The following is a 71,355-nucleotide window of genomic DNA, read 5'->3' as shown; positions in this document are numbered from 1 at the left end:
CAGTTTCTAAATACCAAGGACCATGAAGAATCTTAGCTCACATATGCTTTATTAGCATCAGTTCTACTGACAACAGACAAACCAGACCAAACAAAAATCACTTATCCCAGTAACATTCTTGCACATCTCAGTTTCTAACACAGCTCAGTACAAAGTTAACCCTGAAACTGCTGTAGATACAGGAAGAATATCAATGCCGTGTAACATAAACTAATCAAATTAGAAAAGAGCAGCCAGAACCGCATAACTGAGGATAAATTAAAAAAAATAATCAATTAATCAGACTACCTGACATAGTAGGTACATACGACATCTGTGTGTAGTGGTTGTGTTCTGCCATGAGAACTGAACTTGGTTCTAGCATTCAGCAAGGAAGTACAGCAGAGTATACACAACAAGAAATGATCTTGCGGTTTCTAAGATGTCAATAGCATACAAAACTTTTAACCTAGAACCTAGCATTACAGACAAGAAAATCCAAGAATATCTAAGGCTTTGACCCTGGGGACAAGTAAAGTTCTCAGGGGAGCAGTGCATGTAGAAGAACATGGAAGATTAGGGACCAGAAGGCTCTACCAAAAGACCTTTTTTGAAATCAGAGGAGGCTGGTTATCATTCCTTTTACTTTTTTATTTCTTCCTAGAAAGAGTCTCAGTTCAGTGTGTTTATTTAAAATCAGCAAATTGATTTGAGACTGTTGTATAGATACCCCTATAGGCCTGTCATTAAGCACAGACCATCAGCCCATCACAGCAGCAAGAAGCAAACAGTAGGCCTAATATTCCTTCTGCTACAGTGGTGGAAATAGGGTATCTCTGTTTTTAAAAGAGCAGGATTTATCCAGACTTTTAGCAGTGCAACTGAGGGCAGATTTGGCCCAGCTTGTTGAGTGCCCACTGGGGCTCACAATATACACACAATGATGCACAGATGTGCACTGAAGTTTGAAAATCATGTTCTGTCTTTTTTCAAAATGTGTACAATGAATATTAAACAACTCCCTGAAGTTCACGTTGCCACTTGCCTACAATGAGCACTGCAATGCCTATTATATGCTGCACTGTGTGGAATGCCAATGACTATTTAAACTAATTCAGAGCGATGTGTAAAAAGTCAGGGCAGTGACAGGGATATGGCATATAATACGTGCAAGATTATTCTGTAGCTTTACATATTCCTTTTCTTTCTTCTTTATTTCAAGGAGGAAAGACAGGGGTTTTTTCCAAATTGGACTATTTTTCATAGCCTTGGAGGACAGAAAATGAGGTTTCCACATCCAAATGGTTAAGATACCTACAGGCCAACTTTTATTTAGGAAAAAGGAAAAGCTGCCAAGTACCAGAATATCATGTCAAAGACTTAGATGATCAATTGAATTTTAAAGGAAATGGATAGGAAGCTTCATTAAAAGTGTAGTATACAGAAATTCCCTGTAAGTCACAATGCTTCTGTTCTAAGTATATTTGTGCTAGATATAAAAACCTCATACTTGTGTTCAAAGTCTGTTTGTGTTAGATTCAAAGAATAATAGCACTGAAGTATCAGGAAGCTTTGCCTAGGAGATAGCAAGCATGTGATGTGACAGCCAATTATTTTCATAACTAGAAACAACATACAATCCTCATTAGCATATCTCAATTCTTCCTTCCATTTTTCTGAAAAGTACCACAGCTAATGCATCAGTCAGCAGTAGAGTCAGAGGACTTCACTTTCTGGAGCTCACTACAGCTTCCACTTATTAACTCAAAAGTGTGTTTGTGTCTTTTAAAATTGTTTTTCTGACAGGGTTGCTTGTGGCTTGAAAGAACAAGCATTCAGGTAGTGTTCATCTTAGGCTAGGGTAAACTACAGTTAACAGGATCTACTCTGTTCTGGTAAAAAGTGTCTTCCCCAAATCATCACTTCAGTAAATCCCAACCTAAATTTAACTCGTTATTGGACAAATATATCTTCTGAGGAATGTTTCCTTGAAGAGGCTGCCACAACCTAAATTCCAGAGGGAAATTGCACAAAACCGAAGTGAGCTGTGAATTCTCTGACAAATATCCTGGCACAAAAACATGAGCACCTGCGCTACAACTAAGCAGGTAAACAACAACAGAGTATCTAGATGAACCAATTTGGTTTCAGAGTAAGTTCTGCTCTGTCTGAAGGGGAAACCAGGGCCTCTAAGAAGCTGTAATACCTTCAAAGATGAACTCAAGCTGTTAAACCTGGGGACTGACCTACATTTTAGATACTCTAGAACAGCTTCACACCATGGTATTAGATATGACTCTGTGTTTTAATTTGAGATATGTGAAATATAGCACAGTATATTTCTCCAGATGAAGCTCTTGGATAGAATTGTGTCTACTGCTACATGTTTCTATATTACATTCTCCACTGGGCTGATCCAACCTGTTCCTTACTTTCTTCTTTACCTTTCCATGCTGAAAGCAACACAGTGGCAGGGAAACTGGCTGCAACGTGAACAGGATAGAGATAGCATAACTGGTGCTGATCTGGCTTTGCAAAATGTTCATAAGGTGGGAGGGATGGAGACAGACTGTTCAGTATCTTCCCGAATGCCTTTGCAAAGGTTAGAAACATGTAATACTGGGGTCAGGGGCTGGGAAGTTCATTTAAATCCTTAAAAATAACATCAGACTGTTATCTAGTCATCTTTTATGTTCATTGCTTGGTTTATAGCATTCTTTTCCCTAATTAAAACAGTGGGGAGTTCTGTTAATTTTTTAGTAGATGCTTCTTTGCTCTCCTGTATAAATCATTTTAAGACCAGAGAGATTCTTTGAAAGATTCATTGTTTCCAGCTGCAATTCTGAACACAGAAAATATCCCAGGAAAGGCTTATGTTTCTTGCACACAACTCCTGCCAAACACATTCCAGCAGGATTTGGTTTTACCAGCATTTTAGCAAACCAAAATATGCAGCTAAAGAGTAAGATAAAGATGGGGAGCAGGAGAAAATTCAGCATGAAAACCTAAACATTGGAAAAGAGAAAAGAAAATTAAGAATGAAGAAACAGAAGAGCCACCCTTTTGCTGAAGCCACATCTTAAAAATAAACCTACACAGTGTTAGCCACATTCAGCTTGACTGACGTCAATCACAACATCTGAGCAACGCTGGGCTACGCATTCATGACACCAAGTGGTTAATCTGTAAGGGTGCATTGTGCTGATCTCGAACATGGTCCTCCACATTCAAAAGACTGTTAAGAGGAGTTTGTACTCAAAGGTGCTTCTATAGACAATCCTTCTCAGCCCACCGTAGGATGGGTTACAGGTCCTATGATGTTTTTTCATAAAAAGGCCACAGTGTGAACTAAATTTTTTTTAAAATTTCACTTCAGGCCCTTTACCTTTCAAATGAATTTTCATTTATTCATGTTCAAAATAGTGTTCAATTCAGAAGTCAGAAGTATTTTAAATGATCCCATCTAAGAGAAACCATACTCACATTCTGCGGACATTACTAAACACCTACATAACATATTCTAAAAGGAACTCACAAAAAATGAAAGAGCCCCAACAGGAGTTAAAGCTAAGCCTGACATGAAACAGACTTGTCCCCCTTCCCTTGCTATTACAGAAGCAAGTCAGACAACAAAAAGTACCAGCCAAGAACAATACAAAAACAAATACACCAGTGTGATTTTCATTTTGTTGAGACCAATTATTTCTCAAAGTTAATGATTATTGGAACCCAGATGTCTTCAGACTCTCTCAACAGTAAAAAATCGGCTCCTTATTGACTAATTGTGATCGGCACTTAGGAAAAAAAAATCCCATTTTCCTTTCAAATTTCTATGTCTAATTAACAATTAAAATGAGCACAATTATCCTTATTTCTGTTCCCTGTAAGTGGTAAGTGACTGTAAGGCAGTCATCACAATTCCTACACATTTCCAAGTCTTTTGGACATTCAGTGAATACTTCCCAGTGGATCCTGCTCTCTGCGTGTCCCTGGTGGACATTTAAGACAAATATGTCCAAATTCTCATTCGCTTGCTGATTTCTTTCATTCCTGACCTTTCCATTAATATAATTCAGTCTGGAGTAACACAGAAAATATTTTCCTAGCAGTTAAGCATTGCAAATTGCAAGTTTAAATTAATTTTTATTTCACCCATTTGCTCCTTCCACAGCCAAGTGACCTCTTCCAAGAACCTTCCTCATCTGTCCAGAGCTTTCTAACTACATGGTTCCTGAGAGCACAGCTTTTGCACCAAGCTGCAAATGAAGAAAAATAGATGAAGGGCTCTTGCATGGATACTAGAAGTTGAATAAGAGACTGTGAAGGATTCTGAGAACTACAGCAACCTACTGTTAGTATTTTTTTATATAATATTTTTAATACAAAGAAAATTAAGTGCAGCATATACACCAAGTAAAGATGGTGCCTACCACAAGCTTCAGATATAAATCATTACAGCAGTCTTTGCTGAGGTGATGATGACAGGGATGGATTGTTGTCAGTAGTTTGTTATCTTAAAGAATAACAATTTTTGCCTAGCAAGCTAGACATGAAAGAAAGCATCTCCTCAGCTTTCATACTAACTCAGAGATTTGCACGACTCATCTTTGGTAACTGAAGGCAGATACCTTCAAAGACAGCCAGTTTTGTGACAAATCATTAACACGTTTAATTTCTGAATAGTCTCAGTTTCAATTTCGTTTGCTTTAATTTTTGCTCCTGTTTTCAACTGTTATGTCCAGTGGACACTGACATTGTAGAGGAGCCGTTTTCAAAAGAGACTTGGCTACTAACAAACAAGAAGTGCAATTGGTTTCTATTTCAGTTTTAAGCATTTCACAGATGTCAAGTAACAACACACAACCACAGGATAAACAAACCAAAAGGCAGGAAAACAGTTTGCTATTTAAGTGGACCCTGAACTACCTTGGACTGTTTTGGGAGCCCACTCAGTAAGGTTGGTCTTGCAGGAGCACAGCATGCTATGTCGAGAGACTGTTACGGGGCACAAATGTCAGGTTTTCTGCAGCCAAAGGCTGCAAGGGTGCCCTGCAGGGAGGAATCCATTAGCTGCCCTGTGCAGTCACAGCCCTTTCCAGCTGGCTCTGAAACCAGTGTGCACCCCACATCACACACCAAAATTTCAACCAACTACATGGTGCCCTCTGTTCAGACCTGTTTAAGAAAGAGTGGCTGTTGCTGGGAGACAAGAACCAGAGCAGACACATGGACAGGAACTTGACTGAGGGCACTGATGGAGATGTGTGCTTTTCAGAGATGCTCCACGCTAGAGGAGGTGCACCTCTGAAGGGACTGCAGCCCACAGTGGGGATGCCCTGAAGGGACTGTGGCCCACAAGTGACACACAGTAAGGCAGGGACACCCCTGAGGGGCTACAGGCCATGGATGATCGCCATGAGGACCGGGTCATGGACAATATACGTCAGGGCAGCAACTCCGTCAAAGGAACTGTGACCCATGCATAAACCACACTGGAGCAGAGGAAAACAAGTGAGAAGAAAAGACTGGCAGAAAGAAAACCTTATGTGTACAACCTCAACACCAGTTCCCCAAATCATGGCTGTTTTCTTTGTGATGCCACCTCATTTGGACTCCCACTGGTTCAGGATGTTCTTACAAAGTTCAGTGAAGGAAGAGACTCACAGAGCCTGCAGCTGAGACATATTCATGTGAGAGGTACATGAAAAGTGGATCCCCCACTAGTTCTTCCTGCACACCCAGAGATGATGGATTTATCTCAGTCCTGGCATTAGAGTTTCACAAATTCTTTATTCCTCTGAGTACTGCTGATTATGCTAATTCTCTGGAAGACTATTAAATCTGAAAGATTATGAAGTGTAAGTTATACAAAATGTATGTTGTATGGTTTCTTCTTTTTAAGGTAACAAGTAACTGCCAAATAGCACCTGTTGCTAGGTAGACAGCAGGCATTAACACTAGTGACTCCATAGGCTGTATTCTTACCACTGAGGTGGTATTAAATAAGATGCCAGGACAATGTCAGGCTGAATTGTTGGAAACACTGTCTTTAAGATACAGTATTAAACCTATCTCTGAAGTATTTATAGTCCTCAGAGATCTCCACTGCACTGTGAACAAGGTTACCCCCAGAGTTCTGACTAAATCACATTTTCTCAATTGCTTCTGTCAACACAAATTTCCACTGCTTTTTTTTGTTTCAATACTGTACACTTTTTTGCCTCTTGTCTCAAAGTGCTGTCCAGTATTTCTGCATGCTTTTAGAAGCCCACATGACGCTAAATGCTTGGAGAAGAAAACACAAGGTCAAGCCACAGCTTCAACAGGAAAAGTGCTTTTCTTTCACCTAGACTTCAGAAAAATGATACAGCCACATTCCTCCCTTCAAGTACAGGCCGTGCACTGTTAATTTGAAGGTGGACAGGCTAAACATTGCAGCATTTATGGGAAGCATTAGAAAAAAGTGGCCAGTGGTAACTTCAGCACTGCCAGCTTCAAATAAAGGTAGCTCTTGACTCAGAATCTTTTCAAGGGTGGCACACTTGGGGATCTCTTTAAGCTGAACTTGAACTTTTAGGTACAGGAGAACTATTTTCAAGCTTCTGTTTGTACCAGAAGGAGAACTAGTAATGTTTTAGTGAAAGCTTGTGATTTCAGGTTGACACATCATTCAAATAGTCAGGAGAACTAATAACAGAGACTTCTGCACCCATGACATGCTATTTTCCCATTCTCTCCATCTTTTACAAGCCTTTCAGTGCAAGTTCTAGTATATCCTGCAAAAATGGAGGACCAAATTTTGTGGCACACTATGCTTAGAAATAAACCACTGTATAGATCCCACAAATGCCTCTACAATGCACAGAAGGAGATGATTTACATGGGAAAATGGAATTTTTACACCAACAACAGACAGCTTTCTCCCTTTACATGGGAAAATTCTGTCTAGGACTCTGACTCTTTAGAACTTGAGGGAAGTATGAACTCATTTTTTTGGATTATACTATGTAAATTTGTGTGTTGAAAACTGCAGACAGACAGTATCACCTCCCAAGTGCAAAGACTTGTCTATCCATCATTTGGCACAGCAAGCCAGCTGTTGATTGCCTGTTCTTCATGCTTTATTCTGGAACTGGAAGCCAGTAAATAACTTACTCTAGAAAGTTACCATCAATTTTCTTCAAAGAAAGCAGTCCTCTTAGTTCAATTTCACATTTAATAAAACCTCTGTAAGGTAAGTGACATCAGAGATAACAACAGAGACCTTAAAAATTTTTATCACCTGAAATTCCCATAGAAAGCTAAAATAGTACCACACTAAAAGACTTCTCACAGCTTGTCCACAATATCAGGTATAGATATTCTGGACAACTTCTGTGTTTTTACATGTCTTTTCATGCAGAATTATCCCTTATTCTGACTTAAGTCTCATTATTTGAAAGTTATTTCAGATAAGCACAGTTCAAATAAGCACATCCACAAGTGGAGTTACTCAGCAATAGCTACAGAAATTAAATTTACATGTATTTTAATGAGAATTAACTTTCAAGTGTGAACAAGCTCCTTATTACATTGTTGGAAACAGAGGCTGAATTACAATGATCTAGTTAGAATACAGCTGCACAGACATACAAGGAAAAATAATTAAAAGAAAGATTTTCAAAAGGATCTTATTAAAGCTTTTATTCAAAAGTCACTGCTATAAGGACCACAGAGGCACAGGCCACAGAAGAAGCATTCCAAAGTAGCTAAAGACACACCCTGCTCATATGAAAAATTTATTAGGAAAAAGAATAAATTACGCATGCATCTCCCAAGTGGACTATCCTTCCTGAAGAAGACATTTTTAGAATAGAATAAATATGCCAACAGATTAAGCCAATCAAAAGACATTTTACACGTTTGTGTAAATAACTAAATAAATACAGAATGTCTGCTTAGATTCACCTGCCTTAGCTATTAGCACCCTACTAAGCAGTAGGTGGGAAGTAGGATGGGATCCACAAAGGTCACCCAAAAAGTTCTGATTAATTTTTTTCTGTCTTATGGTCTTTCCATTTAAGAGAAGCAACAGCGGTTATAACCACTCAGAAAGGGACACGCACATTAGACTAGCAAGAACTGATTCCTGCTGGCATGGGAATTCTGGACAGTGAGCTGATCCCACTTGGACTGTCAGCCAGATTTCTTCACTCTTCTGACCTTTTCAAACAACAACTATTGGTACATTAAAGAATTTCCCTTTGTAGAATTAATAGTGGCAGCAGCATAGAGACGAGTAAGTTTTACAGATTGTTATGATACCTAGCTAATTTATTTGTATGATCAAACCAATATTGAAATCACTACAGTCCCATGTCAAGACCTCAGAAACCACAGCAGGACCACAGCTTGAACGTTAAAGTGCCTAATGAGAATTTTTAAACAGTCGCTGTTGATCACTCTTTCAGGACCGAGCACAAGAGGAAGTCAATTCAGTCTGAAAAATTAATGACTCATGTACTACGCAGAAATGGCAGAAGCTGCTTTTAACTAATTGTTGATGCATGAAAATCAACATCAAGGAAACCAATTTAAATTGTTGTAAACATTTTATAAAGTAACAATAAATAAAATGAAAAAAAGAGTTTTGAGGAGAATGCAGTCAGACTTTTTTTCTTTTTTAACATTTTTTTTGCCTGTACATTATTGTTAGCTCTTATGTTCAAAATCTTTAGCTGCAGACAGAAGGATATTGCGCATCCTAACTTATAACATGAAAGATGATGGTGTAATGGAACAATAGTACATAAACTGGAACTAATTTAAATGACCTTCCACAAATCTGGAAATAAAGATAACACTTTTTTTACATTTACAGATGTTTCAGTTGGAGAAGTTGTGTTTTAGCTGATATGTTAATACAATTTTATTTATGGTTGCCTGTGACTAAAGTGTATTTAAGGTATTTGTATTCTCCCCTTTTAATCTGTTTTTCACTTTTACTGCTAGTTTTGTGCATAAACAAATGACTGTATTAGAAATGTATGTATAAACAGAACTGAGGATAGCAACTGAAAAATAAGGAAAGAATAAATAGCTTCATCAAGAAGAATCTTCTGAAGCAGATTGACATCTTTGTTGAAGCAAATAATGCAATTATGATGCAAACAGCAGGAAGAAAAACAGCTTTTTGTTTAAACACTGGAAGATACAGCGGGGGCCAGATTCTTGAGCCTTAAGCCAAGGATCAGCTCTTAAAGCGCCAAGTGCAGGATTCACACTGACATCCACATGAACTCCAGACCCAAAAAGTTTTCAAGGGTTGGGCCTTTCACCTCGGCTCTGGCATGAATTTCACTGGCTGTCGTGGAAGTTTTTGTTACAAACCAAACACATTATTTCCACTGGAGAGAATTTTAAAGGCCCTCTTAGGAAAGCCAGCTGGAAAGCTGTGATCTCTAAAGTTCCTGACAGAGGATTCACATGACAACCATTAGACACTTTACTTTTGGACTCCTTTTTGTTATTTAAATAATTTATTCAGGAAAGCCTTACTAAATGAAACCCGTGGCTTACTTCATCCAAGTTTGGTACATACGTCGGACACACAATAATAAGAGATAATTAAACAACACATTTTATCCATTTTGAAAGGGAGAAGGGTAGGCAAGGGCAATGGATTTGTAGTCATGGGGATATGAGCAGTCAGTCAAGTGTAAGTGCTTGCAAAAAAAATCAAATGTGCCTCTGTATGGCCTGGGTTCCTAATTGATCCCTCTAGCAAAGAGGCACAAGAGATATGTCTGATATGACGCTACTCTTAATTATATATCAGGAAATAAAAGAGATCTGTTTTCAAGTGTGCACTAAAATTAGCTGAAGTTATTAGCCTCCAGCAAATATATTATACCATCTACTGCCCTCAAGAAGGCAATTCTTAACCGTACCTAAATGTCAACATTGCCATACATAAAAGAGCCATTTGAACTGAATCCACTGCTAAGTACACACCCAGCTCTATATCAACACAGAAAACAGAAATAGCAGCTGGGAACTACAGTATGCTTTGCCTACACCATCAGCGGAGGTGGGGGGCAGGGGGAAGAAAAGTTTTAGATTGCTCAGCTGGAAGCAAAAAAGAATGGTATCTAAAGCTTTTAAGAAAGTTTTTGCTTACCTTGTAAGACACCAGGAGTCTTAAATAACAAAGCATAATTTGGCATGAATGCTCCATGAGATCACCTTCCCTTTTCTTCACATTCTTATCTCTTAATCCTCTGATCTAGTTTACACTATAATTTAAACACTAAAGATAATTAGCTTACTTGCTAAGAGCCTTATTGCTAACAAGATACAAGACAAGTCTGTTTGGCCAGTTTGGAATGCTTTTATTTGCTTTTTGACTCAGTCTCATCTATTTAAGTAGTGATTTCTTCAGGTGAGAGGCTTGCTTCTTCTTAGTTCTTTAAAGAAAGATTCAAACCAGTGGCACTTTGAGCAACTAAACAGTGTCTTCACATATAATTTGCTCTTCTTGACGTACAGATGGTCACCCCTCGTTTTTATTTGCAGCACATAGAATAGGTAGCTGCAAAACAGAAACAGATCAAATACAGAGAGCTCTTACTAAATGCATTAAAGGCTCTCTTCATGCCTTGAGGATATATTAACCAAAGTTAATACATAATTATTTTGTATATATATGTCTATATAATAATAATATATAATAAAATAAAGTATAAGTAACAACTTAATATTGTTACATTTTGTTGTGTAGTAAAGTTTGTAGTTACTGGTCTCTATGTAGGGTTCGTGTTACAAAACCAAATGTGCTAAACATAATAGGAAAAAAAATTTCTCTCCATATGTCAGTATAATCACTAAACTATTACAGTAGCTTCTTAAATACATTTACATTATTTGTGTTGTGAAAAAACAGTTAATTAGTATGTAACACACACTGACACTGCAACAAGCCTTATGAAACTCTTAGTCTTGTACTAAGGGTTCTAAGTTCTAAAAGAAGTGAAAAAGAAAAGTGCAAAACTTAAGCAAGTTTTCAAACTTTAGTATCTCCTCCCTCAGCAAAAAAATAGAAAGCAAAACTAAAGAGAAACATCTAGAGACAGATAGCACACACCAAGTAGAAAAAATGGAGATGAAGCCACCATTTGCAATATCACTTTCAAGGCTGCAAATTATTCCCCTTGCTGATTAGAAGAATCAGTCCCATGACCCTACACCAAGAATTCTAGTGTACTCCTGGTACATCATGACACTAAGGAAGTGATGAAAGGTAGCAATAAAGGAAAAAGCCTCTTATCAAAGAATCATAAAATGGTTTGGGTTGGAAGCGACCTTTAAAGAGCATCTAGTTCCAACCCCCAAGCCAAGGCCATCCAACCTGGCCTTGAACACTTCCAGGGATGGGGCATCCACAGCTTCTCTGGGCAACCTGTTCCAGTGCCTCACTACCCTCATTACAAAGAATTCATCTATCTACAGAGCAGTATATTTTACTGTTTTTTAATTACAACAACAGCTTCAAATCAACTCATTCTTAGCTAGCACTTAGCATGATGTTTTTACCATAGAATTGTAAACACTAATTTATTTTTAGCTGATAAGTAATAACCATGTTATCTCTAGCTAAATAATACTTAGATAAACAAGAATACACTTGTGCTAAATAAACAATACATCTTGGTTGCTTTACAAATACACACCCCATACTCTAGACAATGTTTATGCTATTGATATAGGCCACACATCTCTTGTCAGATATTTTGTTCAGCTGCTGTAAATAAAGGAATTCAGGTTGTATAATTACAGCTGGTATTTTTTTTCACTATTCAATACAGAACAAATAAATTACTCTATATCTCTGTGTAATTATTTTTCTTCCGCTTGAAATGGCAATAATCTGAACTTCCTGTTGTCCTGGTTTCAGCTGGGATAGGGTTAGTTTTCTTCTTAGCAGTCAGTACAGTGCTGTGTTTTGGCTCTGATGTGAGAACAACATTGATAGGACACTGATGTTTTTAGTTGTTGCTGGGTGATGTTTTGACTAAATCAAGGACTTTTCAGTTCCTTCGGCCCTGCCAGCCAAGAGGGTTGGAGGGACATGGGACATTGGGAGGGGACACAGCCAGGACAGGTGAACCAAACTAGCCAAAGGGACATTCCATACCATATGATGTCATGCTGAGTATATAAACTTGGGGGGGGGGGGGGGGGGGGGGGGAGAAGAAGGAAGTGGGGGGACATCTGGCATTATGGCCTTTGTCTTCCTAAGTAAACTTCACATGTGATGGAGCATGTGATGGAGCGCTGCTTTCCTGGAGATGGCTGAACACCTGCCTGCCCATGGGAAGTGGTGAATGAATTCCTTGTTCTGCTTTGCTTGTGTGCACAGATTTTGCTTTACCTATTAAATTGTTGTTATCTCAACCCTTGAGTTTTACACTCCTTTCTGATCCTTCTCCCCATCCCTCTGGGTGAGGGGGAGTGAGTGAGTGGCTGCGTGGGGCTTGGTTGCCGGCCAGGGTTAAATCATGACAGTCCTTCTTGGTGCCCAACATGGGGCTCAAAGGGTTCAAGATAACAACAGATTTGACTGGAATGTGCTAGTTGAAATTTATAGCTGCTATTGCTGTTTAGCTCTGAATTGGCAGGCTCCTGTGCTTGCCACAGGGCTTGCTTGCCTCACTGTATATTAGACTCTAGTGCTCGTTAGTGGCTGCTCCTTGCTTTTGCTGCTTGCTGTGCTGCTGCACTGCTTATCACTCACTGTGCTGTGCCTGGGAACATTCTGACAACAGCCATGGCGATGCGCCGGGGCTGGCAGGTGGCCAGGGCATGGCTGCTGTTTCTGTGCTGCTCTGCTGGACAGGCTGGAACTCCAGTGTGAGCTTGAGTCAAAGGGACTGTGACCTGTGGATGAGTCCACATGGGAGCAGGACACCCCAAAGCCCCTGTGGCCATGAATAAGTCCAAACCTGAGCAGGTATACGTCAGTGTGTCTGTGGCCATGGATAAGTCCATGCCACAGCAGGTATGCCTCTGAAGGGATTGTGGCCTAAGGGCAAGTCCACGCTGGAGAAGGTACACATCAAAGCCTCTCTGGCTGTGGACAAGTCCATGGTGCAGCAGGTACACCCTGAAGTGTCAGTGGCTGTGCATGAGGCCATGCTGGAGCACCTCAAAGCATGTGGCCATGGATAAGCCCACAACAGAGCAGTAACACCCCTGGAGGGATTGCGGCCAGGGATAAGGCCATGCTGGAGCTGATTTACTTCTGAAGGGACTGTGGCTGTGGGTAAGGCCACCCTGGAGCAGGTCAATGGTCACGGACCATGGATAAGGCCGTGCTGGAACAGATGCACCTCGAAGTGACTGTGGCTGTGGATGAGTCTGCGCTGCAGCAGGGATACCCCTGGAGAGACTGTGGGTCATAGCTGAGGCTCCACTTGCAGCAGGTACAACCCTAAGGGACTGCAGTCTGTGGGGAAGTCCAAAGTGGGCTTACCAGAAGTGGCCCACTGAGCACCTGCATTCCATGGCATGGCTCTAAGCCTTAGAAGGAGCAAGGGGAGGAGTTCATTGCAATGTTAAACCCCATGGGCTGTTCCCAAGGGACCAGGTGAAGACTGTAATGGAAATACCTTTGAATTGTTGTAACTCATTATTTGAGTCGCATGTTATAGGAAAGACTGCAGCAGGAACCACCTGAACCATTGGAGGACAAGCCTTACAAGAAGCAGTGCAAGTGCAGCAGTGACCTGACCTGAGCTGGCTTTGGTGACCGATCACCCCGTACAACACACAACCTCTCCTCTCCTGAGTGACCACCAGAAGAAATCGTGTTCATGAACTAAATGAACTCAACAGACATTCTGTGGACATTTTATTAACATTTTTACAGGGGTGGTCCATAGACTAGGAGGATGATACCTGTGTATTATATCAAAGGACGGGAAAGGTGAGTGGTTAATGAGGTTGTATTGGAAAGTGTGGCATGATGTAAATGGTATGGAATAAGGGATGGAGACTGTCCTGGTTTCAGCTGGGACAGAGTTAATTTTCTTCTCAGTAGCTGGTGCAGTGCTGTGCTTTGGATTTAGTGTGAGAACAATGTTGACATCACACTGATTTTTTTAGTTGTTGCTGGGTAATGTTTACAGTAAGTCAGGGGCTTTTCAGTCTCTTCAGCCCTGCCAGCGAGAGGGCTGGTGGGGCACGGGAAACTGGGAGGGGACACAGCCAGGACAGGTGACCTGAACTAGCCAAAGGGATCTTCCACACCACTGAACATCATGCTGAGTATATAAGCTGGGGGAAGAGGAAGGAAGGGGGGGGACATCTGGCATTATGGCATTTGTCTTCCTAAGTAAACTTCACATGTGATGGAGCCCGGCTTTCCTGGGGATGGCTGAGCACCTGCCTGCCAATGGGAAGTGGTGAATGAATTCCTTGTTCTGCTTTGCTTGTGTGCACAGCTTTTGCTTTACCTATTAAATTGTCCTTATCTCAACCCTTGAGTTTTACATTCCTTTCCGATTCTCCTCCCCATCCCTCTGGGTGAGGGAGAGTGAGTGAGAAGCTGCATGAGGCTTGGTTGCCAGCCAGGGTTCAACCATGACACCTACCCACAGCACAAATTAACCCAACCCTTGGTTAATTAAGTATTAGATAAATTTCTCTTTACAACTGTAAATTGCACTGCAAGACACTTGCATCTTTAATGTTATATTATGATTAATAATGCCAATGTACTAATTGATTCTCCTTAGGACACTGTGAAAGACATCATTCTGATGACTGCGTTTTTAAGTTACCAACATTTCTGTATTTAAGAGCTATAAAGAAAAGAGTAGAAGGGGAAGTTTCCCTAATCACAGCTCATATTGAAGAATTATGTGGGTTTAGTAGCCTGCAATCTTAAGACAGTCAGTACTGTCCAGAGTATTGGCAGATACGGAGTCTTTCTTCCTACCCAAGTCAGTGGAACTTACATCTGTATTTTTGTTACGCATACATAAATGAAAGCCTTTAAGCTTCAGCTTTGAAAAGTGACTCGTAATTTTGAGTGTTTCCTCTTTCAGAGAACATGTCAGTGTTCAACTGCCTTCACCTCTGTTCTTTCTTCATAAAACTGGGGATGACAGTGATATATATTTCTATTCTAGCAACACTTAAGAATCTGCATAAAATATTAGAACCACACTTTTGAGGGGCTGTAGAGAATGCTTTGGTGAATATCCTCAGAAGTCGCTATTCCTCAATTGTATATAGCTGAAACCTAGTGTTAAGGATATGCTTTTCAGCTAGTTTAAGGAGGCCAAATAGCATAAAGGAGTGAGGTCTGCAGGCAGTCTTGATTGGCTTAGTAGGAATGTTTACCAGTTCTTGCAGACAGGCTGGACTCCTCAGGCATTTCATTTCAAATTAAGTGAGAATGAGCATTCTGGGCACAAGGTCAGATATGCACAGACTGGGCTGGGACAGTGTCCTTCGAGTCTGTAACACCATGCTGCCCAACTCTGTTTCATCAACAGGCTCATCCCTTTCTGTACTCCCAATCAGAGGTAGTTGTACCCTCTAGTAGTACAACCATGTCATCTGCAGGCTGTAATTTCCAGCTGCAATGGCAAGGGCTGTGGTCCAAGCTATACTGATGACAAAGCTGTGCTCCTGAGCCCTGCCCAACACTACCCAGAGTTTTGCTGTGGCTCCAACATAGCAAAATTACACGCTCAGCCTGCCCACTTCAGCCTCTTGACAAAAAGCAAGGCATATCGGATGTGGTCAGCTGTCCCTGCTTTGCTACATTCTGCAGTAGTCAAGGGTATGATTCTATGATTCCCATCAGTGCTGCTGTGGGGCCACAGAGCAGTGCTGCACAGCCCATGTTTGGTTCATCCACTGCTAGTTAAAGCAATCTGACAGCATAATATATAGGTAAATGTTAAGTGAACAAAAAAGGCTGATGACAGTAACAATGGGGAGTAAATACTGCCCAAATTCTTACAGAATCATAAAATCACTTCTGTCGGAAAAGACCTTTAAGATCAGCAAGTCCAACTGCACCTAGCAGAATGTAAGTTTCACAATTTTCAGAAATTCTTTACTACTTTGAGCTCATTGCCTTTTAAATCAAAGTCATTGTGAGGACATACTTGACTGAAAGATTAGCCCTTGAAGTACACAGACATAGGCAAATACACAAGAAATGCTTTGCTGATGTTCAAACACTGATTTGCTAGCTCAGCAAAGTAGTAGTATTATTATGCTCACAGTTAACCTGGCAAGGCCACAAGCCGGATCCACATGGTGAAATAAACTTTCATTTCTGAAACAGGACTATACTAGTGGGTGGATACTGGATAGTTTCACCTGTGTGTGTATGTGCTGGAAACTTGTAAAAAGCTATCAGTCAGGGATTACTTTCCCTCAGGTTGTCACTAATAATGCAGAGCTGACCCGTCATTTCTGTTAACATGGCACAAATCACCTTACATGCCCTGAAGCTCTCTTTGGCAAGAGTTACAAAACAGAGTTGGGAGGTATCCCAGCTGGAGGTCCCACTATGCTTTATCATCCTGTGTAGATGTCTTATATGGAGCTCATTTGACTTTTCTGACGTTGTGACACTAGAGAGAATTTCTTTCACTGACTAATGCAAGAGAAATGCTGGTAATGCACTCCCTTCTACGGAAGGTCTGGCAAGAACAGCTGGAAGTGATAGTGGCTCTCAGGCTGAACAGGATTCAATAAAAATGTGCCATTGCAAAAAACACAGCCACAATACCAGCACGTCTAAGGGGATGTACAGACCCAAGACATGAAGAAAATTTAACACTTAGCTAAAATACTGTGTCTAGTTCTAGGCACTGAACCTGAGGAATGACAGAAACCATCTAGAAATTCCAGAGGAAACTACAAAATCTGTATTCCAGAAACTGTAGAAAACTTGACTGATGAGAAGAAATAATTTTTTTAAATTATTTAGTCTAGGAAACAGCAGATTGAGGGCAATTTAGCAATTGTCTGTGTACGGCTGAAAAGTCACTGCAGTAACGGAATTAACCTGTTCTATCATGTAACAGGTTTCCTAGTCATATAAAAGCAATGGGCTTCACACAAAGTACAGCGGATACAAGTTTGAATAACATCAACACTATAGACACTGGGACAGTTTGCCTGGAGGCACTCTGGAACTAACACCGGAGAGCTTCACGAAGGCCAGTAATTCCTGAAGATCCTCCAGTCCTACTCCTGCCAACAATTCTTCTCTGCCCACTTAGCTAAGGGAAGTGCTCTCCTCCTTCAAAGCTGTCAGCTAACACAACAGTCCCGGAGACCACGGTACTCTTCAGCTGCCCAGCCACCTTCGTTTCACGCTCCTCTGTGCGCTCGGTTCTGGCACGGGCGCTGCTCAGCACCCTGCGCCTTCACCCGCCCAGGTCCGTAACCTTCTGCTTTTACCGCTGCATGGGAACGGGGCCTGGTTTCTTCTGATGCAGCAGTGTGACAACTCCTCCACAACAGAGCTCCGTGGCTCGCTCACAGACCTCTGAAAGGCCACGGCACCCCGCCAGGCCACCCCTGACAGGGAGGCTGCGTGACCAGTCGCCGCTGCTGCTCGCACACCGCTGCCGGGAAGCCCGGTTCGATTTTGTTATGTCTTCCAGGCACAAAACCGCCTTCCGACCGCCGCCGGCCAGCGGCTTTGGCAGCAGCTTTCTCGCTCTTCTTACCCCAGGCCCGAGACGCACCAACGCCCCGCCGGCCGGGCCGCAGGCGCCGCCGAGCCTGGCTGCCCCCCCGGGCCGGGCCCTCCCAGCCCGCCGGGGCGCGCCCGTCACCCTCATAGCCGCCGCGCTCTCCGCTGCGGCCCCGCCTTACTCCCCTCCTCCTGCGCGGGGGCAGGCCTGCCCGAGCGGCGGGCCGCGGCGCGCCATGGCCGGGCCGGCGGCGCCGCCGCCGGTCACGCAGCAGGTGGGCCGCGCATGGGGCCGCGGGCAGCGGCAGGAGGCGGTGGAGCTGCGGGAGGCCGCCCGCTGCCTGGTGGTGGACGCGGACGGGAGGAGCGTCCCCTTCAAGGCCCTGTACGGGGAGCAAAAAGCGATCGTGGTGTTCGTGCGGGTGAGGAGGGGCGGCTGCCCGGGAGGGTTGTCTCGCCGGCCTGCGGGCCGCGGGGGGAGCCCTGCGGGGCCCAGCGCGGCTGCGCAAGCGGCGGGCAGCGGGGAGCTGGCACAGGCTGCGCTGCGGCAGGAGGAAAATACGAAGCACATTAGTTGTAAAACACCGCCACCCCGCCGCCCCTTTCTTTGGCAGGTAAAACGATACAGTATTCACCTGAAAGGAAATAATTCTTCAGCCATGTGTTTAGTGAAAAAAGTACTGTGTCCCTTGATATCCCGGGCAGTGAGCCAGCTCTCGCATTTCTAAAACACCCAGTTATAGAAATACTGGCAAGGCCCCTAGGCCAGTGGCCTTGTTCAGGCTGGGATTAAACCAGGATCCTAATCCGACTTTGGTGACAGCAAAGAACTTAAATCTTTCCTGTGTCCCGTTCCTGATCAACTCCGACATGGTTTGTGCCCAAAGTCAGAATCTGATCCTTCTATTGCTATGCGATGTTGTCTGTTTCTGACACATACAACTGGTTATGTTGCAGAATTTTTTATGTTACACCTGTAAGGAGTATGTAGAAGACCTGGCAAAGGTCCCCAAGGCGTTTTTACAAGTAAGTACTCTGCCTTTAATACGTACATAGGCTTGATGTAGTTGAGCAGGTTTCTTATGTCCTGCCACAGGCTTGCATGAGGCTTGAACCTTCTAGGAATTAAAAAAGGCTCAGAAGAAAGTTTGCATTGTTTGCTACAGTAGCCATAATGCATCTGCCTGGAGACACAGGAGAGGATTTATTGCGTTACATGCTCCATTGCAGCAGCCTTATTTCTCCCTGCCCTGTTAGTTTGATGCAGGTTTTTCTGCTGTGTTCTGAATGGACAACATCTGACAGGCAGTTCTTTTGGTATTAGTAGTGCCCTGGGCAGCTGTCTTTTCCTGACCACTAACTACTGCCCTTTCCGTTGTGCTGGTACCACTGACAGATGGTTGTGCGTGGAACAAGATCAGAAAATTGATCTCGATTAAATAGTCTCTTTTTCTATGGTTATTTGTCAGCTGCATCAGTTGTGTGACCTGTTCTCTAGGCAGCTGCACAAACAGGAGTGGCATAGTGACAGAAAGGAGAAATGTAGTGGGCAGGGGTTGCTATGGATGGGTGTTGGGTGTTAGGAGATACCAGAGAAAGACAGTGATCCCCTGCTAAATGTGGAAGGTCAATCTGGCCCTTCTAGGCTGCTGATTGAAATTCTGTCATACTTTATTCCCAACAGCAGCACAGCTGATGACAGACACAGCTCCTTGCTGACAGCAAGCCTTAGATGGAACTACTTAGGGACTTGGGGATGAAAAGGGGGAATTTCTTTGGCAGCTCCCCTTCTCAGGACAGATTTTTCAAAACTTCTCTATCAGCATTACTCAGAATGACATTTCTTAATTTGGCTGTTCAAATGTATACAGGGAATCAAAACTGTCATGCTTTTCTTGGTGTGAGAATTCCATGTTTAGGAGGGCTTCAATATCAAGTAAAATGATTCTATATGGGAAAGGCAGGTGTTACACCCTAATATTAAAACAACTTTGCATTTTATTAACTGTTCTGCTGGCATCTAAATCAACTTAAGTGTTGGCCTCTGTTTTAGACTCAGGCCTAATGTTGCACCTGCAAGTAAGCAGTACAGGTAGATTCAAGTTACATTTATTAATGAGCATCTATATGTAAATCACAGATGTATGTGTTGCATGCTGCTGCTTTAGATGCAGGTGCAACTGAGTGGAAATCTTGAATTTCCAAAATAATAGCAGGTTGCAATCAATTGAAAAGATGGCTACTAATGCTACAGAAAACTTGAAGTTTACACATCTGTTATTTAAAAGTTGTCTTTAAAAATAATTTTTCATTTAATAAATTAATGTAGCAGCTAACTGTCATTGGTAGACAAAGCTGCAGGCTCCAAATGTGTAAATGATGTTGATTTCAAATAAGTTTAACTGAGTGCACTGTGATCATTAACTCAGGATACCAGTCTGCAATTCTTTGCAGCCATGCAGAAACACAGAGTTCCTCCTTACAGTTTCAATACCGTGTTCTGTTCTAGGAAGCAAATGTGAGGCTTATAGTTATTGGACAGTCATCTTACCATCACATCAAGGTAAATAAAGTAGGCATTAAATATATTGTATGCTCTATTGTGTCTTAATGGTCTGCACTGAGGGATTTAGAGCTGGGTGAAAAGACGGTCATTTGCAACCACAGAGAAAGAGGACAGAATTCTTTTTCCTGAAGCAATTCTAATAGTAGTACATGAATAAAGCAAATAAACTTTCAGTTTAAAAACCACTGGGGCTTACTAAGGAATCATCTTTTCTTGATTTCACTGGTAGCTAAAAGCTTTGTGGCTAAACATTTTTGGCCTTTAGTTTACTTACATGACAGATCCACAGGTTTCCAAATTGGGGAGGGGGTATGTGTCACTGGTTTTCCACTGTCAGTACATTAATGACTAATTACTGTCTTAACCTTAAAAATACTACTTTTTTGTATGCATATATTTTGCAGCCCTTTTGCAGTTTAACTGGGTATACACATGAAATGTATGTAGATCCACAAAGGGAAATTTATAAAACACTTGGCATGAAAAGAGGTGAAGGTAGTAACATATCAGGTAAGAACAGTTTTCTCACCTTGTTTGGACTTACACATTGAAAACCAACAATGCTCTGATAAAATAGTATAATCACAATGAAATACCAAGGGACTTGCCCACCAGACGGTCTGTTGTGGGCTGTATTTTGTCAAAACAGTGGTAATCAGGAAACTCTGAACTATTCATGAGCAGTTGTTCAGTTTTGTTGTTCTCCTTATATACGTCTGTATTTCTAGATAACAAGAGTTTTGCTGTTTCGTTTAGTGCGGAGCCCTCACGTAAAATCAAACACACTCCTGGGAAGCATTAGGAGTGTGTGGAGGGCAATGACTGGCCCAGCTTTTGATTTTCAAGGAGACCCTGCTCAGCAGGGAGGAGCTTTGATTTTAGGCCCAGGTGAGCTTCTTTGTTTTGCATGAACATTAACAGTCTTCTTCTTCAGCTGTTCGCTTTAGCGCTACTGTCTTGGCTGCTGTCCCTGTGGACCCCAAGGAGACAGTATTGTATTGTGTTGAACTGTGTGATTTTGCTGGCTGAAGGAACCAGTTAAAGTGTCATAGTGCAGTCCCACCTCCCACAGAGGTGGCACAAAGCTGATCACAGTCCTGCGAGCTCATAGGAGTGCTGGTGCAACAGCTGCTTCAGAGCATGGAGGGGGTTTTTGACATTGTTGTGTTTACCTACGTTCTGCTTTCACATTTGATTTGAGGTATTTAATGTCATTTCAGTAGAGGAATAATGCATGAAAATGGGGCTGCAACATGACAAAGTCATCAAATCATTAGGAAGCATCATACTACAGCAGATTTAGTTCAGTTAGATGCTTCAATGTTCCTTGCTTCTGTAACAATTAAAACAAAAATTGTTGTTGTTGTTTAAAATACAGTATATTGTGCAAGTTCACGTTTGTATAACAACTAGTAGGAAATCAGAATGCTTCTTTGATTCAGTTATGTCTTTGAATAAATAAATATTTTATTCCACTATTCACATAATCTTATTCTCATTCCATTCCAGGCAATGAAGTTCATTTTTTTCATCTTGATAAAAACAGGCTGGATCATGTTCCCATTAATACAGTTTTGCAGCTGGCAGGCGTTAAACCAGTAAATTTCACAAACAAGCCCCAGATTATTGACATATGACACTGACACAAGATACAATTTTTTTAATTTGTGCTCCTCAAGAACAATTCCCACAAGCATTGGTACCATTGTGTCTTTACATGACATCTGAAACCTTTGTCTAAAAAATGAGAGCACAGAACAAATTAGCTGGCAGTGAAGATGGACACAAAGTGGTATTTCTGTTGCGTATAGGATAACAAAAACTAAAACACAGCTGAGGCTTATTGCAAAAAATCCTGTATCTTATTATTTCCTCATCAAACAATTTTGCTAATGTATTTTAAAAATCTTTGTTCAAGATGCACCAAACTAAAAAATCTGGTTTTGCTCAGGAAGAACTTGGGATTCTTGCTTTCAGCGGATCACACAGGCTTTCAATCCAATACTTGCCAGCAACGTTTCAAAACTTCTAGCACTGTGTGGTCTTGTATTAAAATAAACCTTGAAAAATCAGTTTTGAATACTGGGACTTCAGCTTCTGCCTACTTTTGTATCTGTCGCAGACATTATGAAATGCATTTTATAGTTTTAAATAAATACTTTAAATACATCATCCGTTGTCTGCAGTTTTTCTGTGTCATACAAAAAGGTGGGTCTGTAAGATGAGGGAGAGATGTCTAAACATATTTCTGATCAGACTGTCAGTTTTGGAGTAGACTGTAGTCAATTACTTGTTTTCCTACGAAGACTTGCAGCAGAATATTCTCCCTTGTATGTATGTACTTTCTCTCAGAGCAAGAGGTCTCTGAAAAAATGTCCTTGGTTATTTCTGTCTGAGACAACTGAGCTAAAGACAACAGTTTGGTTTGCAGTTCTGTTAGATATATTACCCATTTTTCTAGAAATGTTTATGTTCAGAATCTATTGCTTTCATTAAAGTAGATGTGCCCTCCTTCATCCATGAGTCACTACTTTTAAGCAATTTTAAAATAAGATTGTCTGAGACCTGCAGAGGAGCATATCCTTCTCTGCAGTATCTGATCTTTGGCCTTCACTGTAAAATGCTACAGTTAATACAGATGTCACCTGCAAATTCTCTCCCCTTCTAAGCTTTAACACTAATGCAATTGTAAAACAGTATTCTGTGAAGACTTTTGTCCCTGCATCCATTGAGGTCACCAGGCAGGCCCAGAGCAAGCTGCAGAGAGCTCTACACTATTTAGAGCATGTGAAATTAAATGCAGTGTTCCATAACGAAAAATAAAAGGGTTGCTTAAGAAACGTAATGATACTAAGCAGTGTAATTCCATTAGAGGTACTATGCCTTAGCACCTTATTAATTACATACCCATTTTGATAACAGTGTATTTAGAAGAAGGATATTATTAACGTAAAACCACTGTTCAGTTCCCTGCTTTGACTCCACAGCACTCGGCACAGGACTAAAGGTAGTCACGTGCAGACTCTGAACCCGTGTAATTTCAGGGCTGGCCAAAGGCTTCCTCAGAACTTGGCATAAGGGACTGGCAATGGCAGCTGAGGGTTACAGCGGGGTAAAGTCCCTTTCCCATCAACCCCTACCCCTACATTCATAAAGAAGGAGCTGTCCCCCTCCCTCCAGGGCTCCCCAGCTCACCGATGATTTCTGAGTATGCTGGAAACTCTGGAACGCAGCTGCCCCCACAGCAGAAAGCAAGGTAGAAAACTGGTCTTATGTTTGTAAAACAAAGACAAGAAAAGCAGAAAACTTAATTTCAAAGAGAAAGAATGATAAATGTTTATTAGCAGTGCTTCCACTCAGCTTCATTCATCTGATCGTTACTGCCACGGACACCCACTCTAGTTCCTCATCTATTTTGCAATCATTTCATTTTCATGTTCTTGGTTCTTTTGAGTTTAAAGGAATTGTTTGGCTAGCTGTTTTTCTGCATGTGTGGCTTTCAGAAGAATTCAAATAATATAGAATGGGAATAGTTCTATTGCCAGTTCTACATTACATGAAACTAACTATAGCTAGAAGAACTGCAAACTCTTAACGGGGATTGGAACTAATTAAGTTGTAGTTTGATGGCTCTGTAGGTCGAAGTCATCTACTCTCTACCATTTCAATACTGACAGGAGCCACAGCACGGCCTCTGTGTTATTCCCAGCAAAACCCCATGTTCAGAAAGATTCTCCAAGTGAGGGCAAACAAAATGAGGGAAGACGACAGAGGAGAGTGCGGTGGAGCAGCAATCCGAACAGGGCACCAGCCCTGCGTTCCGCACCCGGCCACAGCCCCACCGAGCCCTCTGGCGCCCTGCGAGCACACCACCATTCCCACGTGCGTCATGGATTGGAATGATGGCCACACTCATCCATGGCAGAAACCGTTTCCCAAGAGTCAGCAGTTAGGTCTCTGGTGTTATTTAGAAAAACTGTTTTTAAAAAAGTTACACAGTGGAAGACAGAAACCAGTGGGAGATAAGCAGTGACCTCATGTGAGCAGACGGGTGAACACTTACGAGAGGGCTTTTGTCACAGCCAGTTAAGAGATGAGGGGTTTCGGGAAGTTAATTACTAGCTTGTTTTTTTCAGTGTCTGCTTATAATAACGGTGTGTTTTGCAGTATCACCGAGTCCGAGTGGCAGGCTCACGCCCAGTGATCGTAACTTTCCAGACGAATCCATGTTAAGTTCCGAGCAAGGGCGGCTCAGCGCGCTGGACACGTTCCAGCTGGCCTCGCGCAGTGCCACCTCCCCGTGGGACCCTCTTCCGGTACGTGTCGCGAGAGGCACCTGGAAGACTGCGACGCCTCAAGACACTCAGTAACCGAAACCGCTCATGTCCGAAGGCTGCGGCTTCCCGGCAACGCTGCCGGCGCGCCCGGCCGCCGGGGCGCCGCCCCCCTAGACGCCGCGTGCCGGCGCCGCCCCCCCCGCCTGGGGCCCGGCGCCCCCCCGGCAGCCCCCGGCGGCGGGCAGGGGCCAGGTGCCGCGGGCCGCGCGCGGCCCCCGTCCACCTGTTACAGCGGCCACTATGACATCACCGTCCCCACCGCTCCGCCGTGTGGTGACGCCACACGGCGCTGACCCAATCGGAGGCGGCGCGGGGGGGCGGGGGGTGCCGGAGCCGCCGCCGGCGCGGGGCGTGGGGGACCGTAGGTGCATGGGGCGGTGGGAGGGGGCGGTGTCCGGGGAGACGCGTCAGCCGCCGCCGCCGCCGCCGTCGCGGGCTCCCTCCCCTCCGGCGGCCCGGGCCCCGCGGGGAGCGGCGCGGCGGGGATGAGGCGGTCTGCTTCGCACCCACCGTAGCGGCGCGGCCGCCTCCGCCATGAAGCGGAAGAGCTGGGCCGAGGCCCGGCGCCGCGCCGCTGCCCCGGCGCCGCCGGCTCTGAAGAGAACTCGGGGCGCGGCGTCGCGGACGGCGGGGGGCGAGGCGGAGCGGCGGCAGCCGCCCCCCGCCGGGTCGGAGACCTGCCTGAGGATCGCCGGTGAGGGGGGCGTGCCGGGGGGGTGGGGGCGGGCGGGGGGGTTGCCGGGGGGACGAGGTGGGGGCCGCTGGCGCGCGGGGTGTCCCGTCCCGTCCCGTCCCTTGGCGTCGCGTTCCGTCCCCGTCCCCGTCCCCGTCCCGCCCTCGCGCCGGCCCCCGGGCGGGAGGTGCGGCCGCGGGGAGGGAAACTTTCCCTCAGCGCCGGGGCGCCGCAGCCCCGCCGGGACCCGCGGCGCTTGGGCGGCGGCGGCGGCCGCCGCTGCCATCTGGGCAGTGGGTCGGTTCTTGGCGTCTCTCCGGCGTTCCGCGCAGCGAAGTGTGCTTGAAAAATGCATCTCGAGTCCGGCCGTGCTTCCAGAAGAATAAATACCGTGGGTTTTTATTAACCCTGGCTGTGCCGAGCAGTTGCCTTGTGCTGTCTCTTTCAGCTTGTAAAAGAGTAAAGGGAAAACACATTTGAACCAGTAAAACATGGGCGGGGGGGGAGGTGGAGTAGCGTATTTATCTCGGTATTGGGTCCGAATATAACATTTCTCCGAACGTTGTGCTTGCTGACTGACGGGTAAAATAGCGGACAAGCTTTGCACCTCCTCTTGACACTCGAGTGCCCAGGGCTTCTGCAGGCTGGTTTGCTCCGTGTCCCCCGTCCTTCCCATGGCCCAGGCTTGGGGCTGTGCTTTGTTTTGGCCTTGGTGGAGAAGCAGATTGGATCACGGCCAGAATAATTCTGGATTTAGGTTTGAGTTCCCCAGCTAAAAGACAGGCTTGAGTTTAGTTTGCCTAAAAGAAAAAAAAAATGTCCTGTGTTAGAGTTTGAGAGTGCTATTATTTACAACATCTCCTAAAAACAAGAAATAAACCTCACTTAACTAATTCTCTGTGGAGGATGTGGGAAATAGTCCATAGATGGAGCAAGCAAAAATGCAAAGGGCAGATGTGGACAAAAGGCACCAGTCTTACCTGTGCCAAGAAACAGGGTTCCTTAAATTATCTGGTGTGTCTCCTACATGATGTTATGGTTAGGAAACTGTAAGATTTTGTTTTGGAAATTTGGTATACAGATGTCGGAAGAATGTAAATTCCCAAAGCATACCAGATTCCTCTTTTTTAAAAAGCTCTAATACTGTCAGGGAATAAAATCCTAAATACTGCAGCCTAAAATACAGTATTTTAGGCCTAATCTACACAGAGAAACATAATAGTGTACTTACATGCAGAATTCTAATGCAACAGTAACTCCTTATGTGTATTTTTCTATAACTGCAGCCATTTATATAGGAAGTGATGATGGTACTGTTTTACGGTTAGATGTAGAAACCCCTCATTTGGCAGGTGATAACTTTTTGATATCAAAATAATTGCACTACCTAGAGCTGACCTGTCCAGCTCAGGTCTCCAGCAAACTGGTCCATCTAACTGTTCTCACATAGCAGTTGCTTGGATCTGATAATGCACATCTGACATCAACAGGGCCCTTAAATTACTGCATCTTCTCCTCCAAAGAAATGTTCACCCCTTTAAGTAATATCGTAGAGCACCTAGGCTTTGACTTGTGTTTTTTCAGTGGCATTTCACCATGTGCAGCAGTACACAGTATAACAAACTTGATTAAAATGCAGTAATTATTATTGTTAATATTTCTTTTTTCTTGATCTTTTTAATGTGCACAGTGACCACTGTTTACAGACTTCTAATAACAGAACAGTTATAGTCAAATTTTTGTTACACAGGTATGTCATACATAATTTTGAAAACAGAAACCTTAAAAGAATGAGCTCAGATGCTTATCTTTTTCTTCAGCTGTTTTAAAAGTTATTTCAAGTTTTGAACTGTCAGTTCTGCCTTCTTAAAGTTCTGAGAAATGAATTTATAGTTCTGGACTGGAGATGAATTAAAGCCTAGGGCCTTATTCTTGCAAATGGACATACATATTTTAGTCTCTGTAAAGGCTGAGACATCTGCATTAGCTTATCTGCTTACAGAAACAGTGCCAAACTCATTAAGAACAGGCTACCTTCATTTTCATCTTTGCTAAAAGACAGAGGGAGATAACAAACCCGAATAGCTGTGAAGATTTATGGATCTTTTCTTGCATGATGTTACTTTCATAAACAGCAGAATTTCTAATCCATTATTTGCATGGTTTTTATGCTCAAAATACTTAGGGTAATTATGCATTTCTTTATTTCCTAATGGATTGTATGCATTAGCCGTATGTCAGAATAATTTTTAATCATTAAATATTTTTGTTTACTATTAAGACTGGTTCAGGAAGGCTGTTCTTGTAAAAATTTGTTTGTTTTGGTCTGTTAAGCTGCATGGTAAACCTTACCATTTTCTCATTGTCAACTAATGCGTGAGGCTTGCTGGTATGACTTCGATTTGCTGGAACTGAATGCAGTTTTCTTCTGTTATTAGAAGCATATTCACCTATCTTCTGATCTCTGAAAGAAGTGATTTATACGATTACAGAAAACGTAACAATTCTTTGTGAGGTGCTTGAAAGCTGTTTATTCCCTTTTCCTGGCTGCTTTTCTTTGTCATTGCTCTGATTTTGTAAATAACTTTTTAAAGAAGATGTGGAATTATTTTACATAAACCTCAGCCAGAAGGTGTGTGTTTCTGTCTCGCTTTTCAGTAGTTAATTCTGTATTGTACTATACGTGGACTTAAAATTTAAGTGATGTAACACTGTGGGGCATTTCTTGACATTTGTTTCTCCTCCTGCTACATGTGTATTTAGTTTGTTTACAGTGAGGAACTAGCATCTTAAAGGATGAGCTAAGCTGTACTGTATATGTCTTTTTTCCTTTATTGAGAATTTTTTACTTATGCTGTCACTTGGTGGTTTTATGAAATAGCATTCGATTCAGGATGCTCATTAATTGGTGAGTTGGTTTTTGGGTTTTTTTTGGTTTTGTGTTGGTTTTTTTCCCTAAACCATTGCACTGGCTTTTGTTTTTCCATTATTGCTTGTTTGTCATTATAAACTTTGCATATTATTTAGAAAACTGTATATTTTTGGAATGCTAAAGACTGAGTATCATTAAGCTTTCCAACATTTTGACTTACCAGCACTTTGAATTAGTTTTTGTTATACAACTATCTCAGTACAGAAGTTGTATTTATTCTTTTATCAATATAACCTCACTTACTTGTGAGTCTTTCTCAAAGCAGAGATTTTAAATACGAATTTAAGGCTTTAATATCTAATCCAGCACTGAAAGTGCGTGAATATATGTAAAGTAGACTTGTGTATGAGACAAGGGCAGCAAAGTGTAAGGACTCTTACTTGAGTAAAGTAACCCAGTGTTGTTGATCGGTTGTGATATGGCCCTGTTTTTTCATGTTTTTTGTGAAGTAAAATGTTCCTTTAACTTTTTAGTATGCTTTCATTTTCTGTTTCAGATGCCAGGCTGTTCTAATTGCCAACTCTTATCATCACTTACATTTGAAGCAGTGATGAGTGAATCAATCTTTTCAAGGATAGTATGACTAAAAAAAATATACATTGTGTATTTCATCTTGACCTTGTAACAGAATTTGTCTTTTATGCTTTTACATGTGTCTTCCTGGTATTTTGGGGGTTTTTAGATCAAACACAAGAAAATACTACATACCAACTCTGAATTTAGAAGTACACTCCGCTTACAATAGTAAATAACTCTAGTTAACAATCTTGGTAATTCAAAACAGACTAACATTGGGTTTTGTTGTACTGTCAGTCTTTTCTGAATTTCTCATCTAAGGCATTTGTTTAACAAAAGAACTGTCAAATGTCTTTTTTTATGAAATAGCCTTTTCTGATCATATGCAGACTTGTCATGCAGAAAGTGCCTGTTTGGTATTTACTGTTCTCTTGAATTACTGAAATTTCTTTTTCCAAGGCCTGTGCAGCAGTAAAGGGAAGATTAATTTGTTATCTCTGTGTTCACATTAACATGATTTTGAAGTGGTGGCTCTCAGTTTTCTATATGACTATTTCCATAGAACACTGTAAATCTGAAGAACAAGCAAAATGCTTTTCCTTCTATATGCACACTGCAATCAGATGCATGATTATTACAGCTTGTGTAGACATGCTTGTTGCTAGCTTTAATCTCACTAGTTCATGTACCAGTGGTAGCAAAGCTGTGGTAACATAGTCTTCTGTTAGGGGTATGCAGGCTCATTTTGCTGTACATGGGATGCTTACTCAAATGAATTGCGTGCATTGACATCCGTATTTCTGTATTTTAACTGTTTTGTTATGTGAGGCTAACAAAATTAAGTGTAATTCAAGTATATCTGACATACTGCAATCATATCTCCTAAGTGCAGTGCAGATGCAGCCTTTAAGGCAGTGAGCCATACTGTCTCATTCTTCTGAGAGATGATTAGAAACGTCTGCTCTGTTCTGATACTTTTAGGATGACCGTTCATCAGAAATTTGCAGGAATCTGGAACAGCTCAAGCACACTATATGTAAATGAAATACTAAAAAGCTAAAACTAGCAAAGGAAGCATAAAAATAACAAAACAGAAGCCTTGCTCCTAGCAGTCCAAACCTTTGTAGAGTCCTAGTGAAATCAACCCATCAGTACTCTGGTATATTTTATGTGTAAGCCCTCATCCTGCAATCAGATCCTTAATGAAGGATTTCTCCTTTCTCAGCATCTGTTACTACTGTTAAAAAATCAACACTAATCCTTGGCTAAACAGAACTGGGAATGTGTTTGCAAAAAAGTCAGGTAAAACCAGACATGGTGAGTAACACAGCATTTATCTGATACTGGACCGGTAGGCCAGTTAAAAGGTAAATACACTTGTGGGAAAGGACTCCTCTGTGTAGCTCTTTTCTAAAATCTCCCTATAGGAAATGTTACAAAGGTGGAGCCCACTGTTTACATAATAGGAAGCAATTGTTAGTGGTGCACAGGAATGGACAGCTTCTGAGGAGACAGGCATTTGACACACACTGCTCTTATTGTGAGGTAGTTCTGTAAGTTCATTGAACTCGAGTTTCTTTCAGGTGTGTTAAGAATAGCAAAAATTAACGTGATCTGGAATACCAGTGCAGAATTGAATGCCAACAGCAATTAAAAAGGCCACATACACACTGTTCACTCAAAATAGCAATTCTGATTTTTGTTGGACATTTTTGCAAAAGCTGCAGAAGGTTTTTAGTAGAAGTAGGAGCACTGAGGAAGTGAGTGGTTCTGTTACTCCAAATCCTGTTTAGGAGCAAAATGCTATATTATTTTAGGCCTTTGACCTGTGCAAACATATTTATTCTCATTTTTATCCCCTTTTGTATTCAAGGATTTTAGATTACTCTTTGTGTAGTGCTTGTGTATTTTCAAAAATGATTGAAAGTTACGGGAAGAATCTGGTGTGCAAGGAGGTAGCATGTCAGCTCGACTGCTAAGACAGTCGACTTCTGCCCAGACTTAGATGTGGATGTTGTTTGTGTACAAGGGAGAGCTCAGTCTAAGTCAATAATCAGACTGGATCTAAAGGACAGATGAAAAATTCTGGCTGTGTATTCCTCCTGTTAACCCCCAGTGGGCTGGTTTAGTGAGCTAACTCAGAAGATAACTTTTTCTTGTAAGGAACCTGGTGGCAGCTAGCCATTAAATCAGTTCAGAAGTGGTGTGAAATTATAGCTTGAGGTTGTAGTGTGGCATGTTTAATCTAGCAATGCCGGTGTAAAATGCCAGTTTAAACATAATCCCAAGATACCCTGTCCTCTCAGTCCTTCTTTCAGCTTCCTCCTTTGCCCTCAGTCATGTCTGTCTCCCCCCCCCCCCCCATTTTAGCTCTGATTCTAAGGGCAGAGGAAGGTAAACCAGCAAAGCAGCTTTTCTTTTCTTTTTTTTTTTTTTCTTTTTCTATTTCTGCTGTGCTAGGATACTCTTTACAGTTTCTTATTCACACAAATCCACCTTGACACAGCACAGAGAGCAACACAATGGTGGGGGCAGATGCAGGGAATTTGTGGTAAGCTGGGGCACCATCCACCCCCAAAGTGTTGGCCTAAACACTTTCCCAGGACTGCCTTTCTGTGAAGCAGTCTTCCCTATAGTGTATTTTGTGTCAAGTTGGGGTATCAGTGCACTTGCTTCTCCACACATATTTCCCTTTGTGGGCCAGTTTAGTCACTTCTTTAAAATGCACAGCATTACTCTTAAATTTTATCCTTTGCCTTGTTTTCAGGAGATGCTTTGGCAAATGCTGGGAGGTACAGAAGTTCCTAAGCAGGTAATGCGCACTTCCCAGCTAGTACTACAGCTGCTGTGCCTGCAAGATGTGACTATTACAAATTAAAGAAGCAAGTTTAATGCCTTACTTCTGCTGAGAGACTAAGGAAGTAGGTGTCCGACTTGCTCAAGAGTTACTGTACGTCCCACTGATTGCACCTGACCTGTAAATGTTGAACCAAACCATTCACATCAGGCTGCTGTTCTATTGAAATGTGCATTTAGCAAAGGTACACTTTTTGGTGGTGGTGCCTGCCTCTACTGCCTGAGATATTGCTGTACCTAAGTGAGCACTGAGCATGTGAATGTTGAAATACAGACATGGGGGACTCCTTTCGTGGCATACTTTACTATGTATTTTCAAGATACAAGTAATTTCTAAGTGCTAGTCAGAGAGGATTTTGTTTTGAAGCATAAAGTGATTTTCTTTTCCTGCATTCTGGAAAAGGAGATAACAGTTTATCACAAACCATGCTGTGAAATAATACTTTTATATGCAGGTGATCTGTTTCGATATTTAAGTGATGTATCTGTTTCAGGCAACTAGTTTGCAAAAAATAAAATATTTCCTTTTAGGTTTGAATTTTAATCCATGTACTTTATAATTATATTGTTTCAGCGAGAGGAAGAAAAATACTGCTCTGGTGCTGCAAGGCCTCAATGTTTATTGACCAATTACTGCAAGCACAGCAATTTACAGCAGCAGCACAGTCAATGTTTAAAGTTCACCAGGGCTACAGCTCCCCGGCCATAAAAATAATTTATATCTGTGTTCATACCACTGGCATTTTATTCCTCTCAGCTTAACAAAGGAAGCCGGGGCAAGCACAGGGTGCCTCCTGCCTTCGTGCACGGAGGCCTTGAAGGGGCATCCCAGGTAGGGATTGGATACGGACAGGGATGTGTCCAGGCGGTGACTGCCTCCTTGCCCCCTTGCATCCCTCTATAGTCCGTTGCCTGCAGACTTTACTTGCATGCCACTACCATGAAAATCATTGTTTTATGAAAAGGTGGGAAGTACTTGCGTTTTGACACAAGCACGCTTTGCAGTTTAGTTTAACTAGGTGCTATGAGATGCTGAGGGATTTGTGACTTAGTTGGGGATGTGTGTGTGTGTGTTGGTGTTCACAGTGCAGCAGTGGGGTCTGTTGCCAAAAGGCAGTGGGTCTCTGCTGTGTGTGTGCGTGCAAGTCAGGCTCCTGCTATATTGCGAAGTCGTCAAAACAGGGAGCTTTCCTGGGAACACTTGGGAAAAAACACTAAATAGCTGCAGATCATGGGAACGCTGCTGAGCAAAAGCCTCAGTCTTTGTGTGCCTTATTGCTTAACACCAGAGAAATAATCATATCTAGTTCAGTAATACTTCAAAGATGTGGTTCATTTTAAACCACTTAAAGTTGTTCTGTTGAGAGGTAATACTTTAGACTTTCAGCAGAAAAGTATGATGTTTATGAAAGCTTTAAATTTTCTTGCATTTCAGATCGCCTTTATTTTGCAATTCTCTGCCAAACACCAAAGAGTGGAGCTGCAAATACCCATTATTTCTGCATAGATGATGAACTTGTGTATGAAAAGTAAGTACAGTCTTTATTTTTTTCGTTTTTTTACAGAAATAAATTAGACAGAGCAACAGCAATGAGGAACCAGTCTAATTGACATTCTGTTTTTAAATGTAGCTGAGGGAAACATACCATTCCCATTACAGCACTAATTACATGAGTTTGGTCCTCTCAGGCTTATCTGCCGTGATGATTTATATGTCTTAGAATGGTTTCTTGGCTTCCAATCAGGATTTCTTAAAACTCTTTTCAAAGAAAAAGCTTTTATTGTACCCATTCTTGTTAGAAGATACAGGAACATGATGCAACAATATGTATTCAGAAGTGTGCACTGGACTGCCGAGCTGAAGAGGATGACTTTGGTTGCTCAAGTATTAAGTGGAAAGGCTAAACCTTCTAGAATAAGAAGAAAAAACTAGCAAAATCAATTCAAGTCTTTATGAGCTGACAATGGATGTAATATTTCCCCTGTGGTGAACACTGTATGCCTTTGTATGTGATCTTGGAATGCTGCCAATTCTTTAAATATTCTTGACCAAGAGCATGGTTACTGTTTTTGAAAGTACTAATCAATCTTTTTTCTCAGTTTCACTTTTCTCTAGCCCTATTAATTGCCTTCTTTTACAGTAAAGCTTTTGGGTTGCTCTTAAAATAAGAGTTTCTGAACTGGTTACAGAGTGATACAGTAGAGAGAATTCTTCAAACCTGGAGTATTCTAGTTTGGTTATAAGTGGTGGTGTGTGGAAAACAAGAAAAAATAGTTTTAGCCCCCATTTAAAGATGACAAAACTGTTACCTCCAACAAAATAGTATGTATGTAAGAAGGCATTCTTGTTTTAGTATGATGCACATACATCATATATGTTATTATTTCTTGCTTTGTGCACCTGATTTAAAAAAAAAAGGCATTTACAGAGGTCATGTGCAATTTTTCCCCTTTCTCCTGCCAGCTTCTATGCAGACTTTGGACCACTCAATCTGGCAATGGTCTACAGATACTGCTGCAAGCTAAATAAGAAATTAAAGGTAACACTTGGTTTTTTGTTCAATATTCTTGACTTTTTAAATAACAGAAACAAATGGGCCAAAAGGTTTTGGGTTTTTTTTGTTCAGGTGGTTCCTGAGTTCCTAATCCAGCTAAGTTTCGGATATAAATGCTAAATTTTATCAAGGTAAATTTAGGGAGGAGGACGATCAGGAGGGAAAACCACTTACTTTTAAGATCCAGAAGATGCCACTCCACTGTGGCAGTAAGTAATGTTAAGCTCCTAAAATGTTGCTAAATGGGTACAGACTGCTTTAAATTAAAAGCCACCCTCTTGGAATTCAGTCATCTTGGCAATCTGCCAGTATTGAGTAAGTTTGATGGCTATGCAACACATTTTTATTTGAGGTGTTTTTTGTTTGACTTGGGCTTCTCTTTTGGTCCTGACATCTCTTTGGTAAGAAGCAACATTTGATCTTAGGTAACATTTATGGCATTGTCCTGAAGGAGACTGCTGTGCTTTCACTGCATATTATCTCCTCTGAGGACTGCTCAGTAATTTTCAGGATAGGGCTTTTGATAGAACATTGTGTCTTCAAAACAGAGGGTTCCTATATTAATTAACATGAATGACATTGAGTTAGTTGACCTCTAACAGATGTTGGAGTATAAAACCTGTTAGGCAGATAAAAAAGCTTATTAGCATTGATGTGAATCACGGTTTGCCTCTTCAAAACTGCTTTTTTTTTTCTTGAAACTGCCACTGAACTGTGAAAATTGGGAAGTATGCAGAACATTATATTTTAACAGAGGTTTGGGTTTTTCTTGTTTTTCCATTCCTTGATGTCTGTCACTGGTATGAGTTTGTATAATTCAGACTTGCTTTGCCCCTGTGGCGCTACAAATGGGCTTGATGGAGACAAGATTCTCGTAATTCTTGTTTACAGGATGCTTTGAAGCAACACAGGTCTCTATTATAATTCCTTTGAATATCTTGGGTTTGATATTGGAGAGGCATATTAGGATTACTGGGATCTGGATACCGCTGCTAGTGATCTGGGGTTTATTTGTCTTGAGTGCTTTGAATAGTATCTGAACAAGCAACATAGCATAAAATGTCACTATTTAAATAGCAATCTTAGCAGTTAATCAAATTTAATCAGTTTCAAGAGCATCAAAATTCGGTTCAGTAGCCAGTTAGCGGATAGTTTATCTAAAGTCAGGTTTTCTTTAAGAATAAAAAGTCTGAAGTCGGTTTTCAAAACTATTGTGACTTTAACATGCCTGTGATGCTTTTGAGAATGCTACTTTGTGTTTACTTCTCATAAACACCTATCTGTTAGATAGGGCTTGAAGTCAGAAATATTACACTAATTTAAGGAGAAAAAGAAAGATCACTGTAACTTGTATAAAAAATTATTTAGGCTGGATACTGGGAAAAATACTGGAACAATCTAGGCAGTAGGGATGCAGTAGAGTATTCCAAAGCTTTTGAGTGACCAGTCTACAATATGCTTGGTCTTCTGAATACAGATGACTGAAAGTAGGTAAACAGACCCTTGCATTCCTCTAATTTTATAAAAGAAGGTATGAAAAGTCTAAAATGCAAAATCATAATCTCATTCATTTCTTGATACAGTCATATTCATTGATAAGGAAGAAAATAATTCATTATACTGGCTTTGATCAGAAGAAACAAGCAAATGCTGCATTCCTCATAGGCTCCTACGCAGTAAGTATTTTAAGTTTTTACATTACATCAACTTGCTAAATGTGTTAAATTTTTTTTTTATGTAGTTTCTAAAACAGCAAGATAAAACCAATTCTTGTCTCATGAATACATATCTTCCTACTAATGTATTATATAGTAAGGTACCACATACTAAGACAATTTTTAATGTCTAGTAGGTGTATGAGTGAGAGTTCTACAGTTTTGGTTTTTTCTTCTCTACTGCAATCTATGCTCCTAAGAAATAAGAGCACTACTGAAAAGAAAATCTTTATGAATATTTTCATTTAGAAAAAAATACTGTTTCTTGATGGTTTTTCTTTCCCTCACCCACACATGCTTTCTTTTTGCTTTTTTAAAACAGAGAAATATTACCATGCACAAAGTACAGTATAGCATTTCCCATTGCATGCCTGTTTAAGTAGACCTTTTCTTCCCCAGCTGCAGCTTTTTTAATGTAAGGTGATCTCTTCAGTTAATCTAGGAGAAGGACTCATCATGTGGTAGGTTTAGGACTAGTATAAAGCCTGGGAATACAGAAGGTGGCTGGAAATGCACTGAGCCGTGGCCCTGCTTGCAGAAGGGAAAACAACTGGCTTTACATCACAGCTGCATGTCTTTGGTACACAGAAGTGTAGTCAAGGAATAAACCGGAATGCTTCAGCATGAGAGATGTGATGTACCATATTCATGTTCTGCTTTGACTTGTAACACACCTTGATTGTAACCATCTCTCTCGTTTGCTGAGTAATAAAATGAAGTGAGAATCTATGCGGTTTTTGATGTTGGAGATTTGAGGGGTCAAAGTTTATGTAGCCTTAGGTCATTCCCCTTTATTAGCTGCAAGGCTATACAGTACTAGCTGTGATGCTGGTATTCTCCTTGTTGCCCCTCTGCATCATGCAAGAGGTCCATTTCCTGCTCACCAGAGTTTTTCTGTTTATTTTCTACAGTACTTATTACAAATCAAGATCTAGATTTGAAAATGTGTCACTCTTGGTTTTTGAAACAGAGGCACTTAGAATGTTGCTGTAGATATTTGCATTCTTAAACAACACAAAAACCAGCAACATGACTTACTAAACTTCGTTGCAGTTAAGGCATTATGTTGACAAAGGAGCTGCAGCTTTTAGGAAAACTCCTTCCTAGTGACTTGATCTTAATGGAGGCCCGGAGAGTGAGAGGGGACTGACTTCAGTTATCAGCCATTATTTGGGAAGAAGTGTCTTTTGTTTTTCAGTAAACTTCTGTTCTGAATATATGTAGTAGTATTGTGTAGCACAGCAGCTGACATTTTAAGCAGAATCCATGGTATGGAAAATTAACTAATGGCAAAACAATCTAATACAAAAGTACTCTTGTTGATGATGTAAAAGTATACAAAAAACCTAACACAAATGTTAGTTCTGATCATCCAGTAGCTCTGCCATGTTGCAGTAACAACATGCAGTTAAAGCGGAATGCTTTGATAGACTTGAATAAAGCTCTAATATTAATATGTATGGATTATGACAGTCCAAAGCATGGTAATTAAAAATGGAGGCTGTTGGACAGAGGAGTAGGCAGTTTTTACTTCAGAGGACTGCAATGAAGAAGTGGGCATTACACAGTACAGAGAGGATGCTAACACAGATCCAGCTGAGTATGGCACGAGATCATGACTGACTAGCCAGTGCATGTGGGAGGGGTTGCAGACAGCTGACATATGGCAGAAAGAGGCTAGTCAAAACCACCAGTCGTTTTCAGAGTAGAAAGACTTGTGCTTAGGTTATTGCATTGTACAGGTTGAGTATTTCGGCAGTTTCCTGTGGCAAAGTGGAGCACTCTGTGAGCATCAGTCCCCTCTTTGAAGCGGAACATGTCTGGCTTGCATAGTTGGAAGTCCTAGATGGTGAAGTAGTTGTAGCTAGGTGCTGATTTTTTTGTTTAGTGCAACAGACTTTGGCTTTGGTACTGCTTTTTCTATAAAGTAGTGTAGAGTTTCTTCCCAGATTTGTGTGGGAGGGATTCCAGCGGAGGAAGATCACACAGGAAAAGACTGTGCCCCTGAGGCTTACTTTTTTCTCCCTGGCACCCTTTCATGATCTTTCATGAAGAGGCAGGCTTAATTACAGCAATCACTGCTGAAGTGTTCAAACATACATGTCCCCTTTTTCTGATTTCTCTAGGGAGAAAAGGATTGTTCTCTATGGGGCAAGCAGTAGTGTATAGGATCTGTTCAGAATGCATGATAAATATATGCCTATAAGCATATTTCCTGATGGAAAGGAAGTATAGGCCATCTTTATTTAAAACATATGTAGGCTTAAGCATCCACCTACTTGTCCAGTTCAGAGTGATTTGCTTTTTGGTGAATAAGAATCCATCCAGCTATTAGTTAAAACTGTAAGAAGCATTTTTGTAATTTTAGTTAATCAGACCAAATGTCCTGTTGGTAATGCTCTTCGTTGCTTCAACTGAGTATCATTGTTTAATGTCTAAAATCCCTTAAGGGTAAGTGGTAGGTTGCCACTGTATTTTGTTTTCTGTGGGTTTAATGTGTTTGTTACTTGATTTTGGTTTTTTAGCTTCATAGTGGGTTCAGGAACTGCATGGCAGTGCATTAGGTTGGAGGAGTTCAGATGGGAAGGGCAAGGAAGTAGAAAGGGAAAGTAGTCTTTGCAGAGTTAGTCATGAAAATAGTGCTTGTTTGCATGTGTTGTAAGGCCTTTGATAACTTAAGCATAGTTTTGGGTGCAAGGTGTTCTGTAGATTCAGGTGCTTTAAGTTACTTGTTAGGAATAACAGACTGCCAGGGTTTGAGGAACAGCACAGGCATAGTAGTGTGTGTGCTTTCTGGCTTTGTTCTCTCTTTTTTTAAAACGTAAATCACAAATTAACTATGAAACTATAATGAAGTGTATATAACTAGTTCTCCTCTGGAACTTGCATGTCCTCATAAACGTTGAATAGTTTTATGCTAGCAGCTTCAGAGCCTGTCATTTTAAGGGCTTGTTGACCTTAAATTTGTATTCTTAAACACAACATTATTTAAGTTCTGCTTAAAGGCGTTGGGATGTGTTAGCATGTTTATCATTCAACATATTTTGTTTAAATGTATATGTGTGTTTATATGTCATGTGGGGTTATGCTCATTTTGACTACTAAAGCAGTTATGAAAGACTTCATGAACTGTGGTGAAGTATAAGAGCAGGTGTTATTGTTCTGATTTACAAGCAAAGTCTGTTCCCAGTCTTTTCTTCACAGTTGGTGTGTTTTAATATTCCCACCTACTCCTCCCCTTCATGTAACTTGTCTTTCTTTACTCTTCAGTGGAGGTAGCTTCTGAACTCTCCAGGCTACACACTTCTTTCTCCCTCCTCCTGCATCTGCTGCTTCCTTCCAGGTGTACTTTGATGTGACAGCACAGCCTAACTCAAGCTACAGGGCTCATCAGTATAAAGTGGCATTAAGAGTGAAGAGCAAAGTTTTCAAATACATTGTTATATATGTAGTTTTAGAATAAAGTGTTATTTTTTAGACTAAATCTTAACAATTTAGATCTTAATCCCTTTAGTGTTCATCTTCCATCTATTTTAATTATGTATTTTGTTTCATTTTTGCAGATGATACACTGCATAATGGGAATAATATTCTTTTGTGTAGATTATATATAAATTTGGCACGTTCAGCCACTCAAAGGGTAGCCAGAATTCAGTGTGTTGGGGTTAAATGTTTACACTTTGTTTGGGCAGAGGGGGTGAGGGGAAGGAAGGGGGTGCGGTGGGGAAACTACCTTTGTTCTTCAGCTTCCAAAGAAAAGCAATTTTTCTTTAAAAGGTATCTGCACTGTTCAGGCCTTACCACTCTACCAAAGCAGCAGTGATCTTCTGAGTTGATCTCTACAGTGGCTTCTCTTGATTTTCACCAGGACTTGGCTGTGGGTGAGGAAAGTCTGCTTCTTCCATCATTGCTCCTTCTGTATTAAGAAAGAAAATGTCTCCTCTGTGCCCTGTCCACCCAGTTCCCAGCTCCCCCCTCTCCCCTTGGCTGCATTAACTTAGTGTTTTTTTCCTCAGGCCTGGCACTAATTATGTACTTGGAGGGTGACCCTCCGAGGGTACCGCCCCATGAACTGCTGTAATTCAGGTCACCTTCTCCAGGACTCATCTCTGTACTTTGTCTATTTTGTCATCTTCTTTCTTCAGGGTAAGCAGCGTTTCCTTCATCCGTTCTGATCCGTAGTACTGTTTTTTTGCCTTTTCAATTTGTTAGTGTCCTTCCTAGCTGTGGGCCTAATACTGGGTAGAAGCTGGAGGTTGCAGAAACGATTAGTGCACATCTGTGTGATGTCAAACTGCACTGTTCTTACTGTGGCATTTGCAGAATTATCTTTGGCTAAGCCATGGGAAAGCAGGCAAACATGTTTGTTTAGTGGTCCAGGCAGAGTGGTGGTAAATGGGTAAGGGTGGGTAGACTGTGTTTACCCCCAGCTGTGCTTTGATGAGAGGTGCTTGTGCTTGACAGGCAAGTGGCAGAGACTAGATGGACAAAGTAATGGTCTTTCATTTAAGCAAAAGTTGTCCCAAGTCTTTTTCGCTTTCTCTTGTGTTCATGTCCTCTGAAAAGCTACCTTCTCTGAATTGCATTTGGAAAATTGCGGTTAGTCTTTATGACAGCAGCTTTTCCTGCTGTTTGTACTAGGCTTTTCTTCATGATGTTCTTACCAGACTGCTGGTCTCAGTAGAAGAAGGGTTGCTCTTTGGGGGTCCCTCACAATAGTACTAACTTGCTTTCTTAGCAGTCGTGAAGTACTGATGTGCCCAGCCTGGTCAGTTCCCAGCTAACAGGGTTTTCTATGCTTCCCCTCTGCTGTTTAAAAGGTAATTGGAGGTTTCTTGTGTTTGTTTATGATGAACAAAGAGATGCCAGAGACCGGCAGCTATTCCCTCTGTGCCTGTTTTACCCACTTAATGACTCTGTTTCTGCTAATGAAGGGACTGTTGGCCACGTGCATTTCTTCAGTACACCACAAAAGTTCATACAGGAAGCTTTTTATTCTAATATATTTCTATTTTAATTTTGCTGTATTTAATTTTTTTCTAAGGAATATAGCTAGAAAATTTAATGTATCAACTGACTAGTATATGCAATAGAGGTTTTAATGAAATAAAATATTTAATACTTTTATAGTAAATTAGACGTGTGTGAGCTTGTGTTTGAGTCTGGTAACACACAGTAATTTGCATTTGTTCGCAATGAGTGGGTTGTGATTATTTGCAGTTTATGGCAGTTCAGGCTATTTTGGGTGAGTAACATTTCTGGATCATAGTTGTATCACATGAAATGTGCTTGTAAGCAGTGTAAAATTAATCTCATTATTTTCTTGCTTTAAGTCAGTATGGTTGGTAAAATGTATGATTTAGGTAGCAACCTTAAGTAGATTTGGCGGTTAAGGGTGAACAGGTGGACAAACTTGATTACACTAAGCACATCACAGATGTGAATTTAAAGTGCTATTTACAGACATGATACAGTTTCTAACAGTACAGCATATTTAAGTATCCTATTTAATTTTCCTGAAAAAGCTACCACTTATGTCATGGGTTATTATTATCAAACATGTTCTGTCTTGCATGCAGCATTACTATTTCACTCAGCAATCCCATATACTGAAGATACAGATGCTTTTTTCAACCAGAGCCTCCTTTCCTTTTCTACCAGGAATACTTTTCTTCCTATTGTGAATACCACTCGCATGATTGTAATGATAATCTATGAAATCTTTGTTTAAAAAATAGGGCTGGTTTGAAAACATTATGAATGAGACAGTAACATGGCTTGCTAAAAGAACTCATTCTGTGGTTGATTTGAAATGCTTATAAAGACTGAGTCACCTAGTCCTACAGGCTCTTCTGTTATATTCAGTGAACTTTATAGTGCTGTGTTTGACTACCCAGCGGTATTGGCTGGAGGAGTGCTTGAGTGCATCCCGGTACTCAATGCTTGGATAGTTCTTGACCGTTCACAGAGCTGCCTGTAGTCTCTTAATTCAAAACATATGTCCTAAATGAAAAGGATGATTAGAGCAATGTGAATGGTTCAGCCGCTAATAGCAAATTTCTGGCCGTGTTTTTAAGTTCAGTGGGTTATTTTTTTCTATGCATAGAGAAAGCAAATTTCTAAATTGCTGGTACACAAGTGATTACCCAGTGTGATAAAATAGTATGTTACTTTGACTTGAAAGATTCCAGTTCTTTCTTTCTTTCTAGAAAAAAAAAATTCTGGAAGGTACTTAAGTAAAGATTTGTAAAGGATTTCAAGAGTTTTTCCATGTGTATTTGTGTGTGTGTGTATGTAGATATGGATGTACACCCATTTGCACTTGCATATGATTGTAGGAAAATTCTAAAACTGATGCAGCTATACTTGTGGATGATTTATTTCAGGTCTGCTGAATTTTCTAAGTTTTTAAAAAAAGCTGCTTTTTTAATATTTCCTGACTTGCAGGAAAGGACCCTCTTGGAAAATCAGTGTAAAATTCTAACAGACTTTTCTTCATTTGTGTATATGAGAATGGACAAAAGCCATTCCAGAAATCGCCTGCTTCTGCTAAGTAAGAGTTAGTATAATTGCTTGAAATTTATTTTAGTACTTTTCGTCTTTTTAATCATACTTATTAGTTGCTTTATTGGCATTAACGTAGGAAAACAACTTTATTTGTGAAAGTTTCTGTCACCTTAGAAAGCACAGAAGAAACATAAATTATAATCGGCATCTGACCAAACTGATTTCAGCTGTTGTATATTTTGATTTCTGGAGGTATGTCTTTTTCCTATTTCCCTTCCTTCTCCCAGTACATACCTTATGAATTTACAAATATATCATCAGATCAACATTTTCACTCTCTTCTCTACTGAAACATCAGTTTTGCTTACTGCCTTAGAAAGTCATCCATCCTCTCAACACTTCTGTCTACTATAGGTCTCTGATCATTTTTACTTTTTTCTCTCATTTACGGGCTTTCTTTAGTCCTTTGTTCACCCACATCATTCCAATGAAATTTTTCACCTTTAAGGCTTCAGTGGTCTCCTCCTGTTCAGAAGCAGTATTACATACAGCCTGTTCAGAAACAGTATTATATACAGTTCTGTAACAGTTTCAGTTCATGTCAGGAGTGTTTTTGAAGCGAATCTTTCCTTGAACCCTGCTTAGTGCATTTTGCTTCACTTCGTGGAGCCGTCTAGGAGTAAACCCGACAGGTAATGGGATTCCACAGGATCAGACTAGGACTAGCTGTTAAGGTTAAAAGCTGCGGGAAGTGCAGACTTCAGATCATCAGTGCTGGCTGTCAGTCTGCAGGTGCATTTCTGCTGGTGCACACTACTTCCTACTGCAGGTACGGCCTCTGCTGCCTTGACATCTGTTGCTTTCCTCACTCCTTCAGTCTTAACTGTTTCCATATCTGGAATTTTGTTCACCCACAACCTGAACCCAGATTCACCCATGTTCAGCTTCCATCCAGTCTTGCCTGTTAACAAGTTTTCTAGCTGGGTACTTTTTTATGGTCTTAGGCTCTGAGAGAAACTGATTCTTTCTCCACTTCAACTGTCACAGCCTCTTGTGTTGTGTTACTGCCAGGATACTTTCCCTGTGAATTAAGTATCTGTTTACGGTCTTTCCCATTCTGGGTAGAGACTGAGTTCTTCCATTTTGAAGCACTCTACACCATTGCATCTGTCTAGATATCCTCATACTAAACTAATTTTTGTTGTAAACCACTTTTCACTGAGAATACCATCTGATCATTTCATCATCTGTCTCTGCAACTGTTCACATGTTATTTCTTGTGTGTGTAGTAGTGTCACAGCTGAAGTGCAGCAGGGTCTGTCTTCGTTTCAGAAAATTCTGAGAAATCTACCTGGAAGAGCTTCCTTCTTCAGTGAATATACTGTATATTGCTTCAGTTGTACAGGAGGTACTGCATATTTTTGTTTAGTAGCTTTTCCACATTGAAAAATGCCATCTGCCTGCACAGTGCTTTTTGTACATACTAAATGATGGCAGATACTGAAAAAATCAGGTTGGTTTTTTTAAGTGTCCTTTTATGTAGCCTGTGTTTCTATAACTATGTTAAGGAAAGTCTACATGCACGCGCATGTACGTTAAGATAGCGTTTCTAGCAACTTCACTGGTAATGTGATTTCAGAAGTTGGATCTGTGCTTAAGAACTAACATGTTTCAGTATACTGTAACATTATTTAGACTCATTTTAATACAACACTTAACATTAAAGGAAAAGTTGCCTGTTGCAGCTGTTAGATTTGTAAACAAATGCTTCTGCCTTGGAGCTTGTTTTCTTTGAGAAACTGGTATAAGTTCAGCTGAGGTACAGGAGAAATCCTTGACCTTTCTGAGGTACATGTGCTTACAGGATTAGCTAGTAGTAGCTGCATTTCTATTTGCCTGTTGTACAAGTAGTACTCTGCATATTACCCAGCCTCACAGCACTGAATCCCATTTTTTTTTCCATATGACTAATTTCTGGCTACAAACTCAAGTTTCTGCTGTTTAATTACATTTTATTTGCTAATGCCATTTCATGTCTCTGGTTTGTGAGTTTTTCTGGGGCAGAGCATTTTTTCTGATAAGCAAGCAGTGCTAGATTTATACGGTTGCTAGAGAGCAATATGTGTTCCCGTGCTGCAAGATGCAAAGTATGACTGTATCAAAGCACACAACTTGAAATTTCTTGGAATAACCTTGATATCCAATCCAGGCAATGAATGTACCTGCAGAATGGAAAGTGAACTCTGGCATGTGAGGAGCAGCTATTTAATGATATTTTGGGTGCTTTTTAAGTCTCTTTTCTATTACAGGTGTATGCTTGCAAATACAAATGCAAAAGTCACTTACCCCTCCCCAGTGAAAGCACACATGGGCACAAAACATGGAGTTTTTATTACTTAGCTAAACTACTTCAACACGACAGATGTTTTTTTCTTTGATTTTGCTAATTGCACAGGAAGAAAATACTTAACACAGTAATCAAACCAGAGGGAAAATGAAAGGGGTCACCTGTTGCCATGTATGTTTTAGCAGTCTGTTTAGGATATGTTTCAAGCTGCGTGGTTTTTTTCCAGCATCATCCGTTTTGCCTCCCATTCCCACCTCACAAGAATGTGTGTATGTGTGTAGAAGAGGATGTTAAGCCATTTGTTCAAGCTGGCTTTGCAGTATCATCAAAGAAATTTGAAAGGCAATGCCGACTTTTGAAAGAAAAACATGTCAAAAGCAACAGAAAGCAAAAATGCCACACTTAGACTTTTTTGGGGTGTTTAATTAATACTCATTAGGATTCTTACTTTCAAAAAACCTCTTAAGGAAAAAGGTCATTAATGTAAGAGATTCAAATAATTTACTAAATGTTAATGGAAAAAAACACTTTCTTTTGTGTGGTAAAGCTTAGTTAATGCAGTTTTAAAGGAAAAGTATTAACTTGAAATTACTGAGTACTGACCTGTTAATGACAGTTTGTTATTAACTGTTGTTATCTTCTGGTTGTGCTGGGGATGGTGTTTGGTGGTGTTGGAAGATGTGGTTTGCATAAAAGAGGAGTTTTACAGTATTATTTAAAGAGACCTTAGTGTTAGAGGCTATCCAAGAGGGGTCAGGCATGTTGTGATGGAAGACCATTTGGATATTTGTCTTGAGTTGGTCCTTTGTGAATTCTTTTCTGAGTGTTTTTGAGAGTAGAAAGTTTGATACACAGTGCTTCAAGTGCGTTGCTTCATTCTGTTCTTAGGATTTTGCTGCTGAAGTTACAGATTTCTTTTTTTTTTTTTTTTTTCTTTCTTCCCTTTTTGGTATCTGGATTTAGTTCCTGGATACTGCACTACCAGTGCAAAGGAGCAAGTACAGGACTTCGAATAATGCAAATGTACTGCTGCAGGAAAATTAAAGTATACATGAATTACTGTTTTAATCTTGTCTGCTGACACTGTTTTGTAGACCAGATGATTCGTAGCTTTGCTGATATCTCTCTGGGGTTTTGTGTTTTGATTTACATCCTAAAATCTTAATTAAAAAAATAAATAAATCTCCAAGCTGGTCCAGCAGAGTTGCAGTAGGAACATGGAAGAATCTAGACAGAAGTTTTGTCACTGTAGCCTGTAGTTGAACAACTCATGCACTGATTTATACATTTTATATAAAAATACGTATTCCTCTAGGTTGACCAGTATTTTATATTGTTTATGTTTGTTTTATTGTTGCACACTTGCATACAGTTGTTCTTGATGCCACTCTTTCCTAGCACTTTTTACCTCTGTGATAATGCCTTCTGTAGTAAACAAGTGACTTGAAATTATTAATATCAATCTTAAAAATAATCTTTTTCCTTTTCTGTCCTTTTCCACAAAAATAGATAATATACCTGAGAAAATCCCCAGAAGATGTGTACAGGCTTATATTGGCTGGAAGCATTTCCTATCTTCCTTTCAGGTAAATAACAAGGTGTTAGAATTTTCTGTACCTTGATAATTTGAAGAAGAATGTAGCATTTATCAGTACTAATCTGGGGACAGGGCTTATCTGAAGTTTTAACATGTTCACTGCCTGAACTTTAAGTGCAGACTGCTGAACATAGGTGTTAGCAGCAGGTACTGAAGTCGGTTGACAGAAGGTGAGGGAGTCACACTGCTTTGTATGCACTCTTCTTGAGCTTTTTGATCTACGTTGCTTCTCACGTGGCGGTCTGGTTTTCTGCCAGTAGCTGGTAGTTAAGTTTACCAAAATATCTGTCATTCATCACAAATGGCTTGTAATACTTCTAGCACTCCATTTTTCCCACTTGTTGAATGTACGCAGCAACCCAAAAATAGTGATTTGTGTATAAAACTTGCTTAGCTAACTTCATATGATGTAGTGTAACTTTAAAGTATCTCTTTTTACCAATGAGGAAATGTGTAAAACCATTGGTTCATGGTTGCTTGCCACTGAGGGATTGTAATCCTAGCTGTTTCAGTCCACAGACTTCTCTTTGTGGTGTAAGTGGTGCTGCTTAATGTTGCAAAGTTGATCCATTGTGCAGAGGAACACCACCTTAACTTCTTCCAAACAAGAGTTTCTAAAAGTTGGACTAAACTAACATTCTGTTGGCTGCCACAATATGCAGGAAAGAATGGCCAAAAAGCTTTTTAGGAGGCATGTTTACTGTCCAAATGCATTGTTATGGGGTGATTAATTCAGTCCTTGCTTGTCTGTGTTTTCTAGCTCTCTTGCCAAGAGATGGTCTTGTGATGATCTGTATTTCTGTTACTTACCCCCGCCACCACCTGTTACTTCCCCTCTGCCACCACCTCATCTCCCCTCATCTCCCCGGCCAGTCATTTCACTGTAGAAGTTTACCAAATTGGTCAAGCATGACTTTGCACTGGTGAATCTGTGCTGACTATTCCTTCTGATTTTCTTGTCCTTAATGTGTCTGGTAATGGGTTCCAGGGTTAGCTGCACCATTGCCTCTCTGGGGATTTAGCTGATACTGCCTGACTGTTCCTGGGGATTCCTTCTTGGACCTTCTTGAAGCTGAGGGTGACATTTACTTTCCTCCATGTCTTGGGCATTTCTACCAGTTGCCATGATTGATTAGAGATTATTGAAAGTGGTCTTGCAATGTCATCTGCCAGCTCCCCCAGCACTCACAAGTACATCCTACCAGGGCCAATGGGTCTAGGTATGTCCCATCTGCAGAAGTATTCCTTGACCTGATCCTCTTCCACCAAGTACATCTTTGTTACTCTGGCCTCTCCCCCTGGTTTCTGAGACCTGGGATTCCTGAAGGCTGGTCTTGCTAGTAAAGACTGATGGAAACAAGGCATTCAGCACCTCGGCCTTCTCCATGTCCTGTGTAACCAGGTCCCCTGTCTCATTGAGCAGTGGGCCCACATCTTCCCTAGTCTTCCTTTTGTCATCTGTGTACTTACAGAAGCCCTTTGTGTTTTCTTTGACATCCCTGGCCAGATTCAATTTATTTGGGCTTTAACTTTCCTAACTTTGTCCCTGTATGCTCAGACAGTGTCTCTATATTCCTCCCAGGTTACCTGTCCCTGTTTCCACCCTCTGAATGCTTCCTTTTTGTGTTTGCGTTTGGCCAGGAGTTCCTTCTTCATCCACAGAGGCCTCCTGGCCTTTTTGCCTGCTTCAGATTCATTTGGATTAACTGCTGTTAAGCTTGAAAGGGGTAATCCTTGAATATTAGCCAGCTTTCTTAGGCCTCTCTTCCCTCCAAGGCCTTATCCCGTGAGAATCTTCCAAGCAGATCTTTGAAGAAGCCAAAGTCTGCTCTCCTGAAGTCCAGGGTGGTGAGCTTGCTCTTCACCTTCCTCCATACCCTCAGGATCCTGAACTCCACCACCTTATAGTTACTGTATCCAAGGCTGCCTTTGGCTTTCATATGCCCAGCGAGCACCTCCTTGTTGGTGAGTATAAGGTCCAGCAGAGCACTGTTCCACATTGGCTACTGTGTCACTTGGAGAAGGAAGTTGTCATTAGCTCATTGCAGGAACCTTCTGGATTGCTTATGTCCTGCCGTGTTGACCCTCCAACAGGTACAGGAGCAGCTGAAGTTTCCCATGGGGACCAGGGCCTGCTAATGTGAGGCTGCTCCCATCTGTCTGTAGAGGGCCTGATCCACTTGTTCTTCCTGGTCAGGTGGCCAAACAGACAGTCCACTACAACATCAGCTTTACCTGTCCTCTCTTTCATTTGAATAGGGTTCATTTTATTTGTAACATGAATAGGGTTCATGTTATTTGCTTCTCCTGCTTAATTCTTTTACCGCCATCTTTCATGCTGCTTCATTAGGGAGGAAAATGATACAAACAAGTTGTAGAGGCAGCCATCCAGGTTCTTCAGAAGTTCTTCCTCATCTCAGTTGAATTTGAGCGTGATATATTTTTTACTGGTTTTAAACTATAATGATGTTCTGCTGATGAGGGCTGCACAGTCTTCTGCCAAGACATAATACTGTTAGATGTAGGTTCAGTTTAAAATTATTTTTTGACTTGACTATAGTGTTCATGTAGAATGCTTACTCTGCAGTCCTTCGGGAATCTAATAATGGTCACATACTAAGAACATGCCATTCCTGGATTAACAGATTTTTTTAAAATTGTAGTTTAAAGGAGGAGTTTTAATGAAAACCAACTTCTCCTCGTGTTTAAGCATAAACTATTCTATACATCTTAAGGAAAGTCTTTTAATATATCCACACAAATGCGTATCTTGCCAGTCATAGTCAGGAGATGCTGTTCGTGTATACATAGAATGCATGTGTGCATCATCTTTTCTTTCAAATGGAGTTTGGAGAAAAAATTTGCACTGTATTAAAAGTTGATGGTTTTGAAAGTGTACTTCAGAAGAAAATGTTCTAAGAGTGTATTTTAGAGTATGATGTTAATTTAGACATTAACTTTTGCCAGAAGGACTTTGTTTTGTCTGTTCTTTGTTGACATAATTACTGAAGGATGCCAATTTGAATGTTCATGTCAGAAATAAAACATGTCAGGTTTACCAGAACTGTAACTGGCCTAATCTTGCTCTTGGATCATCTGTTAATATAACATTTTATGTTTTGTTATTATTGTAAGATGCAAGATGGGGACATTAAATAATCATTTGACATAATCATTTCAGTATAATAGTAATTATCTTGGAACAATTTTTAAAGGTGTTTTAGAGAAATATCTTCAATTGCTTTCACTTGGATTGAAATGGGACAATTTTACCAATTTGATCATATCTTACAGGGATGCTTCCTTTGGTACTTGCAGTTTTCATCTGACATTGCTGGACTGTTTTCATGCAATAAACAAGGTCAGTAAAACCGTATTTTTCTAGTTGCAAAAGGTCAGCTAAAATTTGCCTAGCAGAAAAAGAAGGGGTAGGAATCAAGGGTCCAGTTAGAGCTGCACAGCAGCAGATTTTCTGATTGTTGGCTAGCTTATTATGTATTATGCATTGCAACAAAACTTCTAGGTACAGCATCCCTAGAAGTTGACCAATAACTTCTGTAATCAACTAGTGAAGATTTTAAAGACAGAATTTTGAGTTTTATTTATGTAATCTATCAGGACAGGAGTTCACACCTCTAATCTCTTAAGAGTTGTGTGATAGGTTTATTAGATGCCCCCTGGTGTTACATTTTCGGCTGAATATAGCCTTTGACAGTGGTTTTGAATTGGTTAGTGTTACTTTTTAGGCATTTGTAGCGTGGGCTAATGTCTGAAGTGTGCTTTAGTAATATGAATAGAACAAATGTTAGAAGGCAGGTGCTTTTTTTTTTTTTTCTGGTAACTACAAATTATCATGATCCAGTGTTTTATAGCAATACAATTGTGAAGTAATGAGGCATTGAAAGACAGGGGAATTCAAATGCATACTTTTTTTCATCTGTATGAGTAATGAAATGGGGCATCTGCAGCTCTCCACCCTACTACTGTCTTTTTTATTATGGGTATGCCAAAAACTGGAGTTTTTACTGATTAAGGTGGATTCTTGAAAATTTGTGATTTTCAGGTTTTTTGGATGTTTTGACATTGGCTGTTTGTATGCCAAGAGTGGTGAATTGCTATTTCTTTTTAGTACCAGTGAACAGCAAGGAAAACTACAGAAGATTACGCAGTGAAAGAAGAAATTAGAATGTAGTATTATAAGTATCTGGAGATACGGGATTATCTCTGTTTGTGCTTCCTGATTTAGCAAGTGGATAAACTGCCAGTTACCCAAATGTTTACATGTTATATACAGTATTGAATATAATGGTTGAGGATGATGACGGGACATCAGGGACCACACTAATGTCTGCTTAGGACTGTGTGTCTCCAAGCAATTTAAAATCAGTGAGGATATTAGCATCATAATGAGAGTGAATAGCTTCATGCACAAAAATATTTGCAATCCTTGAATGCATCCTTTAGCATGTACTCATAATTTCAATAGGTAATTTTTGCCAGTTCTTTTTCTCATTTTTTATTTTGTACACCTAGCAGTAATGAAAAGGCTGACTGCTTCTGTAGTCTGGAATTTTGTAGTCACTTAGTAAAAACAAAAGAGTGGATTTGCTTGTCCAAATTCACTTATATTGAAATCTACAAATCTGTTTTGAACCAAGACTGAGTTATCTGTATTTTTACAAATATAGGAAGAAATCTCTCTGAAGGAGTAGAAAAGGTATTAAGTGGCTTTCAGTAACCTAAAAGAGTGATAAACTGTCCTCATTGAAAATGTGTTGTCTTTGTTAAAAGCTGTATTCTGAATTTTAGGCTTTGCAATATGGTTTGCTGGATTTCAGTGTGTTTGATGTAAATGAATATGAGCATTTTGAAGTAAGTATTCAGTAATTGTTTTGCTGTTACTAATGCTAAGGTGATTGTTTATAAGTGCTTTTTTTCTTTTTCTTTTTTTTAATAGTATTAAGTTCCATTTTTGTTTTGTCTCTTTAAACGTTGATTGTTAAATAAAGGTTTGTGGTCAGAGAGAGAATATGAAAATTCAGATTTAAGCATAGTCAGCCTCCAACATGGGAGGGGAAGCAGAAACCAAAATGGAAATAAATACGTTTTTCCGTTATTATGAAAGCCCTGGAAGATGATCAGGGAGTGGGAGTTTGACCACCTTTTAGAGATCATGCATATTCTTGAGCAGTCTTGATGAGAGACTCAAGGGCATGCAAGTCCAAGCCTGAATTCTGGGGAGCAATTAAATTATGTATCTCTGAACACATGGCGAAAATACAGTACCAGTCTTTGAGGTAAAGACAGAAGCAGGACTGGGAAACTCCAAGCCTGTAAAATTGACTTTGGGGCATGAGAAATGAATGTGACAATGAAGGGCTGCAACTCTTGACTATATGGAGTCTCAGAAATGCACAGCTGCCAGTTGTCTGTAAAGAGAAAATTTAGTGTTCTTAGAATCTAAAAAATCATGACTTAAATTGTGAACAGAGGTAAGGCCAAGGTCATAATTTAGAAACCTATAAAAAATTAAATATTGGAAATTGCCTTTCATCTGAAGGGCATCAGTTCTGTTGTTCTAAAACTCTAGAAAGAGGAGAAGACAGGCAAGAAAAGTGAGTTTGAGAGCTTCTGGCATCCTCCTGATGGAACAGAAAGCAGACAACTAACATAACTTCCTTTGGCAAAAATTGTACATCACTTCTATCTAGCATGTATTTTGAAACAATAAGGAAAAGCCTGAAAATACAGGGATAATGATAAACCAAGCATTTTCTCTTGACAGAGAGCAGAAAATGGAGATTTTAACTGGATAATACCAAACAAATTCATTGCCTTCAGTGGACCTCATTCAAGAAGTAAAATTGAAAATGGTATGCTTAAAAAAGGAGGTGGGGGACACAAGCCCACTGCTTTCTTAGTGATTGTTATCAGTAAGAACAAGCTTTAAAAATTGTTCCTCAAACAGTGTGTTTTTTCCTTGGCTCTTTTTCTTTTATAAGAACGCTGGCAGTAAAATTTTAATGCTTGGTTTAATTGTATCTGACCTAGGTGATTATGTTAAAATTCCATTTTCAGTTAGTCTGTTTCTTTATGTTGAACATGAGTTCTATTTTGAAAGTGTTTTCATTTCTTGTTTTTGGGTCTTTGTTCATATGTGCAGTTTGAGCCTTACTCTCTTCTTTTTTTTTTCCCCTTCTTTTTTCAAATAGGCTATCCCCACCATGCTCCAGAGGCTTATTTCCCATACTTCAGGAAACATAAGGTCACCACTATAATACGCCTCAACAAAAAACTGTATGATGCCAAGCGATTTACGGATGCTGGATTTGAGCATTTTGACCTCTTCTTTGCTGATGGAAGCACACCTAGTGATACTATAGTTAAAACATTTCTAAATATTTGTGAAAACGCTGAAGGTGTTATAGCCGTTCATTGCAAAGGTATAGTCTAAAAAAAATTTATATTGCAGGTGATGCTTGTAGTTACAATTCCTGAGGTATTTTGCACTATATTGCTGTTATATCTAGTTATTAACATCTATCTGCCAGTCTTCAACTTTTCCGTACAAATTCTATGTTTCTGTTCTGCACTTCATCTTCTAATTTTTTTAAGTTCCAGGGAAATCTTCCCAGCTTTTTGAAGAGTGAGGCTGGGGAAAGTAACCTTGCCAATATTATCAGCTCTTTCTGCTAGAAAGTGTTAACACTTTCAAAGGATGCTTTTGAGCAGGAATTTGAAGTCCTGGCAAGGTTTATAGGTCTTTCTGAAAATGTAAGGTTAAATGTACCAAATCATAAACTTTTGAAAAGATCATTGCTGCTTTTTGAGGATATTCCTCATAAAGTATGCGTGTTCTTCCAGAACCGCAGAGATCTTAATCCTTCAGAAACCCTTTATACTAGCTACACTGGGCATGCTCTGATTATCTGCTCTTCCAGAGTTAGACTGCTGAGGAAAAGAGAGCATGCCCAATGCAGCTGGTATAAAGATACAGTTTTGTGTGGTTCTAGAGGAACTATGTTTCCCTTCCCACACCATCTTTAATAGCCTATCAGACATTTATTCCTCACAGACCTTGCCTCACTACTGGTGTACCTGATAACGCCGTGATTGGAGAAAGGCCTTTTCTTAACCCATTTGCCAGGGACCTGCAGAGACTGCATTTGTTGCATGTTTAACAGGATTATAGAGTGAAGTGGTAGAATTGGTAAAACCAGCATATTAACAGTTGGGAAGCGAGTGCATACTCTTGCTCACCACTGAGATGATAAATTCTGGTATATGGCTAAATTGATTATGCCTGAATACTGCATATTAGTGGTACAAGTGCTTTGTTTTCACTCAGATTAAGATGTTCTTTGATATTTACCATACTAACGGTGTATAGACTACCTTATGTTCCTCAGTGTGCTCTTACCCTTGAGAAAGAGGGCAACACTGTAGCCTGTTCTTAAAGCCAGGGCAAGGCATGGAAAGTGCTGTGTGATTGCCTTGGCTATTGGGTTATACTGAAGATTTTACATTGATGTTGATCAGTCAGTTGTTAAATGAGAGAAGGTGATGTGTGGTTTTGATATTTACAGCAAGTGACTGAGGAGAGGAGGCACTTACCTAGAGCTGCCCTCCTTTCCTTCTCATGTTTCCCAAGGTAAATAGAACTCTTTGGAGGGCCGTTGCAAAGAAGGTTCCTCATTCTGGAGTACTTCTTGCCTGTGTCAGCTAGTGCCTGGACATGGTCATTACAAAATCTGTCTTTTCCTTGGGAACTAAAGTAAGAGGTTAGTCAGGAGGAATTGGAAGAGCAACTGGTTTCAGTGCAATTCAAAAAGCATGTGAACAATGTGTTAGTAACCTTGTATATGGGGGATAAAAAATCAAAAGGTAGGTTGCACTTAGCAAGTTTGATCAGTAACATGTTTGCTTAATAATAAACTAGGCCAGTAACTATTTGTCCAAGTAACAATGTCTGTAGCTACAACAGATTCCAGATGAAGATGGGTATATGAAAGAAGCCATTCTTTTATCTTACACAGCTGGTCTTGGACGAACTGGCACACTTATTGCCTGTTATATTATGAAGCATTATCGGATGACAGCTGCTGAAACTATTGCCTGGATTAGAATTAATAGACCTGGTTCAGTGATTGGACCACAACAACACTTCTTGATGGAGTAAGTAGATTAACTATAAATTATTTCAAAAATAGAGCTAGATGTCTTTTTCTTCTTTATTGTACACTTAATCTTTGGTGTTGATTTATTGTGTTTTGGGCTTTTTTTCCATGTTATGATAGCAAACAGGCAGAACTTTGGACAGAAGGAGATATTTTCCGTGCAAAGTTGAAAGGAAGCTGTAAAATTGCTGTAACAAGAATTCTGTCAAGAGTAGATGATATTTCAATTAATGACATGAGAAACAGGAGAACCATCCAAAAGGACATTGAGCTGGTAACCATCCAAATACTGTGCTCTTCAAAAAGTTGTAACTGCTCTTGAGAATCTGAACAAACCTCTGGCTGTGCTAAAACTGTGTTAATCAGATTCTTTTTCTGTTTGCACTTTTTGTATCAGGGGATATGGGGAGGGGAAAAGGTATGAACAGCAAGTATGAGAAAAGAAGTGCAATACACAGGTGAAGTAGGAGTATCCTTATCATACTTTAGTCTTTAATAATTGGGTAGATATTAGAACAAAAGAAGTACTCACAATTTGCAGTCAAAACCACTGTGATTTTACTTTGTTTAGGTTCTTACTTCATGGTCTGTGTTTAAGAGAAGGGCTGAAATATTTTTTTGCTTTTATTAGTTTCTAAGTAATTGCAACTTCTACAACACCTTTTGATGTTGCCTTTTAAAAAAATGGTACTGCTGTTTTACAAAGGCAAGTGAAAGAGGGAAATGGTGTACTTGAGTGAAGATTGTACTGTACCTAAGCAAAGATTTGATGTTTCCACTGTTCTAAAGGTAGACAACGTTCTGATGCATGTAATTAATGAGACCACTTAATGGTTTACAGCTTTAAAAGCAGCAAATAGGGAACTAGAAAGAACATAATTGTATCTATGCAAGTGAATTTCCTTTGATTTTATCCTAGCAAACTTTCCTGTTGGGATAATTCTAACATTAATATAAGGTTAATTCTTAAATATCTTAAGTGTCTTTATTTTAATCTTTCCCGCCCTCCACTTATCCAGTACAGTGATGAAGATGAAACAAACTGTGTAACACAAGGTGATAAGCTTCGTGCTCTGAAAAGTAGCAGGCAAGCAAAAGCTCCAACTACATCTCCACTAACGTAAGTCAGATTCTGAATATATAAATGCCAGAAATACTTTTTTCTTCTTCTTTATGCATACTTCCCTTTGCCCCAATAAGTTTGTTGCCAAGGCTACATTTACTCATTTAAAACAAGCATGAGATTCACTGTTTCTCTGAAGGCTTGGTGAGCACTAAAGAGGCAGGAAAACTTCGTTAAATAACTGCGTTACTAGTTTTCTGTGTTGTCTTGATTCCATTAGTCTGCACTTTACAAGCTCCCGTAGTATTCCTGAATGCTTTACTTTTAGTTTAATCACAAACAGTCTCTTGTCTTTCCCATGGTAGTATAAAAATGGAAGAATATGACTTCGTGTGGTGGTGTTTGTACACACAGATTTTTGAAGTAAAGTCAGCTACATAAGAAGAGTTGAAAGAAGAATCTTTATCTTACTTTCATTTCCTCTTACTTGAAGAGGAACTTTCCGTAAATCCTGTGGGCTTTGGGATAGTGGCTGGTAGATCTGGAAGACAGAGTAGCACTATCTCAGTAAATAGAAAAAGAGTGCATTTCTGTCAGGAAACCTGGTATGATAGTCTCTTTAGACAAGTATTGAAACACTACCTGTGAAAGGAAGTTCATAGTGGCCTTTGCATCTGATGTAGCTTGTAGCAACTGTAGGTAGAGAAGCTTTTCTGTCTGCCCTTAAATAAACTACAGGAGAATGTAAGACTTGCAAGACATACAGGGATTTCACTTGATTGGTAGGAAAACAATGATGATCCCTGGCTGTCAGATTTTTGCAAATAATGTAGCACTAGTCACAGACTAAAAGCAGCTTGGCTTTTACTGTGCTGTGTTTCTGTAGGGGATCATGCTCCTAGCACCTGGATTTTTTTTTTTTTTTTTTCTCCTTCTTAAAGACCAAACAGTGTCATCAGACTCCTAGAAAACATGAGAGGTATGTAGCAAGAATGTGCTGAAGGTAAAGGAATATGTCTTTGGAAACCCTCACATACTACTATGTATGAATTATGCTTTTGTTTGAAGAGATTCTCTTTTGTTCATGCTCATCATTTACACAGATTCAGAAAAAGCCTGTACCCAACTGACATTACAAAGACCCCAAAACACATCATCTCAGTTACCTCAGGTAGCACAGTAAAAAAAACAACTACCTTGCACGTCAGTTGCTAAAGCACATAGTGCTTTAGTTTCCACTTTACAGTACTTTTTTCATAAAAGGTACTTCAAGTTATGTAATAAAAGTTGTGAAAGATCTCATTTATTGTATGTTTCATAGAATAAATGTAGACTGTATGGTTATTATTCAGAGCCATTGTTGTAATATGCAGACAGCCTATCAACTGTTTACTATTATTCCATTCATGAAGCACTCCACAACATGACTGCTCTAATTAAAACTAGTTAGCTTGTACTTCTGTAGAATTAAAATAATTGATTTGGAGCTTATAGTTGCTCTTTATAGTGTGCATTGTGGTACAGAGTTGGAATTTCCTCCCTCCTGTTCCCCCAAGTTATCTGTATGGCTTGCAGCTTGCACTGAAATAATTTGGTGAAAAATAAATATATAACTTCTTATATTTTTTGTGTTACGATTACTAAGCCAAAATACAGCTAGAATATTTAGCTGTCCTACATGAGTCAGAAGTCTTCCCTATTTGAAGAGAGGTCCCTCTTTTTTCCGTTAGTTTAGACTGTTAAAAACAATTAATCTTGCAGTGAAATTGATCAATTTTTACTGAAGCAAACTAATTCCTCTATGTAGTTCTATTTCACAGAAAAGAAAAAAAAACCAAAGCAAAGTAAGAGCACCAGAAGCTGGGACAATTACAGTCTTTGAGAGTTACAGGCATTGCTTACATTTAAGTCACAAGGGATTTGTGTATAATGTTTGTTAGTGTTTATTGAAGTTGGTTGTATAAACTATATGCTTTGATGAGTTGATACTTTGTATATGCTCTAATTAGCAATATTCTGCACCTTTGGCAAAGGGTTATGAATTAGCTTTTGCTGCTTTGAACACAGGAAGGTAGTATACCCCATGATCTGGGTGTTTACATGAACTGCTTTTTCCTACAAACTGATAGGGCTCTGATCTAATGTTTTAGTATTAAGACGTATGATTGTGAATTACGGTGTATGAATACAAGCTGATGAAACTGCATAAGAGATGGCAGCAAGTGGTCAGAGATGTACTGCTCCGGCATGCATTTATTTTCCAAAGAGTGTACAGACTATTTGGAATACGCTTTGATTCCAGCAACACGTGGATACCTCGTTTGGCAAGCTATGGTTGCATGGATTGTTACTGTCATAGACAGTAAGAAAATGCTTGGCAAAAGTTATAGACCAATATGCTTTTGAAGAACTTGAAACAAGCTAAAATGCACCAATAGCTTTTGCTTTTGAATTTTTTGTTCATCTTTTCCTCCCCCTCCAACCCCTTTTTTTAGATGGCTTCTAGCTATGCTGGTGTCTACACTGTGTAGCATTGTCATCTGGTGGATTGTTTGTGGCTCCCTTCTGCCCAGCCTGCTATTCTGTCTAGATGGTTTAAGAACATAGTAACCATCAGGACCCCCTGAGAGAGAGCCACTGTGTAAGTGTCCCATTCCATTTCTCTACAATAGCTCACACTTTCTGTCTAGTATGTCTCATAAATGCATGTTTTCATATCATGTTTCTTAACTGGCTTTGTTGCAAGATTAATTTCACTGCTCTGGCTTTGTTGTATTTTTGTATATATTATTTAGAGTAACTGAGTGAGTTTTATGGCTGGCTTGCAAACAAAAAGGTGCAGAGCTTTGATAAACGGGATAGTTCATAATTTTGAAGCTTTTCTTCTCTGCATGCTCCTGCAAATAAGCAAAACTATATGAGCAAAACTATATTTGTAAAAAGGAAAAAGTACTGCTTTAAAACAGGGTCCTGTCCTTTGCATGTATCAGATGAAGACGTCTCCAGTTTTACTTTGAAATCCATGAACTTGCAAAGAAGCTTAGTTTCCTAAAAAAAAATCCTACCAAAAAAAAAAAAGGGATGGTTTTACTCACATGATATGCCAGGGATTAGAGTTTGTTATAAATGTCAGTAGGTCTTTGTTTTTACTAGATTATAGGATTGTGTGCCATGAGAGGCAATAAAATGGGATTTCTTTTTTCCTGTTTAATCTAACAGAAGATGAGGCAAGTTGCAGTATTAGGTCAAGGCTCACTTGTTTACCCAGGCAATCTGTTTTCATCTTCTTTTGTGCCCAATTACTTTTTACAGAGCTTTATAAGACCAGTTAAATCCCTTCTTTCTGTTACTTGGATTCATGAGCTGAGTAAAGCATTAAAAACATACTAGTTCCTTGAGTACAGTTTTCATTCTTTCTCCACCCTGCTTATGTCAAAGTGGCTGCAGTGATTGCGGTGCCTTTCCTGCCCTTAGAAGGTGGATTCTTTTCATCAAATCACAGCTTCCATCTTTTGGCCGAACAAAACCTCAGCAGCACGCAGAACTGCCAGGAAACCCAAACAAGAGCTTTCTGCTTGCTGCTGTGTCTGCCTAGAGCTGCTCCATCACCACCACCCTCAAAGTGAAATGGTTTCTTTGGGTGAACGCTTGAAACTTGGGTGCTCTCAGAGAAAAAGTAGGTCAGAAAAAGTGTTTTACACCAGAGTATGAGGTAAGAAAATGCATTCTTTCCTGGCAGAGCATTAAGGTGAAGAGTTTTTATCCTTTTTACTTTTGGCCTGGCAACTTTCTGTCCAGATTTTTAAAAAGCATTGGACTCTTTCTGCTAAACCAAATGACTTAATACCTAAGAATGAGAACTGGAGGACTTGTGGACAACTTAGATACACTATTAGCATTAGCTGAGGTCATATTAATCTGTTTTTTTGGAGAAAAACAAAACCCAAAATTTACTATAGCTTTAGCGATTTTTTTTATTGGTACCTGACTTTGTCAAAGAACATACTTAAATGAAAGGATTGTTTTCAGGGTTTTATGAGTGTAGCAGTATTGTCTTAGTGTTTTCTAAAAGTCAGATTTCAGATTTCTAAACACAGACTAAAAAGCTAAACTTAAAACAAGGGTTTAAAAAAATAAAACAATCTGTCCTTTGTTTTCCTGTACTGTAAGATCAATTTCACTCAACTATAATCCTTTCTTTCTCTTACAGTTTTTGTGTTCTGTCTAAAAATTCCCTTGCTAGAGGGAAAGAGAAAAGACTGTTTGATGTTGCTAAATGTGTCATGATGTAAGCAATTGGGTTACTGGTGCTGCTGCCTCATATCCAAGATTGAAAATCACACAATGTTGGTTTGTGTCTGGAAGAGAAAATGCTTAAGCTTTTCTTAAAACCTAGGCTAACATTCTCTCTGTTACACAGCTAGTGTCCCTTGTGTTTTAAGAGATCAAATTATCATTCAGGATTGTGAATCTCTCTGGGTTAGTCTGGCAGTCCTGTTGGCTGCAGCCCTGTATGCTAAAGAGTATCTGTCACTTGTTGCACATCAATGACTTGGAGCAGTGGTAGAGGTCTTCGGCTTTTTTCCTAAAAATCATGAGATGATGAAGGAGAATGCAATATTGCATTTGACAGACTTCATAAAGCAGGTAACCATAGCAAAAATAAAATGCCCATTGCAGGGCAGAGAAGATACGCTCCTGCAGCCTCTCTTTCCCTCATTCCTCTGCAGGGCACTGTAATAATTTTTCTTTTAAAAAAGCTTATTGAGTAGATTGATTTATCTGCAAGACTTACTACCTTGCTGGCGTTTCAGGTTTGGTGGATTTTGTCTTGGGTTGTGGGGTGTTCGGGCTTTTGTGTATTGGTGGTGTACCTGTCCTCCCACCTTGCTCTGAGTTAAATGGTGAAAAAAAGTTGTGAACTACTTAAAAGATGGTGCTACTGAACCCAAACACTGTTCCACTTAAGTGGGTTTTGATTTGTTTGAAGGCCAATGTACTAACTTGAATAAAAAAGTAGTGTATAAGCAGCCTGGTGTTTGGGGAATATATTAGGTTCAGAACTACCAAGTGATGCTTCCATTATGGATTAACTGGAGATGAAAAATTCTTATGATACATGTTTAGTAGTGTGGCTATTACAACATCGCCTGTGTTCAGGAAACGTTCTGCTTTTTCTTTTAAAAAATAAATAAATTGTGTTTCATTGAGTACACCAGATGCACTTTCTGCTGGTGTTTCTGGAAGTTGTTTGTTGTCATGTACAGCATGACATGCTATTTTACATGAACAGTTACAAAACACTAAAGGGGGTGTCCTGAGGATCCTACCCTTCTCTAATATAGTTTGGGATTTTTGGGGCGTCCGAGATATTGAGAGGATTTCCTCTACTGTGGCCTCATCTCCATTATAAAACCTATCTGTTGAACCTGCTATCAAGTGAGGCTGTAAGTCTAATTGTGTTAAATCAAAATTCTGTACATTTGTTTCTTTTCTGACCTTAAACACGTATGCAGTAGCAATTGTAATGAAAGCTCTGATAGTACTGTTACTGCTCCTAAGCTGACAATTGTCAGGCCCAAAGACAGCTCTGAATATTGTCACACCATGTCAGATGATGGTGTAAATGAGACCTCATCTGTTTTCCTTGGGTGCTATCAGCCTTGGAAGTCTAGAATTGTAGTCTGATTTAAACATGTCTGATCATGCAGCAAATGTTTTGTTCACAGGGATTTCAATTAATCTTTACTCTTGGGTAGCCATGTGAAGTTGTGGATTGCTGAGATGTAAAAATGACATATCGACTGAAGAGCAGATGATGTTAAAGGTTCTACCATGCTCACAGCTGGCTCTGAGGTGATCCCATAAGCCAGCTCCTTCTCTCCCTACCCTTTGGTAAATACAGCAATCTTTAAGAGGATGATGTTGTGGTTGGTTTGGGTTTAAGGTGCAGTTATATATGGTGACATGATAAGTCATGTTCCCATTTAGAACCTCTTTTCTTTCTTGATGCTGAACAGATTAAATTATGTGGGAAGTAAGGACATACGTATGAAATGCTGAAAGGATGAATATTTTAGTGTTTGTGCAAGGTAGTGTCTTAACACTTCATAAAGTTCCAGTTCATATCTAATAAGTATATGGGTTTAAGCCTTGTATACAGACTTGTTTTCTGAACTTCTGGTGTCTGGAAAGAATGGACATCTATAAGAGAAATATTATATCACATTCCAATAACTTTTGCTTTCTTTTATGTGTACATTACATGCATTTTTATACAGAGAGATGCTGTATACAAATATTTAAGGAGAATACATTATTTTTCCATATTTTTGTCTGCATGAGCTCTAATAAAAGTTGTATATGCCATGATTTGGTCACGCTTATATTTCAGTGACTAAATGTTAGGAGGTTAAGCCAGCGTTGTACCTTTCTGTTCAGTCCTGAAAGTTGCTAGTGGCACAGATGAAAGGTACAATATAAGTCTTTTTTCACCACTAGTATCATTTTTAAAGCTAGCTGAAAGCACAGTGGCCCAAATTTGTTGAGGTTGTATGACAACTGTGGCACTGAAAAGAGAATTTTAATATTAGAACTTGTTAGAACTGGTTTACAAGCACAATAGAAATTATAAAGTGAACTTCCAGGATTTGAACCTTTTAACTTTGGGCATGCAAGGAGGATAGATTGTTAGGAGAGTTTCTGTTGTCTACAGAAGCATGATATGACATGAAGGTACCTGGTTTTTGTTTTCAGCTTCGCAAATAACTGATTCCTCTGACTCTGAATGTGTTGTGTTTACAACAGAATTTGCTTTGCATATTTTGATAGTACTTGCCATTACAATCTTGTCTCGTATCTTAGAGGAAGAGAACACCTGTTCAGTTTGGACTTCTGCAAATCAGATGACAAGATTTTGCAAGTCTGAATTATTGAGAGATTTGTTCAAGTCGAAATTCAAAATACTTTGTGGTTCTGTAGTCATCTGTTTGCTAAACAATCTAGAAGTATGTGGCAAACAAGGTTGCTGATAACTTTTACTGCTGAAAGGAATTTATTTCAGATGAAATTGTGTTACCTCCGATGCATGTTCTGGTATTAAACCCATATAAAATGGTAAAAGCATAGGGATTTTATTCCATTTCTGGTTTTGGTGAATATGTTACATGAGTATGAAAATAGTCATATTTTCTCCCATGTATGCCTGTCTACTTTTGCTCCAAAAGTTATGTTTTATGTTCATATCTAGGATTTTTGAAAACAGTTTCTTCAGAGTATTAAGCATCTGGACTGCAGTTTATACAACTTCATGAAGATTTTTATGTCCAATCTAATATAATCTGCTGACACAGATGGACTCAGTGAAGCCACTGAAAATTAGAGTCTAGTAACAGCAAGGGAAAACCCAGTAATAGCTAAGTTAGTCTTAGCTCTGAATCTTCAAAATGATGCATAGTTTTACAGTTGGAGCCTTGCACAGATGGAATAACTAGGAACTAGATGTAGAAAATGATGCACTGAATAGATATCTGTGGACTCCAATGTCTCCATAGTATTACAATTTCACTACAAGTATTCAGGAATACAGAAGATGTGTTTTCCCCATGAACCAGTTGGCTGTGGCTAAAAATAGTTATTTGCATTTCACAGTCTGGGTTTCTTATTGTTGTAAGCAACACTAGGATTTATCTGCCTGTTTAAGGAATAGTCAACATACTGCTCTAGAGTCTTCCAGACAAGCAGTTGAGCACAACCAGCATGTAAAGCTGAGTTTTGGGTATGGTGTAGTAACTCCTGTAAGAGCAAAATGCCAGCATATGCAATGATTTTCTCAGCCTACTATACTTAAGGGAGTATCTCCTGGTTAATTGTTGGAGATCAGGCTTGGATCTTCGCAAATCGAATTACTTGGCTTTTTTTCTGAATTCCTTTCTATGTCAGTCTGGAAAATAATGATTGGCTTTGTGGCATACTCCAGATTTTATCCTTTTTTTTTTTGGTTTTGTTGCAGTAATATACAATACAATTTATTAGCTTTTTGTCTTTCCAAAACCTAACAGGAAATTCAAAGCCATAAATTTAAATTGTTCTTTGAAAGCAAAAAAATCACCTACCAAAACCAAACCCCAACCAAAAAATCAACCAGAAAAAGCTGCTGTGCTCCTAATAAAAGAACTTGCATTACCATGATTATAACAAGGACTTTGCTTTTCAGAATGATTTGTGAAAAGCCAGCTGGTACGTGTTAGCTCTACATCAACTTTAATACCCGCTTTTCAGTGTTTTCCTAGAAACTTTCAGATTATATAATCTTTCTTTTCTCCTACTCTTTCCAGAGTAATTCTGCACTCCAGTGTTCAGAAAAATAAAACCTCTGAACCTAGCATTTCTGACAGTTCAGACATTACTAAAAGAACTACCAGGTCTGCTGCAAGAAAAAACAGTTAAAAAAGGTGAGAGTTACCCTCTTTACAGATCCAGTAACTGTTTTCTAGGCAAATACTTTGAAATGGCATATCAATTGCTGATGGCAGCTTTTGCCACAGTTTCAACTCCTTCTCCTAGCAATGGGAAATGAGAAAGAATTTTATGGTTTATGTCATGTACTGAAAATATCTAGAACCTTATTAAATCTTGTGTTGTTTATGTTGCTCAGTCTTTCAGCTTTGAGAATTTTATATGGTAAATGCTAATATGAGTTAGAATTACTGAAGGTGAGGGATTTTGGTAAGAAAAATCCCTTTCTTTACCAAACCTCTGCCTGTAATAAGGGACGGAAAAGTTGTTCACAGCATTAAGTCAAATATTAGTCAGTACATGAAGCGAAATCTAAGAGGAATTTGATGCACAACTGAAATGCAGTAGTAGAGGGGAAGTGTATAAAGTGCATGGTATATGGGTATAAGATTTGGCACTGAGAGTGTGGCTGATAATCTGAGCTGAACCTGTTTGGTAAAGCTCAATGAAATTTTAAATTCAGATAGATTTATGCAGGACTGAAAGTGCCTTTTGGCCCAGAAGCCTATTGGCCATACTGCTGCTACATTTCTTTGTGTATGCATGTGTCTGTGCCCCTCTGGCAGCTCTCCAGATCATTATCAAAGATAAGCCTGAAAGATTTGCTTAAAACAATTCCAAGCAATTTCCAGTGGTTACAGTTCACCAGTTTGTCTTGTGTTTATAGTGAAAAGCTTTTGAATGGGTCTGTTGGGTGCTGAAGAGACTGAATTTTGTTGGGAAGATTAAAAGATGGCAGATAACATAACAAGTAGTTACGTAGTTTGATTTATAAAGATTGCTGAAAATTCCAGGGGGTTGTGCAGCTTTTTCCCCACAGAGCTTTTCTTTGCCCTTCCTTGCCCTGTTATCTTGAAGGTAACAGAATTTATGAAAAAATCACTCTTATCAGAAACAGTCATTAACAGCAGACTGCAGAAGAATGGCTGCAGAAGCATGGCCTTAGAATCTCTGAAGATCTGCACAATCCAGGCCTGGTATTAGAATAGGCCTGTAACCAGAATTGTACTGAAGTTGCTGTGCTGGAGATAACAAGAAAGGTAGCCTTGAGCTGTTCTTGAATCCTGAGACCGAGTGATTACGTTGTGCCAACAGGCCGTGGCTGTAACAAGCTACAGCTGCTGGGAAAGCAGGTGCAGGGCCAAGAGGGATAGGGACCAGAATGGGAATATAGGGAGTAACAAACTACAAGGCTGAAGCACAGCAACACAACTAGCTACATGGATAGAATGCTTATTTTAGTCATGATAATTAGGGGTGTGAGAACCGCGCGCGTTGAGAGACTACTAACCAATTATATTTCTGCTTTACGAATATGCATGTGTATCGGTTCTATATAAGTAGTGTTAGAAACTAATAAAGTTGAGCAAGATGCATAACTCATATTGAGCGTCTTCTTGACTCTGGCGAACCCTTCTTCCAGCAGAAGACTGCAGTAAATTCTAGCCGAGAATTCTTAGCAGTAGCTATAGGAACTATGTTTTGATTAATGTAAGAATATGTTAAAAAATAATATCTTTTTCCTGAAATGCATATTTTACTAAAAAACTGAAGTATTTCTCAGGGTTTTCCTGTTTGGTTGGTTGGGCTTTCCTTCATTTTGCGTCATTTTCACCATGTTGGATGGATTCTGCCTGCTGTTTTTATTCTTCATGCCTCTCCCAGTTTTAAGCTCCTTGCAACACTTGGAAGTATGTGCACGTGTAATTGAACAGAGATTTTCAGACCCTGGAGAAAACACCTCCAAGTTGATGTTTTTCCTGTGTGAGATGAGAATACTTATCCCTAGGAGGAAACAACACCCCTAAAATAGAATTCTTAGAAGATTTCAGTTATTTTGAAAGAGATCCTTTAGGTGTATTGCCAGATTTATGACTCTGAGGACCAAGGATCGGGTTGAACTCAAACTTCATAAGCTACTTCATATTTCAAGGGATTTTTTCTGAAGCCTCTACCCCAAATATTTCATTCCTTATTCTGTTTCGTTTCTTCTAACTCTTGAGTCAAAGAATTTAAGTCATTTTATGCTGCATCCAGTAATCAAGTTTGTCCTAAACAGGTATGTCACAGTTCTGGAGTTCTTAATTATTGTGTCATCTGAGAGGGAGGGCAGATTGGGTGTTCATCCCTCTAAAGGGTATTTTGATATGACTGTATAACTTCATGGACTTAGAATGCAGTACCTTGTTGTTAATTGTGTAGGTGTCCTTTATTTTTCCCGTGTTTGGTAAAACCTTGCTCTCTTCTTCTTTTAAACATCCTTTTGGGTTTTTTTCATCTCTTTTAAATTTAATTTCTTGAAGTCTCTGCAGTTTGCATTACCTCGTAGTGCTTATATTGACCGACCTCTTCCAGATCAAGTGGATTTTAGGGTAGAGGAGAATAATTATTATCACAAAATTGAGATCATGCCCTAACCAATATGTCTTTGTCAAGACCTTGTTGCCTTCTCTGAACTTTCAATATTAATGTGTAGCCTTACCCTCTCATTTTCTTGTTTGATATGTTCCAGTGGAAACATCTTACACTGTTTTTACATAAATCTCATTTGTTGATGCTTTAGGTCCATTCTTACTGTAGATTAATCACATTTGCAAAACATCTTAACACAGTGTAATCTGCAGAGCTGAGTAACTGATTTACCATTTTATCCTTCAGACTGTTAGAGACACTAGCATAGAATGCCTCCAGAATGATTTTCAGCCAAAACAGTCACTTACAGCTAAAACACTCTATTCTGGCTTTGCAGAGAGAATTAAGGGAATTTCAGTCCTATTCATAACACTCGCTGCATTTCCTTTACAGAACATCTCTAGGTGTCAGCTGCCATCTACAAAAGACCGGTACTGGTGGACATAGCACATCATATCTTGTGATGGAAATAGCACTGTCATTGAATTACAAGAAATCATATTGCTAGAGCATTATCCACGGTCTCTTCTGTGGATGCCCCTTGTTTCCCTAGTTAAGACATCTTCCTTGTAAATTTGCCAGTTACTGAGACATTCGTGTTTGTATTTTAACAAGGTGCATACATCAGATCCAACCCAGCTGAATCGTAGTAAGACACAAATGAAACAATCTTTTCTGTGTTACTACACATAACGGAATTAGGATTATGTGTATAGTAAGTAGTTGATTAGAAACTAAATCTTGAGTGGTGAAGGAATTTTGGTAGGTAGAGGTGCTTAAGGGAATACAGGTCAGGTTATTAAAAAAGTAAAAATTGCGAGTGTGGTGGAAAATGTATCAAAAATGTATTGTATAAATTCTTTTACTTCTAACCAGAGAGGTAGATCACAGAAACTAACAAAGAGGAATACGCTTTAAAAATCTCCTGTGCTTTTGCTTTGCTGGGAATTGTAAAGCACCCTTTTGCACCCGTGTTCAAACACTGAAAACTACCTGCAGCATTTCAGAGCTTGTCTATATGTAATCTAAATCCAGCTTAAAAAAAAATTGTTTCTTTACTGTTCTTTCTACTTTTCCAACAGTATGATATCGCAGAGGGAGAGAAAGAAAAGGAATGCTTTACAGCAAATGCGCTTAATGAAATTATGGTACTTTGAATCTGTTGCTTTTCTGTATGGACAGAACCTTTCTTCATATTGTCTGTGATCAGACCACTCCGTGCTTTCTTTACAACCAACATTGCTGTTGTTAAATGCAGTGACTTTTATCTTCTGTTTCTTTCTTTGAAGTATTGTTTGCTCATTTTACCTTCCCAGAAATATTTGCTTGAAATACATACTGAGTACATATTTAACTTTTTTTCTCAAATATGTTTTATTTCAGCAGCCAATCCGTCCCAAGGACTAGAACAGTATTGCGTTAATTTTCAAATAAGCAACCAGTGGTGAAAAGGATATTCAGGAATGAAGGGGATGCGACTAGAGGGGATTATGCAATTCAAAGAAGATTACTTTGGCTTCATTTTTCAGCAAAAGTGAAACAAAAGAATCTCTTCCATACGTGCAGAATAAAATGAACTGTCAACGTGCTTTGTAGACACTTCCCTGATGTGCTAACACTTCCTGAAACAAAACCAACAAAAATCTGTGTACATTCAGACTCAGGTGTAAATATGTAAGCTCTCTATTATAAAGAGGGCTTGCTAGTATGTATGATGCATGTGTATAAATTGTGATGGCAATCACTTAGCTGCTGACCACTAGAAATGAAAAGACAGTGGGAGCTTTTAAATATTTAAATCTGTGTTGTCCGTTCAGACTGGGCTCAAGTCTGCACTTGAGACTGAAAATCAAATCACAAAAGCTTTTTTCTTACAGTATTGGTACCGTCCTGTGTTAATTGGCTGTTCTTTCTTATTTTATATGAAGTTTTTTATGAAGCAGCAGTATTGACTACATGAAGCAACTATTGTCCACCAAAGAGTGCTTTATTTTCAAAGGTTGTGTGGTTCGTTTATTTTGAAAAAATGTAACTATAAGCAATTAACTTAGTTTTATCAGTAATAGATTTTTAGTTGTTCACAACCAATGGCTCTTCTAGCTAGTTGTAATTGCTTTAAGTCTGTGATTTTGAGGGGAGGGAAAAACAGCTTACCATTTAAAGCAGTGCTGTCATACTGAAATGTCATTACTGTTTCTTTTCCTATCTTCAAGCCTTTTAGGTGAAACTTTAGATTACCATATCTAAAAGGTAAGAATTTTTCCTGGGTTTTATTGGTACAGTTGATAACATGCGGATGTCGCAGGTTTTTGCCTTTGAGACACCTAATGAGTGCAGCACACAAAAAAGGGAAAATAAGCTTGCTGTACAACTGCAATTGGTAGTGGAACTGAGGGCCCGTATAGTTTTTAACATCTAATTAACACTTCAAAACCTACAGCTTACCTCTGTCTGATACTGCAGTTTTCATCCACTACAAGACTGTCTTCAAACACTGGCAGCGTTTTATCCCTACCACTTCTCACATTATGAAATCTCAAAGTCGTCTTTGCAGTGATGTACCCTTGTCTGCCAACTGAAGTTTATAGCTGCATATCCCTCAGATGAGGACTGTTACCACATAGCCTTAAATATCATACAGTTATCTGTTGATTGACTCTCACAGTAGAAAGGACAAGAAATGGAGAGATCTGAAATGTTAGCAGTGGGATAACTGAAGTTTTTAAAGGTTGATTACCTCTGCAAGGGAGAGAATTTTCTTTTCATGAGTGTAAATGGGCAGGTGCAGTGACTAGTTTCAACCTACATGCTTTTAAATTAAGGTTAAGCTTTCTGTTAGGCTGGTCATTTTTGAATGCCGATATGAATAACCACACATTGGCTTGAAAACATTTTGTGGCAAGATCATCTTGAATTGGAGGGGAAGCAGGATGGGAAGTGTAAGTAAGCTTCAGGGAGGATGCATAAGTTTGGATACTCAAAATTTGCAAATACAAATAAAAAGAAAACAGAAGAGGCTTGTGTGATGCAAAATAAAGGACCATTGAGGCTCATACCTGATTATTTTTTGTTTTCCTCTTAAATCTTCACCCTCACCACCAGTTTTTTATGGGTGAAAAGCACCTAAAAGAGGGGAACTGAATTCACCCTGATACAGTGATTACATTTTTTTTTTCCTTAGTATGTCACTTGCCCAAAAGATGAACTACAGGTAACCACAATAGTAGGTATATTGTGCAAATATGAATCTCTGTTTATTCTTGAAGTAAATTCTTACTTGGAAGGCAGAAGAGATGAAACTAGTGAAGTGAGAGGGTGAGTCAAGAAAGATACAGTAATACTGTGTTTGGCTTTGCCCTTCTCTCAGCTGAGCTGCTTCTTTTAGCATCTTTGCTTTTGACCTAATCAGTCTATTTCACAGCCCTTCCAAATTCCAAAATGTAATTGCCTTTTCTAAAGTAACCAGCAGAGCCATTAGCACTTTCAGGTTCCTAAGAAGTAAGTTTTGGTGAAACAAGTGCACAAACACACACAATAGCAACTGTAGCTAAACCAAAACTGCATGTTAGGCATGAGTGTGTTTCAGGGTACTCTTTCCACCACCCAGTATCTTAGGGAGAAACACATAAATGTCAAAGGGATTTTACATTTGAACTCTCCAAACAGCCTTATATGGAAAATTAACTCATTACCTCATTGTGTCCCACCTAACTGTATTGCTTCACTTGTTCTTCTGAATTTTTAGTACTTTGCCTAGCATTTTTATTATACCGTACCAAAGCTGTCTTAAGTAAGCGTGAAGAGTGGCCATGGGTGAGAGAGTCCTTGGTTTTTAAATCTTTGTTTAATTATGTGCCAAAATGGAATGTGTGGCAGCAGCTGCATCACTGCTGTACCACAGAGCAGCTGAAGGAAGTTATTTCTGCTGTCATCAATTAGGAGTTTCTCCTTAGAAATTCTTTTCCCTATTTAAAATGCACAACAGATGGATTCACCCTTGATCTCTTACTCAAAAGTATGCAACATACTCAAAAGCTGTAATATCTAGGGTCAAATAGCTGGCTTCTGTTACAGCATCAAAAACTGAACTTGGATGGTAATTCAGACCTTGTCTTTTTGCCCCAGTAAAACAGAGGAAGTGCTGTTGACTTAAATAAGATTTGTAGAGACTTGTGCATTAAAATGGAAAAAGACAAAAATGTGATGTTCACCAGTTTGTTGCACTGCAGTTTTTATATTAATGGTTTGCAGATTGTCTTGCATAAACTCGTGTACAGACTATCGAGATCTTAAATTTCTTGACTAATCAGTACTGTTCATCCTGATTATTTTTAAATTGTGTATTTCTAATATTTTTTTAACTTGGATTGACAGAGTGGGAGTTTATTTTGCTGAAGGTATTTTTAAGATAAAGCTTCATATTATCTTGTAATTTTAAGTAGTTCAGTATGCATTTGTGTCTCATTTGAAAATACTGCATATTGTATTTGATTTTATACAAAATACTGAATAGTGAGAATTGCAAACATGAACTGTGGAAAATTAAAAGTAATAATCCGAAGTTTGGTTTTGTCAGTTTTATTTCCAGCATTCTAAAAAAGTTCGGCATACACCCATCATATCTGTATCACATAGGCTTATATGTGCTCTGAAAAATAATGCGAGAATCTCAGCTGCCTGAAAACCTTTAATTAAAGCACAAATCTTTAAAACACATACTTCTCCAATTTTAAAAATAGAGACCTTCTGGCTCTGCATTTCAGGGGACTCACTTTGGAAAACAGTAGTATTTAAATTGTTGGGATACTGTTACCCAGTAAAAAAACTTGGAGAAGATAGAACAATGGGGTTTAGTTAATTTGTGTCCTTTCTTTATGATCATACAGTACTCATTTTCGG

At 39.7% G+C, this 71,355-nt stretch overlaps 2 protein-coding genes across 17 annotated transcripts; both read left to right on the top strand.

The window, feature by feature from the left end:
- Positions 1-17,441: 17,441 nt before the first annotated feature.
- On the top strand, positions 17,442-22,421 carry PRXL2C (peroxiredoxin like 2C). 2 transcript variants are annotated; one of them, XM_055699659.1, is made up of 6 exons: positions 17,445-18,108; positions 18,644-18,712; positions 20,196-20,249; positions 20,657-20,762; positions 21,009-21,140; positions 21,762-22,421. In XM_055699659.1, the coding sequence occupies exons 1-6, from the start codon at positions 17,644-17,646 to the stop codon at positions 21,887-21,889; spliced, it is 954 nt and encodes a 317-aa protein (XP_055555634.1). In that variant the 5' UTR covers positions 17,445-17,643; the 3' UTR covers positions 21,890-22,421. The 2 variants fall into 2 exon arrangements, with proteins under 2 accessions (XP_055555635.1, XP_055555634.1); XM_055699660.1 differs by lacking the exon at positions 20,196-20,249 and having other exon boundaries at positions 17,442-18,108.
- A 2,528-nt stretch (positions 22,422-24,949) lies between these two features.
- On the top strand, positions 24,950-71,017 carry CDC14B (cell division cycle 14B). Of its 15 annotated transcripts, XR_008730186.1 has the most exons (15): positions 24,955-25,283; positions 33,002-33,095; positions 34,031-34,106; positions 35,705-35,797; positions 46,200-46,276; positions 49,582-49,648; positions 51,097-51,159; positions 52,073-52,160; positions 52,500-52,730; positions 54,324-54,462; positions 54,585-54,738; positions 55,484-55,584; positions 58,023-58,168; positions 61,257-61,422; positions 63,864-63,964. XR_008730186.1 is itself a non-coding variant. In XM_055698651.1 (14 exons), exons 1-13 carry the CDS (start codon positions 25,124-25,126, stop codon positions 63,973-63,975), a joined length of 1,455 nt encoding a protein of 484 aa, XP_055554626.1. In that variant the 5' UTR covers positions 24,954-25,123; the 3' UTR covers positions 63,976-63,980; positions 67,843-67,974. The 15 variants fall into 15 exon arrangements, 9 of the variants coding, with proteins under 9 accessions (XP_055554626.1, XP_055554622.1, XP_055554627.1 ...); XM_055698651.1 differs by lacking the exons at positions 58,023-58,168; positions 61,257-61,422 and adding an exon at positions 67,843-67,974 and having other exon boundaries at positions 24,954-25,283; positions 63,864-63,980; XM_055698647.1 differs by lacking the exons at positions 58,023-58,168; positions 61,257-61,422 and adding an exon at positions 67,840-67,971 and having other exon boundaries at positions 24,954-25,283; positions 63,864-63,980.
- The last annotated feature ends 338 nt before the right edge of the window (positions 71,018-71,355 follow it).

This window comes from Falco cherrug, chromosome Z, assembly GCF_023634085.1.
Source record: "Falco cherrug isolate bFalChe1 chromosome Z, bFalChe1.pri, whole genome shotgun sequence".
Classification (NCBI taxonomy): Eukaryota; Metazoa; Chordata; class Aves; order Falconiformes; family Falconidae; genus Falco; species Falco cherrug.
This window is presented reverse-complemented; position numbering and strand designations above follow the sequence as displayed.

What these genes read in the sequence shown, in the direction of transcription:
- PRXL2C (XM_055699659.1), top strand. Translation starts at nt 17,644, where the DNA reads ATGTCTTCCAGGCACAAAACCGCCTTCCGACCGCCGCCGGCCAGCGGC. An exon ending in TCCCCAAGGCGTTTTTACAA is followed by an intron (nt 18,713 to 20,195) that starts GTAAGTACTCTG and finishes GTTCTGTTCTAG; the next exon opens with GAAGCAAATGTGAGGCTTAT. An exon ending in TGAAGGTAGTAACATATCAG is followed by an intron (nt 20,763 to 21,008) that starts GTAAGAACAGTT and finishes TGTTTCGTTTAG; the next exon opens with TGCGGAGCCCTCACGTAAAA.
- CDC14B (XM_055698651.1), top strand. Translation starts at nt 25,124, where the DNA reads ATGAAGCGGAAGAGCTGGGCCGAGGCCCGGCGCCGCGCCGCTGCCCCG. An exon ending in GATGAACTTGTGTATGAAAA is followed by an intron (nt 33,096 to 34,030) that starts GTAAGTACAGTC and finishes TTCTCCTGCCAG; the next exon opens with CTTCTATGCAGACTTTGGAC. An exon ending in AAGAAGTAAAATTGAAAATG is followed by an intron (nt 52,161 to 52,499) that starts GTATGCTTAAAA and finishes TTTTTCAAATAG; the next exon opens with GCTATCCCCACCATGCTCCA.